The sequence below is a fragment of the Malaclemys terrapin genome, chromosome 25 (genome assembly GCF_027887155.1).
Source record: "Malaclemys terrapin pileata isolate rMalTer1 chromosome 25, rMalTer1.hap1, whole genome shotgun sequence".
NCBI lineage: Eukaryota > Metazoa > Chordata > Testudines > Emydidae > Malaclemys > Malaclemys terrapin.
In genome coordinates this window covers 14,652,525-14,722,518 of record NC_071529.1, presented here as the reverse complement: position 1 = coordinate 14,722,518, position 69,994 = coordinate 14,652,525, and the positions used below count along the sequence as shown (strand labels likewise).

The 69,994-nt window shown below is 46.9% G+C and overlaps 4 protein-coding genes across 4 annotated transcripts; all 4 read left to right on the top strand.

The window, feature by feature from the left end:
• Window positions 1–15,049: 15,049 nt before the first annotated feature.
• LOC128829206 (keratin, type I cytoskeletal 14-like) lies at window positions 15,050–20,475 on the top strand. The gene is made up of 8 exons (XM_054014498.1): window positions 15,050–15,641; window positions 17,093–17,175; window positions 17,772–17,928; window positions 18,453–18,614; window positions 18,723–18,848; window positions 18,948–19,168; window positions 19,821–19,852; window positions 20,134–20,475. The coding sequence occupies exons 1-8, from the start codon at window positions 15,123–15,125 to the stop codon at window positions 20,229–20,231; spliced, it is 1,398 nt and encodes a 465-aa protein (XP_053870473.1). The 5' UTR covers window positions 15,050–15,122; the 3' UTR covers window positions 20,232–20,475.
• Window positions 20,476–26,424: 5,949 nt separating this feature from the next.
• LOC128829205 (keratin, type I cytoskeletal 14-like) lies at window positions 26,425–34,083 on the top strand. Its single transcript, XM_054014497.1, has 8 exons — window positions 26,425–27,127; window positions 30,549–30,631; window positions 30,960–31,116; window positions 31,552–31,713; window positions 31,822–31,947; window positions 32,047–32,267; window positions 32,983–33,032; window positions 33,764–34,083. Exons 1-8 carry the CDS (start codon window positions 26,549–26,551, stop codon window positions 33,859–33,861), a joined length of 1,476 nt encoding a protein of 491 aa, XP_053870472.1. The 5' UTR covers window positions 26,425–26,548; the 3' UTR covers window positions 33,862–34,083.
• A 9,352-nt stretch (window positions 34,084–43,435) lies between these two features.
• LOC128829204 (keratin, type I cytoskeletal 19-like) lies at window positions 43,436–51,119 on the top strand. The gene is made up of 8 exons (XM_054014495.1): window positions 43,436–44,117; window positions 45,077–45,159; window positions 46,088–46,244; window positions 47,739–47,900; window positions 48,363–48,488; window positions 48,728–48,954; window positions 49,782–49,911; window positions 50,786–51,119. The coding sequence occupies exons 1-7, from the start codon at window positions 43,521–43,523 to the stop codon at window positions 49,906–49,908; spliced, it is 1,479 nt and encodes a 492-aa protein (XP_053870470.1). The 5' UTR covers window positions 43,436–43,520; the 3' UTR covers window positions 49,909–49,911; window positions 50,786–51,119.
• Window positions 51,120–59,346: 8,227 nt separating this feature from the next.
• LOC128829202 (keratin, type I cytoskeletal 19-like) lies at window positions 59,347–66,493 on the top strand. Its single transcript, XM_054014493.1, has 8 exons — window positions 59,347–60,006; window positions 60,987–61,069; window positions 61,963–62,119; window positions 63,320–63,481; window positions 63,940–64,065; window positions 64,306–64,532; window positions 65,128–65,255; window positions 66,127–66,493. Exons 1-8 carry the CDS (start codon window positions 59,401–59,403, stop codon window positions 66,150–66,152), a joined length of 1,515 nt encoding a protein of 504 aa, XP_053870468.1. The 5' UTR covers window positions 59,347–59,400; the 3' UTR covers window positions 66,153–66,493.
• The last annotated feature ends 3,501 nt before the right edge of the window (window positions 66,494–69,994 follow it).

Genomic DNA, 69,994 nt, shown 5'->3' with positions numbered 1-69,994 from the left:
ACAGGGTCTTGGCTGAGGCCTAGGAGAAGGGTGTCCTGCCTGGGAGACACCCAGAGCTGCTGCAGGGACTGATCTGAAGGAACCTGCTGGAGGTTTGTTTGTCACTGAAATAGGCTCCAGGGTGTGAATGGGGGGTCACCGAGCCAGGTCTCAGAGGAGACCCTGTGCGTGTCACCCTGAAATACGGGGTGACAAGACTGCAACTCCCAGGGCCCAGACTGGCCACTGTGGCTTTGAGGGGCCTGATCCATGGGAAGTGGCACTTTGGAGAACAGTCTGTCCCAGGCGTGGCCCCATGGGAAGGAATGTAAAACCTTTGAAGTCTTAACTAGCCTGTAATTATCTTCTCACATGTCTCAGCGGGAGACCGGAGGCCGCCCCAGCCTGAGGCCAGAGCGCTGAGATAAACAGTACCTGGAACACACGTCCTGGCCTGCCTCAGGAATGCGCCTGAGTCACAGAGAGCCAGGCCTAGTTTTGTCTGGGTCAGGGGTATACAACAGCTGCCTCTGCCCGGCGAGCTCTGAGGCCTGCAAAACACAAGCCAGGGGAGCTGCTTGTGTCATGGCAGCTGGAAACACTCTGTTCAGTCCTGATCTGCCTGCCTGACCTTTTGGAGGGAAGTTAGCTTGGGGGAAAGGTGCTGACTTGAGAGCTCTGGAGACTGAATGGCTCCTGAACCAGAACCACCTGCTGTGCTTCCCCTGCACCTCACCAATCCCTCAGCCCTGCCCCCCAATCAGCTTCACTGACTCTCCACCTCTTCTCCAATCTCAGCTGAAACTGTCCCTGTACCAGGGACTGGCCGGGATCAGACTTGCCTTCCTTTTGCTTCTGCAGACACAGGCAGGAACCATTGCAAGCAGGAGTTTTGCCACCATAGCCAGTAGCCACTCCTTTTACGGGCCCGCGGAGGCCGAAGAGCCCTGGTCGCTGATGCACCCATCCCAATAGGGGGCAAGGGCTGACGAGGGCAATAGAGATATTGAGGCGTTCCCAGTGCTGCAGATGGTGATGGGCTGGGAGGTGGGGGACCCATGTGGGGTGGGGCGGGGCAGCTGTCCACACAGGCTCGGGAGGGGGGCTTATGGAAATCACAGGCCATCACTGCTTCCAGGCCATCGCTGCTTCACCCTGCTGGGGTGAGCCAGACGCACAGGGTCCCTGAAGCTGTTACTGCACCGTATCCACCAAGCAGCTTGTCAGGTGCACAGACCATCTCTTTGTTAGGTGCGCGTACAGCGCCGCACACAACAGAGCCCTGGCCTCTAGGTGTAGCCGCAGTGCAGCCATTAGTGGTACTGATAACTTCGGGTGCAGAGAGGCCCCTCGGAGTTAGACGCACCCTGCCGGCTCAAGGGTGAGGCCAGCCCAGAAGAGGATTCTCCCAGGGCGGGGCTGTGCCGGGGCTATGACACAGGATTAGTGAGACACGGAAGCTCCTCTGATGATACCAGGGAACCTGAGAAACAGAGCTGCCTGCGGGGGCAGAACATCCTCAGGATCCCCAATGGCAGCCTCTCTGCTCCCTCGTAGACGTGACGCCCCTCTGCATGCTCTGACGCCCCGGGCCTGGAGCCCCCATTGTGGGCGACTGATACCAGCTCCCACCCCCTCATTCAGCGTCTCCCTTTCGACCCTGCCGTCTGGCTGCACGGCCGCTCCCAGGAAGGTGGTGGGACGCTTGGGAGCCGTCCACGGCTCCTGCCCCTGGTGGCCAGGGGCAGCTTGGGAGTGGGTTTCCCTCCAGGGCAGAGGCGTCAGGCGGGAGTCACAGGGGCATTTAGGGGGGCAGCTCCATGCTCACACTGTGCCACCTGCCTTCGCCCCCCGGATTCCCAGCACCTCAGAGCTGGATGGTTAAGCGGCAGTTTGGTGTCACCTATAGGCAGGAGTCAGTACTACACCCTCCCATGCCCCACAGAAAGGAGAGGAACCCACAAGTTAGCAAAGAAGGACGCCGGGACCGAGCAGCCGCTAGGGCAGAGCCATCCGTGACGACGTCGCTTCTCAGAAGCTTTAATCCGGGAAGCAGCCCTGCCCCGCCGTGCTACCTGTGCAGCCATCAACTCGCACCAGGCGATGTGGGGAGACACGTTGCCTGACCCTGCACTGGGCCAAAGGGCAGGTCCTGGGGGCTGTAGGGCTGGCTGGCCTGGACAACAGAAGCCCTTCCGTCTACTGAATAGGAAAGAATTTGAGGGACTCCCGCCTGCCTCCCTCCCGACCCTGTATTTTGCCTCAGGAAAGCCACAGTCTCCCTTCAGTCCACGCTGTGCGGAATTGCCACGGACGCTAGGGAAGCCGTGCCCAGCTCGAGAGGAGGATCTGAGCCTGTAACATTCAGACTGCCTTGAGTTACATATCCAGTCAAGAATCCTGTTTTTACACGGGCCAGCACGCGTGTACATACCCACGTGTATGCCTGTATATTGTCTGTGCACCTATATTGCCAACCACCTGTGGAAAGAAATCTCTGTACAAGCATAGCCAAATGCAGCATGTGTAGAAAATCCTGGTTTTAAACCATATAATAGGTTGAATTGGACTTCAGAGTCACTGCTCTCATCTGTGACCATCCCTTACCCCGGTCACCAGTCTCATCGCATTGCTTCCTTGCACTCCCCCTGCCAGTTTATCGCCTCTTGCCTTATACGTAGACTGGAAGCTTGTCAGGGGCCAGCTCTGTGTTATGCTTGTACAACGCCTAGCACAACAGAGGGCCCCTAGGCACTCTGCAATACCAATAAGACGTAATCGTTTTAAATCTATTTTATACACTACTGCATAGAGAAGCGGATCATGTCCCCAACACCCACTAGCAGGACAGCTGGTCACTAGCGGGGCTAAGCCCCCGGTGTCACAGCTAGGAGGAGTGGTTGATGTAGTGTTGCAGGGTGCTGAATGAGCTGCTATTATCAGTCTCTCAAGTACATCCCCTCTGGAGTACAGTGGCCCAGTTTTTCACTTTGAAAATAGGATGCACTGGCGGGGCAGGAGGAGAAATTGCTGCCTGCAGCCACTGGGGGCACCGACCCGCACTGCACACTGGAAGAGATGCAATTATTTCCCTGCGCTGTGTCAGGATCTGCCCCTGAACTACGTTCAGAGTCTGTCTTGCTGCTGCACCGTGTACGAAAGGGATGTCGCTTGGAAATCCCCAATGCCGACCAGCAATACCAAGAGGCACCAGGAGAGGGCACCCTTGGTGAACATTTGACATTGGAATGGGCGACTTGTTCCAGCGCATTCACAAGGCATGTGAGACCCAAGTGAGGCTGCCAGGATGCCTGTCTCTGACACCGGTAGCATGGGGATCTTTGCACTACCCAGCAATCCCTGGCTGGAAAGCGGCGCAAATGCACAAAGTAACAATAAATACTTGGTAATAATTAACAACACTATGTGAAAGCTCCTTAATTCCGACTTTTGATCTTCTGTCTCCATCTGCTCTCCTGTCCGGGAGCGAGTGGGGGATTATTCCCGTCGGAGCATCCTCTGGGGCCTGGGAACCAGCCTGCCGGAGCCTAGAGGGAAGGTATCTCTGGGGGGCTCTGGAACATGTCCCTGACAATGGCTCCACAACGGCTCTCCCTGAAGGGGAAAAAACGCCTTCCCAGGAATTCTTTGTGTGCGCTAGACAGGGCTGGCTGGCGAGCTGTACCTGCAAACCCTCCAGCAGAGACATAGCAAAGGAATACTTGTACTGCATAGCTTATACCAGCCCCCCCACTGAAATAAAGCTACACCGGCAAACGGACTTTGTTTGCGTCTACGTTAAGGCTGCATTGGTTAGGGTTTGTCACCGACATGCTGACAAACCATTCAAGTGTAGGCCAGGCCTCACTCCGTCCCAGCCTTGCTGGCTCTCAGCGCTAGCCTCTCCCTCAGGAGCCAGTCAGTATCTGCCACCAGGCTCTCAGCCCTTCCTTAAGACCCTGCAAGTGTGTCCCCTGACCCTGGAACTCCTGCAGCAAAGCCACGGGGTTGGCGTGACCCTTACAGCTTTACAGATGAAGCTACTCAGCTCTGTGAACTGACCCAGAACTTCCCTCTCCCCCCCAATCACTGACATGTCACCTGATCTGCTGCGCCCTCCTCTCAGCCGCTAACCTTTGAGTTCTGAGCACACCAGGAGCTGACTTAAGGTTTACCATGGAAACAGCAGAGAGCCTGGAGCTTTTGCCTGGGACTGACATGAAACCAGACAAATCAGCAGTTTCTCTTTGAGCTTTTTGATTGATTTGAACTTGAAACTTGAAGCAAAACGCAGGTAGTGACCCCAAACTGGAAGCCCCTGCAAAGGGACGCGACTGAATGTCTGACCCCAGGCTGGACCGGGGGAGGGAAAGGCAGACAGAAGATAAGGAATAACCAGGTTAGGGATAGGAAAAGTCTGAACGAAAAAGGCAGTTGGGAGAAGTTAGCTGGAATATATGCAGCCGTGGAGAGCATCACACCAACCTGGCCATTATAACCATATGGCAATTGCTACTACGTGGCCAAATGTGGCCATCCCACCCAAGCGGCCATCCACCCGTATGGCCAATAGACCTGTATGGCTATTAGTCCCACGTGGCCGTCTGACCTATACAGGCCATAGATCCAGATGGCCATCACACCTCTGGGACCATCCCACCTATGGGACCATCCCAGGTGGCTATGCTACTTACTGTACCCACTCCGTGGACACACAGGTAGCTTCATTCTGCATGGCTGTCAGCCCAGTGCCTCTCACCAGCATAGTGTTCCCTCTAACAAATCTCCCACCGAAGAAACACTGATTCTTAGCACCTGAAGTTCTGTTACAGAACTTCTGTTACAGCACCGGGGTATTTCCCACACTGCCTGCTCCTCCTGCGCTAGTGTTTTCTCCTGCCCCCAGCTCTGAATTCCTGTCCCACAATTTAAAGGTTGGCCAGTGTGTCTCAGGAGAAAACGTGCTCCCCCGAAGGACAGGGTTCAGTCCTGTCTCAGAGGAGATAGTGTCCCCTACCCATCACCGATGCCTTCTCCTGCAGCGCAGCGCAGCACCCCCTGCTGCCTGGGACACTAGATCAATACTGACCCAGAGGGCAGAGCACCCTACTGAGTCAACTGCCAAGGTGCAGTGTTCCTTGTGGGGTGCCAGGCCAGCCTTCATGTCTCTGAGCCTCGAGAGCACTGGCAGCTGAGCAGCCGATGCCAAATTACACCGCGTTTACTCCCACAGAATTCAGGTACAGCCCCGACTCCCCAGACACTTGGTCTCCAGCAGCAGGTCCCAACAAGAATCGCTCTGGAAGACAGATTGCTTCCCTGAGTGCAGCGAAGTAGCTGTGTTCCTCCCAGGAGAGGAGCGAGACAAGGTGGGGGCAGGGACTAGCTTTTACTGGACCAACTTGTGTTCGAGGAAGAAATAAGCTTTCGAGCAGCACAGAGCTCTTCTTCAGGCTCCAAACCTTGTCTCTCCACCACCAGAAGCTGGTCCAGTAAAAGAGATTTCCCAGAAACTGCCCTCTTTGGAGCTGGGGAGATGGCTCAAGTTTGCCAGTTCTCCCTGGGCTCTCAGACCCTTTCCATGTTATACTGGGGAGGGGGAAGAGGCGGCTCTCCCAGAGGCCTCAGAGAACTGGATGCACAGGGAGACGACCAGAAAGTCCTGAGAGAAGAGGCTGTTTGGGCTGACTAGACAACAGGGGAGTTTGCCTTGCACATGCAGAGTCCTGTGAAACACACACGGCTGGCCACCCAAAGTGCTTCCCCTGGTGGATCAGGGAGGATGGCAGGCTTGGGCACATGCAGTGCCAAGATGGGGCCCTACAAGTCTCACTTCACACAGGGCCCTGCAAGACCTGTGGCCAGCCCCTGCCCAGAGAGGCTAGGGGCTTTCAGGTGCTAACAGTAATGTAAGGTTTCCATGGGGTCATGGGGGTGGGCCCCGGGGGATTTCTGGTGGGAGGAGGGAGGACGAGGATTGAAGAGACTGGTGCTCCTCATCCCTCGGGGAATCTCACACCAGACCAGCACTGTGCACCCCACGGTGTGGGGTGGGAGGAGGGCGTGCGGTGCCTGCCGGGGGTGTATTCCAATGTGCTGCTGTACAGTGTTCAACACTGAACACAGCCAACTCCCTGGTCCCTTCCCCGGGCGGCTCAGGGGAGGCCGCAGGGGTGTGCCCCCCGGGAAGCCTCTCGAGATCCCAGACTTTCCCACATTCACTTCATCAGCTGCTCCTTAGCAGCCTGTCTCCAACCCCTGCTGCCAGTTACTGAACAGGCTGCAAACGCCCAGCTCTCCGGCTCATTTCCTGAGCTGCGCAGGAGGCCCTGGGCGGTGCTCACGTGCCCCAGGCCCTGGAGAGAGACACTCTGAGAGCTGCCCGCTAGCTGCCACGTCTCTAGTCATGCACAGGCAGGAGAGTGGCCTGGTTTCAGAGGGGCTGAGCACCGACGATGTGGCCCTTGTGGCGCTGCGACACTCAGCTTTGGGCATTCCCCGGCCCTGGGCTAGTCACGGAGAGCTGAGCGCCAGCCTGCGGCCGGACGGCACCAGCGTCACGGGGAGTAAAGCACCTTGCAGGATCGGGCCCCTTGGAAGGATCAGGCACCGCAGGCTGCTGCCTGTCCCCGGAGCCAGGGAGGATGGACGCCACCCCCAGAGGCTGGCTTAGGCCCTTTTTCTAGAGGATTCAGTTTTATTCCTTCCCCATGAGAACGGGTAACACAAGTTCCACTTCAATCATCCCTTTCTCCCTAACCCGGGGTCTTCTGCTGGGGCCACCCATTTCCTACAGCTTCCGTGAGACACCCACAAGTCGTGCGCTTTTCCTGCCAGCCCAGAGACGCCCTGCTCTGAACAGCTTTGTTCTACTCCTCCTATAGGGCATCCACCTGGGATCCCCACTACTCCGGGGCCTGCCACAGGAGCCAACCTGCTCCCTGCAGTGCTCTTCACCCACCCCCAGCTCCTGCATCAGCCTCTGGCCTGTGCTGCTTTTATAATCCCTGAGCCTTAACTGGCGGTTCTCAGCTGGGAGACAGCTGATCAGTCCCAGGTGAGGCTGGTTCTGCTCCCTTGAAAGGGTCGGCCAACCCGGGACTGACACGTCAGGCTAGATCTGCAAAGGGATTTAGGTGCCTTTAGATCCTCAGCCCCCTGCCCAGTTGCCAGCCAACCCTCTAGGCAGCTCAGTTTGCACCGTGGTATGTGGTCACCGCTGCCCCTGTCCTGCTGCTGCTGAGGGTTTACGCCCTGGCAGGATTGTCCAGCGAGGCATTGCCCCACCTACCTCGCCCGCAGGGCCTCCTCTGCTAGGAGTGCTTACCAGACCGGGCCCCTCATCGAACACAGCTGAGGAGGGGATGCTTGTGCTGTCTCCCTTAGTCCCACTAGCCCAGTGGTTAGTGCACTCAGCCAGGCTGCAGGAGACCAGGTTCAAATCCCGCCTCTGCCTGGTTATGAGCAGGGACTTGACAGCAGGCCCCCCCACCTCCCAGGTGAGTGCTCTAACTCTAACCCCAAGATGGCCGGCTCAGCCGCCTAGTGAAACTCTTCCACTTGGTCTAAAATACTCACTTATCCCTTGGGCCGGGGAGCAGGAGACTGACTCTATGGACTAGTGGGTAAGGTGGGCACCTGGGAGACCCAGCTAGCTCCAGTCCCTGCTCCAATAAATATTTAAGCATTTCCCAGGAGAGGATTCCTCCCCAGAGTACCCTAGAGCCCAGAGGTTAGGGCATTCAGAGAGGTGCCTGGCTCCGAGAGCAGGTTCACAGCTATGACTTGTCTCCCTCTGGCCCGGCGTTTAGGCCACGCCCCTCTCCCTGGCATTTCCCACGGGTAGTTGAGATGGTTCCCGGCTCAGCTCGCCAACTTCTGTGGATCCCACTTGTAAGCGCCTAGCGCCACCCAAGCGCTGTCCAGGGAGCCCTAACTTGGGGCTGAAGATCCCACTGGGTGGCAGGGGGCCTCGAGTTGGGTGTTTGCAGTGCTGCGCCCAAGTGCCCTCAGTGGGTCTGGCCCATACCGTATTGGGCTAAGAGAACATCTGCACAGACAGGAAGTAGGATAAAACCACATGCCTTGGATGTATGCTGGCCACCACCTATGGGTCGGGAAGTACCTCTTCCACCCCCATGGTGTAGAGGACACACTTAGATACACTAGAGGTGCAGGTTATGGCTGCCTCTGAAGTATATGGCATTGGCTACTGATGGAGACAGCTCACTGGACTAGGCAGAGCGTTAGTTTACTCTGGCCTGGCAGAGAGCAGGATACTGGACTAGATGGACCACTGGACTTTTCTGATTTAAGAACTGGACTATTGGGCCAGACAGACCCCTTGTCTGCTCCAAACTGGCCCCGTATAACAGTACTCTCTAACTCCGGTACTTGCTGTTTCCTGCAGCGATGAGCCCAGGCACTGTTACCTAGAGTTCCAGAGACGCTGCTGACAAAATACAAATCATAATTATCTCTGTCATGCCAACGTTATCAGCTGTGCTGTAGGCAGAAGGCAGGCGGGGAGCTGAGCTAACCGAGAGAGAGAGCCAGGCCCAGAGACACTAATTGCAGCTTCACATACATGTCTGGCAGAGCGGCTTTGTTTTCCCTTGTTAAAGTCTTATAAATAATCATTACAGCTCCAAGGCGGGGCTGGGAACTGCTGCCAGGAGCCCTGCAGGGCACTGCCGAACGTAAGAGCAGGGATCAGAGAGCCCCAGTGCCCACGGGGAGGAGCTGTCATTGGGAGCAGTGAACCAAGGAACTCCCTGTGTGTGGCCATGACACAATGCGGGGTTGGGAGCGCAGAGGGGGCAGCCAGCCAGTGGACCAAGGGGATGAGATCTCCCAAAATACAGAGAGAAACTGCAATGGGAATTGCTTAAAGAACTGGTGGGAACCTCTGGAGCCTGTGAGGCTCATGCAGTTTGAGTCTTGACAATGGCACCATAAAACCGGTCGTCAAGCACAGATTAATGGGAGGCAAAAGTATTGTCGTACCATGGGAGGCTCTATTAAAGTCTAGTTCCAGAATTCCCTTGGGTGGTGCAGCGTGGGTGCGGCCCAGTGACCCAGAGGGGAGTAGCTCAGACGTGCGGAAGGCGAGCAGCTGATAGAGGCTTGTGGCAGGTTGGAGGGAGGCGTTTGGGGTAAAGCGGGTAAATGCTCTTTCCTGTCCTGTTTCCAGCATTTGGACTCTAGCTCAAGGCGTGTATTTCTGTACTATGGACGTTTCTTATAAGCATTTTACCACACAACGCACAATTAGCCTGTGGAAGTCAGTGCCACTAGATATCACTGAGGCCAAGAACATAGCAGGATTCCAAAAGCTCTGGACATTTCTATGCTGACAAAAGTATCCAGATCTACAGTAACCCGGATTAGAAAACAGGGAATTTTGAAAGGGATATGAGCCAGCCTCTCTCTGATGGGTGTTGGGGAGAAACCCGGTGGGCAAGTTAGTCCTTAATGCCCTATTGCCTCACGAGCAACTGGTGCTGGCTCCAGTCAGAGACGGGAGACTGTGCTAGCTGGATTCCTGGGCTGATACAGTCGGGCAATTCCTACTGTTCTAAGGATGCTGTCGCTGTAGAAACTGGGAAAACTTCCCACAGTTTAGATCAGAAGCAAATAAGATTCTGCCCCTGATCAGGAGCTAGGGTGACCAGACAGCAAATGTGAAAAATCGGGACAGGGGTTGGGGGGTAATAGGAGCCTATATAAGAAAAAGACCCAAAAATCGGGACTGTCCCTATAAAATCAGGACATCTGGTCACCCTATCAGGAGCTTACGCACTACAATGCCCTGCAGCACCAAACAGCCGTGGAAGGGTCAGATCACCTGGGCAAACCCAGCCTGCAGCTCAGATCCCGGGGGAATCCAAACCCTGTCGTGGGTGGGGAGTCAGCTCGCTCTAAGCTGGGTGGCCAAGCTCACGCTCGATGGGGGTGAATTTCAGTGGTGAGGGCTCTCTGCCGGATGTGGAAGATTGACTCTGAAAAATGAGGTGGGGAATCTCCAAGACTATATTCTGTTAAACAGACGCCTTTAATAAACACACTCCAACTTCAGGATTTTGGCTCCTTTGTGGCAAAGAACTGATTCTTTGTCTTGATAAAATAAAAGCTGCTTTGTTCTTCCCCTAGAGCTCTTTGATGTTTCAATGATCAGTGCTGTAGAATAACGTCATCTGGTGTCCTCAGCCTAACCTAGGAGATCCCATTCTCACATCAACCAGAGTGGAACTTCGTAGCTTTGCTTATTACACCACCAATCCAGAAGCAGAACTGTCTCTGCGATGGCCTACAATGGAACTAGAGAGCCCCTTAGGGACGAGAGCAGCCAGGGGCAAGTAATGACCTTCGATTTCAGAAAAATGGAATCAGAGTTGCTCATGGAGTCTTAGATCCGCAGTGGGTTCGGCTCCATATCACAAAAGCAGGTATAGGTGGGTGAGTATTATTAAAATTAGTGCTGTTAATGAGCATAAGACACACGCCCTGCCCCGAAGAGCTTACACTGTAACTGGACAGTGAGAGCAGTTACATGGCTAAGAGGGTAAATGAATTGCAGCGCAGACATGGGAACAGCTTGAGTTATCGTTTGGAGGTTGTTGCCGTCGGACAGGTCTCCACTCACCCAAGCAAAGCCAAATTAATTGCTGTTCTGTGCATTCTCCTTCCCTTTGGAGGAGGCCACTGAACCAGGTGAATAACTCAGTGTGTGAACTCACAGCTGTGAATCACTGGGAATCTTTCACACACACCCACTGCAGTGACAGGAATTCTTCAGTGCATGTTGCAACTGGAAATGGACAAGCAAGAGTCAGTCAGTCACCCCTCCCTGCCAGAGAGCGAGGGCACAAGAAAAGAGCGTTCAGGTTGGTGCTTTATGGCAGGTGTCTCATTGGTGGAGATATGGCTCAAGGAATTTGATGGGGAGAGAGCCCACATGATGCTCTGCTTTGATGTTCTGCAAACAGAAGAACATGGGTGCTGGAAGCTGGAAGGAAGGGGTGTCTACCTGCCCCATAACATTTAATTAAACGAGAAAAAAGAAGCATGCTGAGAGCCTACTGGCTGAAGTGGCATTAAGATAAAAAGCAACAGAGGGTCTTGTGGCACCTTTGAGACTTTTTACAGATTCAGACTAACACAGCTACCCCTCTGATATTAACATAAAAGAACCTCTTAAACTTCAGACTGAGGCCAGAATGTGTATTCTGGGTCCTACAGGATAACAACAGAGCCAGGACTGGCCTTACAATCTGCAAGACCCCAACCTGTTTGGGGCGGGAAAAAGAATCAGGCCTAAAATTGCTTTCCTTCCTGGTCCCAGAGGCAGAATTGGACCTTCTGCTTTGGTGCCACAGCCTCCTTCTCCACTTCTACTGCTAAAGGGGATCAGGCCATGACTTGCCCTCTCCTCTACTCCAATCTTCTTGGCAGGGGATGGGTTGGACTGTGAGGGTATGGGGGAATGAAAATGTGCAGGCCCCAAGCAGTCGTGTGTCATGCTTTTGCTTAAGGCCAGACTTGGAAGGAGTTTTTCTTCTATTTTAAATGGGGCTCTCAGAAGAGGGGGGGCTTCCTTCCTGCCAGTGCTCCAGCCCAGCTGGCATGGGGACTGTACACAGGCCTATTCAGAAATGTGCCTCTGTTGCATACAGGTCATTTTAGTGTTTCCTTTCATGCAAACACACGTAGGGAACATTCTTTCCAGGTGTTGAGTAGAGGGCTGGTAGGAGCAGCCTTGGCAGACAGTAAATAGTGAGGAAACTGGACAGAAACAAAACCAACCTGCTGGACTCACACCTTGGTATGTTATTGCCTAGCAACACCGGCATTTCTGCAAGGACGCCTGGCTCAGAGGGTGAAGGAGCAAAGCTCTTGCATTCCCACTCCGGCCAATACCTGAGCCCTTTCTCCATGTTACTGTCTCTTTGCTCAGGATTCTGCCCTTTAGCTCTAGACACCAATTGGTGTCTTTTCCATTGTTTGGTTTCTACTGGCTGTATGTATCACTCACCAGGAAACTGGCCTGAAGGGGAATCGTCAATTGTTTCTAATTAGCTTTTTCATTAGATTAAAAGCAGAGTTTACTGTTTGATCATAATTTCTACAACGCAATTATCCAGGTCCATTCAATCCCGTTTCTCACACTGAATTGTGGGATTAGTTGCAGAGTTCCAGAACTTCTAAGCAATGATTTCATTTTCCTTCCCAGGAGAGATGATTGTTGTTCTCGGTCATGTACTTTCTTGCTGTTCATCTGTACCTAACCTGAGGGAGGAAATAACACGCGCAATGTGCTTCTTGTTGGAACAGACTCAGATACCATCTCCTGCATTATTATTTGCTTTATCTCGAGTGAATTTATGGCTGGACAGAGGTGCAGGACCGACAGCCTCGGAGAGTGAACTCCTCGGTTCCTCTACAAAATAGTTACGGCAGAGGAGGCTGCCCTGGCACTGTCCTACTAATGGGAATCATCACTGGCCTGGGGACCCGCTAGGAGTGGAGGGGAAATCTCAGGCTTAAGGGCCTAGTCAGTCCTTTGCTGTCCTGCTGTGCCAGCAAGGTGACCGGCTTTGGGGGATGTGGAGACCTGTTCCTTAGGGACTCCACTGGAGGTCAGTAAGCAGCAGTTGAATGATAATGAATTTGGATCACTATCAGCCGAGTGACAGAAAGAGGAAATGTTCCATCGCCCATTCCAGACCATCGGCTGGTCTCCTCGGCTGAGATACAGTCACGCGTTAAATTAAGAGAAATGCCACGGCAGCTCATGTACAAAGAAGGGACCCAAATCAGAGATTTTGTCAGTGAAGGGACATAGCAAAGTTTGGCTGGTTTGATGGCGATTTCAGCCAAATCCGGAGAGTGCTTCCATGCAGGGGCTATGGAAGGGCAAGCCTGGCACTTTTAGCACATTGACGATCTCATAAGCAGCCTCCACTGCCAATTTCAGACCGATTAGGAATCTGAGTTAAGTGGTAGCACCGGCTTTTGGAATGGGGAGCATGCCATCACGGCAACATCCCTAGCACACAACAACAGGGAGTAGACACCCTCACCAAAGGGGCCAAGACCAGGAGGAGGAACAAATGTTTGTTAGAATCACCAGACAAAGGGAGGATGAAACAAGTGAATTTGGAGATTAGCGAAAACACCATCTGCCCAGACAGAAATGAAAATCTATTGCACATCAATGCTGAGGCAGTGCAGCCTACCAGACCGAGCACTGGACTGGGACTCAGCCAAGGACAACCAAGACCCCACTTTAATGAAAGACACACCACAAACTGCTTCCTGAATCCCAAGAAGATCCCCATAAGTCACTGTCTTTTGCTACCCCACAAGCAGAGACGACCCATGCCGCCGAGAGTAGGGGAGCAAAGTGAGGGCGGCCGGCTTCAGCAATCCGAAGAAGTGGGCTGTAGTCCACGAAAGCTTATGCTCTAATAAATTTGTTAGTCTCTAAGGTGCCACAAGTACTCCTGTTCTTCTTTTTTTGGCTTCAGCAATGTTACTGAGCACGCTCAGTCTGTGTGAGCATGCTCAGTACAAGCCAAGCAGCAAATCGGGCGGGGAACGTGACCCTGCAAGCCCTCCCCACACATAGCTCTGCCCATAAGCCTCTCCCAGAGAAAGAAGCATCATTTCACATTATCTGCCAGTGCTTCCTCTGGAACCGTCAGGCCAGTGGGCTGGGTTTGCAATTTGCCTCTGCACACTGCAAGTGGTAGCTGGCTCCTGGCAATGTAAAACCAGAGCAGAGAATAGGGTGACCAGATGTCCCAAATTTATAGGGACAGTCCCGATATTTGGAGCTTTTTCTTCTATAGGTGCCTATTATCCACCACCCCCGTCCCGATTTTTCACACTTGCTGTCTGGTCACCCTAGCAGAGAATGAAACAGTGCCGCTAATCCCGGCCTGGTTTTCCTGCTGCTTCCTCACCCCAATAGCTGCCCAACCCCGTTATTATACTGACTATTCTCAATCCCTTCATCACATATTACAGGAGCGGCTCCTCTCTTTTCAGATGGCTTTGTTGCTTCATCAGCCTTTGGGTTTTCAGTCCTGCCCTGCTCTGTCAAAACTGTCTGCTTCCCACTTATTGGTTAGTGTCCAGTGCTCAGTACAAACGCAAACACTGCCCTTAACCCATCACACACTCTGAAATACCCTCCAGTTCCCCTGCTAAATGGGCCTGGACAATATTCTCTTGTGATTGCAAATGAGCTGAAATACAAATTCATACAGAAATACAAAGAAAAACTGGTCACACACCTCCCAAAGGAACAGCAGGCAATGTGGCCGGGGAGCTAAAAATCTAATGTTGTATCAATTTGTATACAGTTCATTCTCTGGCAGGGGACTAGATTCTGCCTTAGCAGGGCAATGGACTGACGTTCTTAGATGTTTTTCCAATCCCTCTATGATCCGAGCCAACATCAATACAGAGATAGAAATGACCAGTGGGAAGAGTCTGTGGAGCTACAGTATTGTTTCCCTGCAGGGCTCAGAGAAGTTTTCACTGCGGCTGCCTGGTCTGTCTGTGCCTGTCCCACGGATAAAGGGCCTGGTTGGAAGCACTCCAATGACTTCAGTGGGCTTGGGATTCAGTCCAAAGGATTTGTCCCCACAAACCTCTCGCATCAGCACCTTTCGCAAACAGCTCTGTAAATATTTTCATTTAATTTAATTTAAGATGGATTCGCAAACTGCGGGGTGGAGTCCGAATGTCTCTGTGCCTCCTGCGTAACAGGGTAAGGTATGTTCAAATGTGGCCTTGAGCAATGAGCCTGCTATTCTGAATCACACCTCACCCCTCCTTTGGGAACAAAAACGAAACATAGAAACACTCTTGGTGAAGTAAAGTGTTTCTAGTGGAATGTGACAAAAGCATGAACACATCAAGGAGAAAAATGATGACTCTGGAAGTTGGCTCAGACTTTAAGGGTGATGAAAACCCTGGGGAATGTAAGAGAGAAAAAAGGACCTTGCAGTGGCAACGCCCCCTGTTGTGGGTATAAAAGGAGCTCAGAGTCAGGGAAGTTAGCAGCACTCTCCTTCTTTCATAGCTGAGCTGGGTGACTCTCTTGGGCTTTAGATCCTCAACTACCTTTCACCATGACCACCAGCGTCAGGCAATATTCCTCGTCTACATCCCTAAAGGGGTTAGGTGGATTAGGTGGATTAGGAGGTGGCTCCACACGGGTTTCCTCAGTGCATCTTGGAGGTTCCTACAGACCCCCAAGTATCCATGGGGGATCTGGTGGCTTTTCTGTCTCCTCTTCTAAGTATGTCTCTGGAGTAGGAAGTAGCCTGGGTGGTGGCTATGGGGGAAGCTACAGTAGTAGCTTTGGAGGTGGCTATGGGGGTGGCCTTGGAGGTGGCTTTGGAGGTGGCTATGGGGGTGGCTTTGGAGGTGGCTTTGGCGGTGGTGATGGCATTCTCCCTGCGGGTGAGAAGGAAACTATGCAGAACCTGAATGACCGCCTGGCTAACTACCTGGACAAGGTGCGTGCTCTGGAGGAGGCCAATTCCGATCTGGAGATTAAGATCAAGGAGTGGTATAAGAAGCAGGGACCTGGTCCTGACCGTGACTACAGCCCATATTACAGGACAATTGAAGACCTGAGGAGCAAGGTATGACACTATTGTTAAAAAGGTCTGATGTCTCTTGTCTGAGACTCTTCATTAAACTGGGCACTGAATAATTCTGTAACTAAAAGCTGGAAATGAAAGGCAATCCAATTTTCCCCTGTGCCAGATATCAAGGAAGGGGATTTAGTAATTTATCAACTTCAGTTATTTAATGACATTCCTCCAGAAAGAACAAGTGGTGTATTTCTTATTATGTGATTGTATGAAACAGACGTAAGAGGCAGTAACGCAGCAGCAGAGTCTTATCGACATTGGCCTATGTTGATAATATGGTACAGTTTGAATATTCTATAAACAAACGAATCTAGAGGTAAGGCAAAGCAGGATATACTTAGTATGATTGTATAAGCACAGAATCAAAGAATTTGCAAACTCCTGTCAATTGCTTTAGCTATTAGCACTAAACTGAGTGCAGAGGGTTAAAAAGGAAAAGGTGGAAGGACTGAAAAATTTCACAGCCTTCTTCCAGGAATGATCAATGCAAGGCCTGACTTGTCCTATAATCTCAAAACCAGGAGCCTGTGGAGCAAATTCTTTCCATTCTGATTTGGTTTCCTGGCTTCACATCTTGAGAGGAAAGCCCCAGGGTTGATATTTTCCCTCTTACTGTCCTTATTGATCGCTTACAAACCGTCATTAGTAAACACAAGGGAAATCCGAGGAAAGCAGAAGCAGAAAGCCTCTGCGATGCAGGGGCAGGAGCAAACTAGACACATTATTTTCCCTTCCTCTCACTGGCATTTTTGATGTTCCTTTCTCAAAGCCTGGCTTGGAGTTCTCCCCTCGGGAGCCCGGGGGTGGATTATCTGTATCTGAGAATGTATCACCAAAAATCCGATATAAAGAGCACCTGCTCACTACCCTTTGTTCAGCTTCTGCAAGGATCCTCGTCATGGAGTGAGTTACTGTGAATGAACTCCACTCCAGAACAAATGGACACAGGCTTTGCCATACAAGAGCACACTACGGGGCCACCCGCACTGCCTGTGGCAGTCACCAATACCTGATGGTTCCGAGGATGGCTAGTCTCCCCTCCCCCTCCAATATTCCTGCTATGACAATTGTACACAGCAGTACATGGTGGTGGGGATGGGGCGGGGGAAGAAGGGTGGTTCTTTCTGGAACCACGTGAGATCAGCAAATGCCCTGAAGCGTGAGATTGAGTGCCCTTATCAGGCCTTGCACTTACTCAGATATTATCATGCTGCCTTTTGCAATTCATCCTGATGGATAAGCAGGAAAGGGAGGCCGCAGTGCAGTCAGACACTGCCCAGTCTAACTCAGCACTGTTGCATTTCTCCATTCGGTAAATCCCTCTGCTGTTCCTGGCCCGTCCCTAACATTCACCCCTGCTTGGATCCCACAATCAGCCAACAACATGAGGCGCTTTTGAGGCTTCTTTCCCACTTGCTCTTTCGCTCTCTTTCCCCCAGATCCTTGCTGCCACTGTCGACAATGCCAGCCTCCTCTTGCAGATCGACAACGCTAGGCTGACAGCTGATGACTTCAGAACCAAGTAAGTGCTGCTCCCCCTGGGAGTGAGATCCGTCTGGGGAGCCTTTTGTGCACAACGAGCTTCCTCACCTGCATCATGACTGGAAAAGAGGGAGAGTTCCTCTCTAAGAGGGAGCTTCCTATTCATTTCCAACGAGACAACTGACAAATCACTGGCAAACAAGGCATTTCAAATAAATGTGCATTTTGCAAAGCAAATAGGGACTAAAAACTTGGGCAATGTCTTGCTTCCAGTAGAACCTATCTTATTTTATTTAGTTTGCATGTAGGACTTGATCTAATTTACATTTCACTCAGAACACATAGGCCTGGGGCAATGGTGCTACCAGTATTTTACACATCTAAACAGAAGCACTCACCTCGGAGCTCAATATAGAATATGCCCCAAAGCTGCTCAGTAAAGTTACTGGTCTTAGCAGAGACTTGACCAACCAGCGCTGTTCCATCCATTGGACACTGCATATCATTCACTGTGTCCCTCATTCACCCAACCCCCCACGCAGCACAGAGAGTTATAAGACATTGAAAGGTTGACAGCAGCATGGGGAGAAAAAAGGGGTGACAACTCAGTAGTGAGCACCCTTTTTATGCTTGAAGGTTTGAGACGGAGCAGGCCCTGCGCATGAGTGTGGAGGCTGACATCAATGGCCTGCGGAGAGTCCTGGACGAGCTGACCCTGGCCAGAGCTGACCTGGAGATGCAGATCGAAAACCTGAAGGAGGAGCTGGCTTATCTCAAGAAGAATCATGAGGAGGTGAGGACAAAATCAAGCACCAAGGAGGGGATTTATAAGTTGTAGCTAAGGTACAATGAAAATCAGGCCAATCAGCAGGGCTATTTCCAAGCATTAGGGTAGTTGGGAGGGCATCTGGGAATAAAGAAGTGGGGAATAATTAATTCTGGACAGCAACATGTCCTCTGTAGGCCCCAGGTCAGACTCATGCACCACTCATCATTTCAGGAGCTTCCACTGGGGCCTCGCCAGTATCTACAGCAACAGAAACCTGCTTCCCAGGCTGTGGACCCAGCTGTTGTTTGGGATTTAGTCTCTGGACAGAGGCAACTGAATCCCCAAATGGAGATTTCTTAGGAAATTATTTTTATTATTTTACTTGTTGTAGACAGTTAGGGTCACAGTCCCATGGTGCTGAACAAAGACACATTAGGAGATGGTCTCTTGTCTGAAAAGTCGCAAATTGGGAAAACCTCCTCAGATGCACTGCAGTGGGTCTGTATAGTTAAGATGCAGATGAACATAGCGTGTCTCTCTTGTCACAGGAAATGAATATACTACGGAGCCAGCTGGGTGGAGATATCACTGTGGAGATGGACGCCGCTCCTGGGGTTGACCTGACCAAGATCCTGGCTGACATGAGAGAGCAGTATGAGAGCTTGGCAGAGAAGAACCGTAAAGAGGCCGAGCAGTGGTTCTTCACCCAGGTACACAATGCCTGAATGAGGAGAAGCACTTTCGTGACACTTACGGGTGGGGGCAAACCTTTACACACATCATTCGTGCAGTAACTAGATTGTTTTCCCTTGTTCCAGACAGAACAGCTGAACCGAGAAGTAGCCATGAACACGGAACAGTTGCAGAGTGGCAAGTCGGAGATCACGGAACTAAGACGCACCGTCCAGGGCCTGGAGATAGAGCTGCAGTCCCAGCTCAGCATGGTACGTGCTACTGGCTTCCCAGGGAGACACACACATGGGGAGGCACAGAGATGAGTGACCCCCTCACTGAATTCTTTCCCCTCTACTCTGCATTCCCAGAAAGCCGCTCTGGAAGGCACCTTGGCGGAGACAGAAGCCCGTTATGGCTCCCAGTTGGCACAGCTCCAGGGCTTGATCACTAGCGTGGAGGAGCAGCTGGCCGAGCTCCGATGCGACATGGAGCGCCAGAACCATGAGTACAAGATTCTCGTGGACGTCAAGACGCGCCTGGAGCAAGAGATTGCCACGTACCGCCGCTTGCTGGAGGGCGAGGATACCCAGTACGTAAAGGGAGTCGATTAGATAGAGTGCCATGGGGCAGGGCCGGCTAATAATGACACAGCTAAACAGCTGAATAACCTGTGTCCCTAGAGGCTTATTTTGAAATAAATAATCCAGATTTCTAGGTAGTTGTGAAGAAGACTAATAAGTGATGGCTCAATGGTTTATCCCATTACCATCGTCAGTGAGAACCCAGTCCTGGGAGGTATTTATTGTCTGAATTATGGAGTGTAACATAACATTTCCATCTTGGAGAGGCAGCATTGTCTAGTAGCTATGTGAAAACTCTAGCTTTCAGGGCTTTGGGGGGGGTCTATTCCTGGCTTCTTCAGCGATTGCATGATCCTGGGAAAGTAGCTAATAACACTAACGAACCTCACAGGAGGGTTGAGAGGCTAATATAATGTGTCTAAATCCTGTCACACCTTGAAAATCCTTCCAAGATCAAATGTTCTGCTCAAATCTTAACTCTAGACAATTTCAAGGAGAGGACATTGGGGACCTGCAAAATTGACATAATAATGAAATTCATCAGACTTGTGTCAAAATAATTATTTCTCCCCATAAGAGGCCTGCACCTTTGTTCTCTCACTGTGCCCTCTCCTCTGGTGTTTATATTTCTAATTTTCTCTCTTTTTTCTCCTCTTGTAGCATTGCCTCCCAGTACGCTTCAGCAAAAGAAGGTAAGAATTTGTTTTATCTGAAGTAATGAGCGCACATTTCTGCATCACATCCTTAGCAAGCTTCTTTCCATAGGCTCTCATTCATTAGTGGGTGCAAAACTGGAGTGATTCCTTTGAAATATTGAAGATATTATTAAGTCAAGTATTTGTGTAAAATGGAACATAGGATATGCATTTATGACACTCAGTTCTGAAGATACACTAGTTAGGATAAAAATTCCAAAGGATGATCAGATCCTTAGGACAGCTGATAGTTTCTTCTATCTCCTTCTCCCTTGTAGTGTCCACGACCACCCGACAAGTCCGTACAATCGTTGAGGAAGTCCAAGATGGAAAGGTGATTTCTTCCCGCGAGCAGGTCCATCATTCCCCCCGCTAAGACTACACACCAGTCCACAGGCCCCAGTCCTGAGCACCTTGGATGCATCAATAGAAAAGGAAAGAAGACTCCAGACCATGTGCTGTAGATGTGTAATAGTGTCACCAAGGCTGTGTAGGTCTGGGCTCCATTAGTGTGTTCCTTCCCTTTTCATTCTGCCTCTGTTTCCCTCACCCTTGTCTGAGTGCTATCCTGTGCTCTTCCCATAAGTGTCAAATAAAGCTTATCTTCTCATTCATGCAAACTAGAGTCTTGTCTCGGTTGTTCTAGGGGGCTGATGACACAGGCTCTCTAGGGGGAGATTGGTACTGTTTGCTAGAGCTTCCATCAGCACTCGTGGGCAGCCAGAAGAAGGAATTGTTCAGATGGTCTCTAAAAGGCATTATTCGCTAGATCACTGAGTAATCTGAATTCAGACACCAGAACTAAATATTAAGGCAAAGAACTAGTGGCTTTATTGATCACATCCAACCTGGCTAAAATTCTGCAACTAAACTGTATAAACAGTGTCAGATATTCTGCCCTAAGTTGCAATGGTCTCAAAATGGGAAACCTGAGAGAGACTTGGTGGTTTCACAGTCCTGCTCAGGGACACAAGTGGCTATTCCACAGAGGAAGGTAAGAGATGGGGCTTCATCAGCTCACTGTGCCTGAGCCAAGGTGCATGGTGCACAGGGAAAGAAAATGAATCACAGATACCATCATACCAGCCCCCTGCCAACTGTCAGCCACACACCTCTATCAGCGCTGGCTGTGTTACATAGGTCACAACGCTTGGTGGGAAAATTAACTTGTGTGGCAGATGTGTTAACGGTACCTTTGGCTGACCCCTTCATCGGTAATACAATTGCAATTTTATTCAGTGTGACTTTCTTGGCAACTGTCCAGGTCTTTCTAAAGGGTCAGAGAAAGGCAGACCCCTCTGATAGCTGTCAGGGGGTGTGTGACCTGCTCAGGATAAGGTTATTACATGCTGTGTTGGGGTTTGATCCCCTGTGCCAATTTGTCATTACTGCCCATTCCTGATGCAGTGGGACACTGATACACTCCATCTTGACTGGCAGTTCCCGGAAGACAATTTCAGCTATCAGGGTACGTCTGCACTGCAATCAGGGGTGTAACTGCAGCACATGTAGACATACCTGAGATCTTTAACTGAGCTAGCTCATGCCCTCATAGCCGCGAAGCCACAGCAGCAGGGACTGCTCCGTGAGCAGCCACCCAAGGAATTACCCAGGGCCTCAGGCAGGCTTGTCCAAGCTGCCAACGGTACATCACTGCCATTGCTACGTCACTGCCTGAGCTAGCGAGGTTACAGCTAGCTCAGGTGTGTCGACATGTGCTGCAATTACACAACCTGATTGCAGTGTACGTCTACCCTCAGTCACTAGGTTCTGCCACCCTTCCTCCCTTTAAGTAGTACCTGGCTCCATATGTAGTGCTGGGGGACAGCAACAGGATGATTCTGAATAAGATATTACTGAACATGTGTGAAGCTGGCAGAATCTGGTCCTCCTATTTGAAGACCCTGTTTTTAGGGACCTTGCCCTGATTTTACCTGGCTAAGCCCTGGTATAGCTAGAGAGAGCTCTGGTTCTCCCAGAAAGGGGGGAAAGGAGCCTTTCTGTTCTCTCTCTGGCTCAGAATCCCAGAACTTACATGACCCCATCATCATTCCACTCAGACCTATTCAGGTACATTATAATCATCAGCCATGAATGCAGGGTTATGATCAGCACAATTACTCTGTAAGATTAGCATCCTCTTCCTGAACGCATTTGTGCATTTATATAGCATCATTGATGTGCCTGGCCTTGTACAGGAGGAAAATCAATGGACACGATTCCTCTTCTAAAGGAGGTGTCTTTGGAGTCCTGTCTGCTCAGTTCTTCAACTGAAGGCAGGAAACTTGCCTTTGTATTTTTCTCTTGTAAATGCCGGGTACACCTACTACGCTAGAAGACTTCTGTTGAAAGAACAAATCAAACAATTAAAGAACTAGAACAGGGGTGGGCAAACTTTTTGGCCCGAGGGCTACATCGGGGTTGCGCAACTGTATAGAGGGCTGGGTAGGGCAGGCTGTGCCTTCCCAGACAGCCTGGCCCCCGCCCCCTATCCACCCCCTCCCACTTCCCGCCCCTGACTGCCCCCCTCAGAACTCCCAACCCATCCAACCCCCCCTGCTCCTTGTCCCCTGACCGCCCCCTCCCGGGACCCCCGCCCACTATCCAACCCCCCTGCTCCCTGTCCCGACTGCCCTGACCCCTATCCACACCCCCACCCTCTGACAGCCCCCCCTGGGACTCCCACCCCCTAGCCAACTGCCCTCTGCTCCTCGTCCCCTGACCACCCCCTCCCGGGACCCCCTGCCCCTAACTGCCCCCCTGGGATCCCACCCCCTTATCCACCCCCCCCGCTCCCTGTCCCCTGACTGCCCTCCCAACCCCTATCCACATCCCCGCCCCCTGACAGGCCCCCCAGGACTCCTACTCCCAACCCTCCCTATTCCCTATCCCCGACCGCCCCCCCCAAAACCTCTGCCCCATCCAACTTCCCCCTCCTCCCTGACTGCCCTCCAGGACCGCCCACTCCCTTACCCAACCCCCCCCCCCACCCCGCCCCCTTATCATCAGCAGGAGCTCACAGCCATGACACCCGACCAGAGCCAGCTGTGCTCCCCACGCTGCCCAGCGGGAGTGGCGTGCCAGAGTGCAGCCCACACACCGGCCCGGCTGTGGGGGACGGGGGACAGTGGGGGAGGGGCCGGGGACTAGGCTCCCCGGCCAGGAGCTCAGGGACCAGACAGGATGGTCCTGTGGGCCGGATGTGGTCCGCGGGCTGTAGTTTGCCCACGTCTGAACTAGAAGAAAGAATTAAAATGATTTCAAACATAACTAGAGAAGTTCAGGTTCAGATTCTCTGGTGTGTCTACTGGGCCATGAGTGAGATGGTTCTGGGTTCCTCTTCCTCAGGTTGCTTGTGCACTGGCCACAGCTGCAGCACAGGTAATAGTGAGCTGGGGATATCCAGATGGGGGAACCATGGTCCCTGCCTGCCCCTACACCAGTGCTGCAGGGGGACTGGCAAAGCATCCAGCCACAATGGCTCTGTTCTAGCAGCAGACTCGCCTACCCCAGGAGCATCCGCGCATGAAAGAGAGAGGCTATAATAACACACAATGGTTTAATAACACAATTAACCGTTTCCTCAACTAGGTTTCTGATATTCTTTAGATCTGTGTTCCTTAGCTAAAGTACAGACTGGAGAATTACTATAAATCTCAGTGACAAGGTAAGTAGGATTGGTTCATATGTGATCCTTGCACTCTGCAGCTGCCAAGCAAATCAGGCCTTACGGTCATTTAGGTCTTATACCATTCTGGATGGTACCTTGCACATATCCTGTGTTGTCACTACATTCAGCTGGGATGATGCAGGAAGTTTCTGGTTCTTTTTTTCTTTTCATGGTTCTGGCATCAAGTGGGGGAGAAAATCTGGACCACAAAATTACAGGCCTTGCCTCACATCTTGTGTTGTCATTTATACCTGGGCAAAGTGAGTGTAGACTGCCACCGCGATGGAAGGGTAGGATTTGACACCCACTTTGTACCCATGTTGTACCTGTGGATGTGACCATCCATAGATGTCATAGATTTTATGGCCCGAAGGGATCTCTTGAAACGTCAGGTTCACTTCCTCCTATCTCACCCAATGCTTGTGCAAAGCTGCTTCAGTAAATGATAAACACATGAAAGCTTTTGTGCCATCATTTTCTCTGCTATATCTAGAATTAGCTGTAATGTAATAGTAGTAAATATCCCAAAGACACATCCCACCCCTATTCTCACTCATCAGTTCCATCCCCTTTCCTGTAAAATGCTCCAGCCCGGGTGGGACGGAGCTGAGCAATCAAAGCCTGCTCAGAAATAGACATCTGTTGCTTGTGGGACATAGTCTCTTCCCCCTTTCATGGAAGCTGATCTAAGGAACATAATTTCTAGCTTTGGGGAAGGGGATTGTTAGGGCCTGTCTAGGAAGACAGTAAAGTGGTTGACATGGTACAACATGTGAAGAAATATGCTTTCCTCCACACCCTGGAACATTATTAAATAGTGCCACTTACATCTGTGCCCGAGGGTTTTCAGTCTGGTAGGGAGTTTAGTATTGAGAATTGAGATAGCAGAGCTTGACCTTATTCAACCCTATAATTTTCTGAGCCCCTTGGCTCTTCACAGGGCAGTTAGCATCTCTTGAGCAGTTTGGTTTACGTTGGGTGTGTACATCACTCAAAGGGTGCTCTCAGGGCAGGGAGCCACAAGGAAAATCTCTGATAACATCTGATTAACTTGTTCATTAGATTAATTATATAGAACTGTGTTGTTCTGCTGAGCATTAGTCTTAATCCCCAATTCTTAAAGCCAATAACCAGTCCCCAGGCCATTCAGACTGTTTTCTTGGGTCTTTCTTTACACTGAACTGTCCTCCTTCTTAGAGAGCTCCATAATTTCTAAAGTTCTTCCATCTAATAGCCATGCCCTGGATTTTTAAAAATAACTTGGGGGATCGCAGTCTAGTTCTTAATGGCAGATGTTGACATCACAAAATCAATGACCGCATCCAACACTAATTGGGCCTCTTAATGGCTACCTCAGCAGAGAGGCCAAGTATTGAATTGGCCAGGGGGCTGAAGTCCCCTCTCACCTCTATAGGAGATCTTCCAGGATGAGGTGAAGGTACATTGACCGGGAGCGTTATGGAGGAAGCCTGCACATTTGCTGACAATTTTGTCCGTTCTGTGGATACACAGAAGACTTGGGTTCAGAGCTGTCCGACATACATCTATCACCAACACCATACTCACAAAATTAAAGACACACGTTAGAGCAGGGGTTCTCACAACATTTTTTTTGGTGGCCTCAGAGTGTGACCACCAACGCTTGCTGGTGGCCACTCACACAATTTTTCCTAAAATACTTAATGAACTTTAGGAAAAACAAATAAATATGCACATGTATATGTCCAAATCATAATAATTTATTTATGTAGGGTTTTTTTTGGCAGACTCAGTAATAAAAATAATGTACAGTTGTCTCTATTCTTTACTGGACCTAAATAGAATAGAAACACAAATAAGGTGCTTTGCATGTTCTTATCTTTTGTTGTTTCTTTTGCTTTTTTGGCTGCATTTTTTAGACTTGCTAGCCAGTAAGTCTGCTTCTATGAAAAGTGATATTTGTAGGTTTGTTAATATCACTTTTCATAGCAGCAGACGGCTAGCTAGCTGAGAGGCAGTGAGAGGTGATATTAACAAATATACAAATATCACTTTCCACAGCAGACCTACTCAGCCTTGGCAAGTCGGGGAACAAATTAAGACTTGGATGGGGAGGTGGGTAGGGAGGCAGTGGGGGCGATGAGTGGGGTGGTGAGACTGGGAATGGAGTCTTGCAGCCAAGGGATGGAGCTCACTCCTGAGTAGCCAAAGCCCGGGCCCAAAGCCTTGTGGTCAGAGCCCATGGCAGAAGCCTGCTGCCACGTGGCCAGAGCCTGTCACTTATCACTTGTCACACCAGGGCTGAAGCCAGAAGCCTGAGCCCGACTGCCCCGGGAAGGTGGGGAACTCACACCGGCTGTCTGCTCCCCCAGTGTTTGTGGCTCCAAAGGGGGGCAAGGCCCAACCCCTCCTGGCAGCCCCAAAGGAGGGGCCGCTGCTTTGTCCCCCGCCCCCCTAATCACCACCCAGGAGGCTGTGGCCGCAAGAAAAGCCCCTGGTGGCCACGGTGGCCGCATTTGAGAAATGCTGCGTTTAAGGTTTTATTTAATGTTCTTCCTTAAAACAGCAAGTATCACAAGAGATTTACTAAGCACCCAGTAATTACTGGGAATGGTACTCTGTAAAACCCAAGAAAGAAAGATTTACTTCACAGAAATGCACTGGAGGAGTCTGTCTCACATTCAACAGCTGTAAAAATGTAGCCTGGAGCAATGAGCCTCCCACTTTGAATCACACCTGACTGTACATTTAGAAACAAGAAGAAACATAGAAACACTCTTGGTGAAGTAAAGTGTTTCTAGTGGAATGTGACAAAAGCATGAACACATCAAGGAGAAAAATGATGATTCTAGAAGTTGGCTCAGACTTTAAGGGTGATAAAAACCCTGGAGAATGTAAGAGAGAAAAAAGGACCTTGCAGTGGCAACGCCCCCTGTTGTGGGTATAAAAGGAGCTCAGAGTCAGGGAAGTTAGCAGCACTCTCCTTCTTTCATAGCTGAGCTGGGTGACTCTCTTGGGCTTTAGATCCTCAACTACCTTTCACCATGACCACCAGCGTCAGGCAATATTCCTCGTCTACATCCCTAAAGGGGTTAGGTGGATTAGGTGGATTAGGAGGTGGCTCCACACGGGTTTCCTCAGTGCATCTTGGAGGTCCCTACAGAGCCCCAAGTATCCATGGGGGATCTGGTGGCTTTTCTGTCTCCTCTTCTAGGTATGTCTCTGGAGTAGGAAGTAGCCTGGGTGGTGGCTATGGGGGAAGCTACAATAGTAGCTTTGGAGGTGGCTATGGGGGTGGCCTTGGAGGTGGCTTTGGAGGTGGCCTTGGAGGTGGCCTTGGTGGTGGCCTTGGAGGTGGCTTTGGAGGTGGCTTTGGAGGTGGCTATGGGGGTGGCTTTGGAGGTGGCTTTGGTGGTGGTGATGGCATTCTCCCTGCGGGTGAGAAGGAAACTATGCAGAACCTGAACGACCGCCTGGCTACCTACCTGGACAAGGTGCGTGCTCTGGAGGAGGCCAATTCCGATCTGGAGATTAAGATCAAGGAGTGGTATAAGAAGCAGGGACCCAGTCCTGACCGTGACTACAGCCCATATTACAGGACAATTGAAGATTTGAGGAGCAAGGTATGACACTATTGTTAAAAAAGTCTGATGTCTCTTGTCTGATTTTCTTTATTACAGATTGCCTTGTGTCTAAAAACTGATTACCGAGGGATTAACTGATTACAGGCAACAGGTATAATAAGGGCTTCATAGCAATCCTGTGCCCAGACACAAATGAAGGAGATTTAGCAATTTAGGGCTTGTCTACACTGGCACTTTATAGCGCTGCAACTTTCTCACTCGGGAGTGAAAAAACACCCCCCGAGTGCTGCAAGTTTCAGTGCTGTAAAGTGCCGGTGTAGACAGTGCACCAGCGCTGGGAGCTATTCCCCTCGTGGAGGTGGTTTTTTATAGTGCTGGGAGAGCTCTTTCCCAGTGCTGGTGCTGCAGCAGTGCTTTCACGTTGCTAGTGAAGACGTGCCCTTACACTCACCCGTGATTTAATTATATTGCCTCAGAAGGAGCAAAACTGCATTTCCTGTTAAATGATTTCTAATAGGGAAACAGACTTCGGGGCAGGAAAGGAGCAGCAGAAGCCTACTGGTTCATGTTGAGTAGCTGTTCTGTCTTGGGTGCTGCAACAACATTAGAAGGAAGCAGGCTGCAGCAGCAATACGGCTGGCAGGATTATACACAATTGGCTAAGTACCGGATATTACTTACGCTCCAAATATGTGCTGCTTCTGCCAGATGTTTAGCCCATCAGAAAGCTGTGAGCTCTCAGGGCAGGGACGTGTTATCTGTTTGGCACCATTCACTTTGTGAGCACACGGATGCTAAGACAGTCATAACGATTATAATAATCACTTCTAGCCTGTTACTAGGCTGAATGTAGAAGTTAAAAAAGAGACCAAATCAAATGATAACAAGGATGTGGGACCTTTACAATTCCGGAATGGCTGACACAAGACCTAACATTTTCCATATGCTCAAAACTAGGAGGATTCAGAACAACTTGGGCCTGATTCTCTTCTCTCTTACACCAGTGTAGGTCAGGAGTAACTTCACTCAACTCACTGAGAGCGGAACCAGTCCTGTCATCTTCATTCTAATTCATTTTTGTGTCTCAGCATTTGCACAGTAAGGTCTCATGAAAAGGCCCGAGGGATGGCCTCACTGCAGCACCAACGTTCATGCCACTCACTGGTTACTTGTGTCGTCTGCTTTCATTTTATTTTACGTTCCTTTCAGTAGGTTAGGTTGTGACATCCTTACTCAGTCCTCACTCAGACAAAACTCATTGAACGTAGAGTCATTGGGGGTCATGGGGAGTGTCTCCTGAGTAAGGATGCAGTCACAAATGCAACATTTGTCTTGCTGTCACTATTTTCTCCTTACAAAGCATCAGCAGTGAATGTTAGCAAAATATCAGGTGTGCAGAAAGTGAGACTCTCAGTGAGGCAGGTGAATCAGACTTCGGGCTAATAAAACTCCCATGATATTTTCTTTTCTTCATTTTGGCTCCACTTTGCTAACTTTACTTAGAGTCCCAGGTTTGGTTTTCCTCTCCCTGGAGCGTCGGGATAGGTTCTAAAGGGAGCTCAGACACAGTGAGATTTTCTGCTCAGAGAATTCCACTCAGCTTCTGCCCCTTCCTCGTGCATGAGAGTGTGACTGACAGCAACGAAAGTCCTAGAGCAAGACGAGAATCAATGATTATTGTTACTTATTATTTGTATTACTGTTGTGCTAGGAGCCTTGGCCACAGAGAGTCAAACCCACGCCCAGCCTGAAAACTGCTTCACGGAGGTTTTTGAAGTGAATCAGAACTGAAAACCTCTCAGATGCATTGAACCCGAACTGACCCCCAAACCAGTGACTGGTTTAAAACAACAGGTTCAGTGATGAGGTGCTGAGAGATGGTCTTTGGGAGTGCTGAGGAAGGGTCTCTCTCTGCTCCCACCCTAGAGAGAGAGAGAGGCAGGGACCACACTTCCCAGGAAGCCATTGGAGGAGATGACACTAGAGGGAGGCAGGAGAAAAGCATTTTGGGACTGGTAGTTCTCCTGTCTGGTATGCCCAAGGAGAGGACTATCCATGGAAGGCAACTACGACTCCCAGAACACCTCCCTCCCCTCTCTGTCCCCTCCAGTTTCTTGCTGAGTGCATGTTCCTTCGTGCTACAGAAGTCAGCGTAGAAAGGGCATTTTCTGGGCTGAATTTCATTTTGTCACCTCAGTGATCAAATATGACGGACAGAGTTCTGGAGGATGTTGTACTAGGGTGTGCAAATTATTTGTTTAAAAATATTTTTTTACAGTGAAAGAAATATTTATCATTGTACTCTTTTGCTAGGAGTTACAGTGCAAGCATAAGAGTGTGAGACATTAATCTGCTAGCAATGTATTTGAACTGGTTCATACTGTTTAAGTGGTTGAATTGGTCATTGATCCATCACTCGAAGTTAGTGTCAGAACTGAACAGTTAGGAAGTACTGATGAACCTGAACGGGAACTGCACCCAAATTGTAATGGTTCAACTCCCTGCTCAGCCATTGACCAGGACCCGATTGTACATAGGCCGTGTACAAACACAGAACGTAAAGAGAGTTCCTGCCCCAGAGAGATACAATCTAAGTATAAGACAAGAGATAACAGGTGGATACAGAGAGACCAATGGGGGATTACAAGGAAACAATGAGACAATATTGGTCAGCATGACGTGCAGTGGCCTCGGCACACCAACAGCCTAACCATTTTATACAGGCTTTATCATATTAGATCTGACCGGTGGTCAATCGAGTCTCATATGCTGCTTTCTGTATGACCAATACGTGATGATTCAGAGGAAGGCAAGCCTGCCCCTTCCATAATACACACAACGCTGTAGGTGAAGAGGAAAATCTTTCCTGACCTCTGTAAGTTACTGTCATATGACCTGAAGCATGAGATCTGAGCACCCTTACCTTAGCATGTAGCTGCAAACATTATTACTCTTTAAATTATCCAGCTCTTTTAAAAATCCAGCTAAAATATTTGAAGTTGAAGGAGGAATTATATGGGATAAGATACGGCTTGCTCACTACCTTTCTTCCAAATGAGCACAGTTCCCAAAATGGATACCCAGAGTGTTATAGGCATGCAGATGATACGGAGATAGGTACAAAATAAGTATCTAGAGAGACAGATATAGGGTGCCTGATTCTCATTTTATACCATGCTGGCCACGTAAATTATATTTACACACACTTTGGGGCCTGTTTACATGACTAGAGCAGTGCAAAGGGCCCTTAGCGCAAATGAGAATTTGGTCCATACCAGCTTGTCTCATATCTCCACGATACAGTTATGCAAATTCTACCATATAGGAGCAGAAGGCCAGTGCTGTTCCTGGCCCTTCTCCGAAGCATTCATTTCTGTTTGCATCCCTCAATTAATCAGCAATATGCAATTTTTGAAACTTCTTTTTCAGTCCCTCTTATCCCCTCTTTTCTCTTCCCCAGATCCTTGCTGCCACTATCGACAATGCCAACATTGTCTTACAGATTGACAATGCCAGGCTGGCAGCTGATGACTTCAGAACCAAGTAAGTCCAGGGCTCCTTGGAGCTCTGATGAGAAGGGAAATGCGTAAAAAAGCCATTCTGCTTGAGGATCTCTGTTGTTTATTGCAGTTGAAGATGCTTCCCATGTTCCTATGTTAGGTGGTGCCTGGAAAAGGGAATGGGGGAGCCTGTGTCAAGTGTGACCTTCATTTTAGCTTTCATGAATTCGGAAGAAACTTTTGAAACACTGAAGGAAACTCTGTTAGCAAAAATGCCATTCAAAAATACATGAAACTTGGGGAGGAAAAGGGAGTGAAAAATCGGTATCAGCTGGATGTGTCTGAGTTTTTGACCTTTTTTACACTTCAAGGTTTGAGACGGAGCTGGCCCTGCGCATGAGTGTGGAGGCTGACATCAACGGCCTGCGGAGAGTCCTGGACGAGCTGACCCTGGCCAGAGCTGACCTGGAGATGCAGATCGAAAACCTGAAGGAGGAGCTGGCTTACCTCAAGAAAAACCATGAGGAGGTGAGGACAAAACAAGGCACCAAAGAGGGACCTATAAATTGTAGCTAATGCACAATGGAATCTGCACAGGCCAATCAGTAGGAACAATTCCGAGATTTGCAGTTGTTGGGAAGGGATATGAGCAGGTAAAGAATAATAGAGTCTGAACATCTATTCTGTAGGTACCAGGTAAGTTACATCCACCGCTTACAATTCAGGTAGTTTCTACTGGAGCCAAGTCACTGGCTATAGGAACAGAACCTTACGTTGGCTGCTAGGTTGAGAAGCCACCTGATGCTTGGGATTTTATTAGCCAAACAGAAACAATTGAAACCCCCACAGGAGTTTTTTTAGGTCTCTATGCAGAGTGCAAGTGGGAAAAACCTCCTCAGATGCACTGCAGTGGGTCTGTATAGTTAAGATGCAGATGAACATAGCGTGTCTCTCTTGTCACAGGAAATGAATATACTACGGAGCCAGCTGGGTGGAGAGATCACTGTGGAGATGGACGCCGCTCCTGGGGTTGACCTGACCAAGATCCTGGCTGACATGAGAGAGCAGTATGAGAGCTTGGCAGAGAAGAACCGTAAAGAGGCCGAGCAGTGGTTCTTCACCAAGGTACACAATACCTGAATGAGGAGAAGCACTTTCCTGACACGTATGGGTGGGGGCAAAGCTTTACACACATCATTCGTGCAGTAACTAGATTGTTTTCCCTTGTTCCAGACGGAAGAGCTGAACCGAGAAGTAGCCATGAACACGGAACAGTTGCAGAGCGGCAAGTCGGAGATCACGGAACTAAGACGCACCGTCCAGGGCCTGGAGATAGAGCTGCAGTCCCAGCTCAGCATGGTACGTGCTACTGGCTTCCCAGGGAGACACACACATGGGGAGGCACAGAGACGAGTGACCCCCTCACTGAATTCTTTCCCCTCTACTCTGCATTCCCAGAAAGCCGCTCTGGAAGGCACCTTGGCGGAGACAGAATCCCGCTATGGCGCCCAGTTGGCACAGCTCCAGGGCTTGATCACTAGCGTGGAGGAGCAGCTGGCCGAGCTCCGATGCGACATGGAGCGCCAGAACCATGAGTACAAGATTCTCGTGGACGTCAAGACGCGCCTGGAGCAAGAGATTGCCACGTACCGCCGCCTGCTGGAGGGCGAGGATACCCAGTACGTAAAGGGAGTAGATTAGATAGAGTGCCATGGGGCGGGGCCGGCTAATAATGACACAGCTAAACAGCTGAATAACCTGTGTCCCTAGAGGCTCATTTTGAAATAAATAGTCAAGATTCATCGATATGAAGGCCAATAAGTGATGGCTCAATGGCTTATCCCCTGTTACTATCCTCGGTGAGAACCCTGTCCTGGGAGGTATTCATTCTCTGAACTCTGGAGTGCTCCCTTTGCAGTACTGTGGTTAGAGCATGGGACTGGGAATTAGAAGAACTGGTTTCTTTTCTGGGCTCTGGTGCCAACTCATTGAGCAAGCTTAATAGTTAATTGACTTCTCTAGCCCTTAGCTTTCCCATCTGTAAAAGGGTGTAAATAACATTATTATTGTGCCTCATAGGAGGGCTGACAGTTATTTGACAGATCTGTAAAGCGATGTGAGATGCTTTGATCTTTTTGAAAGGGTTTTCTCCTCGTGTTATAATACTGGACAATTTCAGGGAGACTCAGGTTGTTGCAGAAAGTGAAAAGCAAGGTCAAGTCAGAACAAATATTGTCAGGTGTTGTTCTAAATAATTAATTCACATTTTGGGGGGTCTGTGATTTTTTATCATCTGTGACCTGGTTGCCTCTCCTCCACCACTGAATACAGACTGTGAGATCCCGAAGACGTGTTCATGTTTCTAATTTGCCCTTATTATTTTTCCCCTTGTAGCATTGCTTCCCAGTACTCGGCAGCGCTGTCCTCGCAGTCTGGCAGAGATGGTAAGGAGGTACCTTATCTGAAGTGTAACTCGGTCACATCTGTAACAAGCGGCTTTGCAGAGTACAAGCTAATCAGTTAACAAATTGTGCAATCTGATTACTAACAAAGTATTGTCTGTGGAGAACGGGTGGAGGGGACAGGAATAGAAAATCCCCAAATGACCATTGCCCTTAGAAGCAGAAAAGACGTGGGGTAAAGGGACCTTCTAACTGAGTTGTCAGGGAGAGCTGTATGAAACCCATTGCTTTGGGTTCATGGAGAAAAGGGAGGTTGGCACGGGAGCAGCAGATTATGTTCGCGTGAGTTCAATCTTGTCTTAAATTATTTTGAATTCTGTGTTTGGAGAAATCTGAAAAATCAAATAATACTTAAACCTTCAAATGGTCACCTAATTTTGTTTAGTTGGGATCGAGTGTGAAAATCCATCACTGGTATCTGGAGATGGAAGTATTGGCTCAAATATGAGTTCAAAATGATATGCAAATAGTTCAGTCTTCATTTTAAAGGTCTACAAATCGTGGTGAACTTTTCTATGAATCCAGGCTGAGATTTTGCTTTCTCTTGAGTTGTTTAGGTGATTTATACAAGTTAACTGTTGGAATCACATTTTTTCTTTCTCCCCTCAGCCAATGAAGGATTGTTTGAAACAGTATATTCAAGATGCCTTGGGAACATACATAGTATTTTCTCTATGCTCCAAATAACTGTTTTTCTCTCTTCTTCTTTGAAGTAATCTCATCCACTCGTCAAGTCCGCACGATTGTTGAGGAGGTCCAAGATGGAAAGGTGGTCTCTTCCCGTGAGCAGGTGCAGCTTTCCACCCGCTAACAGTACAGAGCACTCTATGGATTCCAGTCCCAAGGCTTGAGCTGCTCAGAAACAATTCACTGAATGACCAGGTGCTGTATCTGACTGGGCCATGGGGAATACTCAGCTCAGTTTGTGCATTCTTTCCCTTCTCAGTGTCTTGCATTCTCCTTCACCCGTCTTTGAGTGCCGCACTGAAGTCTGCAAATGTCTAATAAACCTTTTCTTCTCATTCATGCAAAATGGAATCTTGTCTCTGTCATTCTAAAGGCCTGAGGCAGGGGCCCTCTCAAACCCTTGGCGGGATGTACCAAGAGTCACCCATGGGCAGCCAGAAGATGGCGTTGTTCTGAGGTTGAATGAAGGAAGAGAGCAAGAGGGATAGGTTTCCCAAATGCAGCATAAAGAATCTCCGGGGATGTTTTCGCAAAAAGAAGAACAGGAGTACTTGTGGCACCTTAGAGACTAACAAATTTATTAGAGCATAAGCTTTCGTGGACTACAGCCCACTTCTTCGGGGATGTTTTGTCACTCAGCGGATTGCTAGGAAATATCTGGGAGTGGCTGAGTGAAGAACTTTATAGGATTTATTGATGGTGGAGGTGACGATTAGGGGATTGTGCTTGAGTCTGAACAAAATGTAACAGTTTGCAGGAGTGCTCATTAAAGCTAACAATACTGGGCTCAATTCTGTAACCCTTAGTCACACTGGGAAGCACCTACAAAGTTGTATCATTGACTTCAGTAGGACTAGTATTTTCATAAGTATTACTCAGAGCGAGTTAGGGTTGCAGCATTGAGCCTACTGCAATTTAACTGACCAATCGAGGCATTAAAATATCTGCAAAAAAGGACTCCGTTCATGAGAGATGGAGGTTTTATTTTTATGAACTGTTCAATTTGAGGAGCTCCCAGTTTCATGACTTGCATAGAGACATCATTTGGATATATTTATCAGAAAAGGAAGGAATCGCTCCAAATCCCTCTCTGTACAGAATTCCACTGTATTTCTAAGTCACGTTATAAAATTAGAGTAAATTAAATATAAAGCTACAAAGCACAAATGTCATTTTAGTTCCTGTTTTCTTACCTAACTTATATGGTAACCACTTTATTAGGCATATTATATATAAAATGTCCACAGAACATTTTGCAGGTGCCTTCACATTACCTTGTGATCACATTTAACAGACAGCAACAAAACCAATACAAGTTTTAGAAGACCTGACCTATGAGGAAAGGTTACAAACCTGGGCATGTTTAGTTTTAGGGAAAAAGTAAAAAAGTGACAGAAAAGGGGAACCTCTCAAAAACAATTCAAAACTTTGTTTTGAAACACTATACACTTTCAAAATGAAACAAAATATGTTGAAGTTTTTTTGTTGAAAAATAAGAGTGAAATGTTTTGAATGAAATGTAAACTGATCATTATCTTTACAAATTGTGAAAAAACAAGATTTTGACCAGAAATTCTTGTAATTTACCATTGCTATATCTCCACCAGGGACAGTAATAGCAGAGACTGTAGTGTAAACACAGGCATTTTTATCAGTCATCTAATTCTGCTCTGAGATGGGTTAGATAACCTGATGGTAAAAGTGTACAAGGCTTGTCTACACTACAGTCTCACTATTGATATCACTAATGGAGCTGCAATAATGGTGAGTTATGTGTCCTAAATTTGCCAGGGTAGCTGCAGCATATATTACATTTATTAATTATGGCCAAGGTATTGTTGGCACCACAAAGGGCTGAAAATAAATAATCAGGAGCACCTTCGAGCTATTATATATTTGTGGTGACAAGATGAGCTTAGCCAAATAGGTCAAACAATACTTCGGAAAGCCAGGCTCTGCAGGACTGGACACACTCTCCTTGTGGATGACAAGAGGTTGCCAGAGAAAATGCTGAAGAGTGAACTTTTAATGGGTAAAATAGAGCAAACACAGGAAAAGATGGATTGCAACACATGGGGAGATACAAGGGAAAACAAATGAATGTGGGGAACTAAAGAACAATGTGACAGATCAAATTTCCAAGTAAGCTGTATTACATAAGATAGATGGTATTTCTCTAATTGAGAAAGAAGGAGTTAGAGCCCAAATAACAAATGACAATATGCACCATTGAAAAATGTAACATCCCCATGCTGGCTCCACATCCCAGAGTGACTAGAACACCCAGGTAGATCTGGAGACATGTAGGAAAGTAAGTCTCTTCCCGAGCACAACAGTCAGTGCTGCCCACTCCGTTTTGGTTAATCATCACCCCCAAAAGCACAGTGCTTGTAGAATGCATTGATACCCAGGGAATGCTGGTCTGCTTCCAGGGACAGATTCACAACTAGCGAAGGCAGGTGTGACTCTGTTGACGTCAGTGGAGATGTGACCAGCACTAGAGATGTGTCAAAGATGAGTCTCACAAAGAAGCTGTTCACTGGCTCCCAGAGATGGTTTTTACTACTTTTTGCTACAGAAGTGAACTCACCATGTGAGAACCACTAATATTTGCTGTGGGTTCTCTATGCAGGAAATGAATTGTCTGAGAAGCCAGTCAACTGGTGATATCAATGTGGAGGTGAGTTCCTGTCCCGGTCCAGATCTGAGGAAAATCCTAGAGATGAGATGCCAATATGAAATTATGATGAAGCCCTGTAGCCAGAATCCAGCTCACTTTCTAGACCTTGGGCTCTCCCCTACTGACAGTACACTCGGTTCTTGTGTCCCTTCTCCTTTTACTTTCACCCTTCAGCCCCAAGTCACAGGGCATGACCACATCGAGACTGTGATAGGATCCACGGGGTGCAGCCTGGAACTGTGGGACCACTGTGCCCCCTTAACTCTCCAGCCTGGGTTGTCTCTCACAATGCCTTGCTAGTGACCAGCAGCAAACCCCTCCAGGTGCTGTTATCACTCAGCACAACTGCATGTGGAGCCCCACACCCAGCTAGATTGCATGAATGCTCCCAGAGCCACTCATGAATCACACAGAGAAAGGCACCAGCCACATCCCCCCAGCTCCCAGCCTCGTACCTCAGGAATATACCATCGTGCACTACTCAAGACCCTTTCTTGAGCAATGCACGTTTATTAATTGGTTCACCACTTCATCAATGGAAAGTGGACATACACTAGCCTTTGTAACCTGAGCAGATTTACCAAACACATCAGGCAAACTCACTGGTAAAAATAAACAGTAAAGCAAGTTTATTGACTACAAAAGATAGATTTTAAGTGATTATAAGTGATAGGCAAAAAGTCAGAGATAGTTACCAAAGAAAATAAAATTCTAGCACGCAGTCTAAACCCTAATCCTTAGCATACTAGACAGTATTTAGATCAAGCAATGTTCTCACCCCACTGATCTTACAGTCCTTAATATACAGGTTTGTCTCTTAAACCTGGGCCAGTCTCCTCCGTTGGAGTCTTCATTCTTCTGAGCATTCTTGTTGCTTGCAGCATAGGTGGGGGCAGGAGAAAAGGCCAAGCCTGGGGCCCCTGTGTTCTGTTTTATACCCTCAGTCCATGTGCTTGGAGAACACAAGTCCAGGCATGTCTGGTGGGCACTGCTGAGTCCCCAGGTGAAGCAATACCCTGGTGTCTCTCCTGTGAGTGAGTCATTGAATTGTAACTCCTCTACTGGACAATGGCTGGTGATGTCTGCTCAGCACCCACCCAGGTGTTGGCTACCCCCCTTGTCGTTGTCTCTGGAGAGCTAGTATCTGGGCGCTTCCCAACCCCCCAGCATATTTTAGTGAAAACCATACAACACAATTCTTATAATTTCATATGCATTGATGGTACACATATTTAGATAGAACAATGGCTTTCAGCAGATCATAACCTTTCCCCTGATACCTCAGATGGCCTGCTTTAGCTGCAAGATCACAATTTTGTATATAACTGAGGAATATGGGGGTTACAAGGTGCGCCCCCGAGGTATAGAGTGTCACAGAGACCATTGTTCTCAACACTGACCACAGGTTAGTTCAGTGGCGCTAACCACTCTCTCAGCCACCTGCTCTGCGACTCAAGGAATTACTCAAAAAGGTAAATTATAACCAGAATCCTCAGGAGTTGCCTGCTTTGTGAGTCTGGGTTCAGACAAGAGACAGTGTTTAAGCCACACAATATCCTCAGCGACCGTCTGGGTGTGCTAGTGTAGCCAGCCCTTTGGCAAGACTCTATTATTAACCTTCTCTGTGGAGAGCTCTGTATCCAGTTCATCTCTAACAGTAACTGGTCCCATGCATTTCACTAGTGCTTTGGTCAGAGCTGATACAGCACCCCGCGCTAAGTGTGCAAAACGCTTTACAGAAAGAACAGAAGACACAGTCCTTGCCCCAACGAGTTTCTAATCTAAATTGGACAGAGGAAGTGATGACAACAGGCAAAGATGACAGGAGGGAAGGGATGAAGGAGGGTTACGAAAAGGAGAGAAGACGTGATTCATGTTATGTGGGGAACGCCATTTCTAAGCTTAAATTTTGTTTCTTTCCTCACTTTTCCTACATGAACAATGTAGAGCAAGAGAAGACAAGCAGGTGATTGAGAGGCTCAGGCTTAGGCTGAAAGTCATGAGTAAGACGAAGATTTTGTCATGGTTATTTTTAGTAAAAGTCATGGACAGGTCACGGGCAATAAACAAAAATTCACGGAATCCGTGACCTGTCTGTGACTTTTGCTGCTGCGGCTCCCTGGTTTCCTCCACCACCGTGGTGGCTGGGAGCTGTGGGGTTCCCCCTCCGCCCATGGTAGCTGGGAGCAGCAGGGAGCATATTTCCCAAAGAGAAAATGGGACACCCCAGCCGCTCGCCCAAGGTATCCCCCTCCCCCCGTGCGAGGCTGTCGCCTGTCACAGGAACCCTGAGGAGGGCCCCCTCAGGAGTCTGTCACCTGTCGCTGGCACTTTGCAGGGGGCCCTGTCGCTTGTCCCTGCTGCCACTGCCTGCCAGCTCCAGAGCCCTGCAGCCCCTGGGGCTGAAGCAGAGAATGGCACCGAGGTCTCTGGACGTCACGGATTCCGTCACTTCCATGACCTCCATGACCTAAATGTAGCCTTAGTCATGGTTGTGAAGAGGAATTTAAAGGGGGAGTGAAGCTGTTTGGTGTGCGGCGAGACGGGGAGGCTGTTCCAAGAGTAGGAGGCAGCATGAGCAAAGGCACTAAGATGCAAGTAGGAGAAGACAAAGAGAACAACAAGGAAGGAGTGTGGGCAGCGCATAAGGAAGGAGTCTCCAGGCTCAGTGCAGAATGGATCTTGGGAAGCCGTCAGCATTGATGCCAACAGTTGTGGTTATAATGAATTGTGCTCCCATTGGGAGGCAGAATCAGCCGCCCATTCATGGGGGAGCAGAAATGAAATCTCTGTAGGGACAAATGAACAGATGCTACAAGGTGTGCATGAGGAGACTGAGGTTATGGCTACACTAGAGCGTTTACGACAGTGGAGCTGGAGCAATGCAGCTGCGCTGCTGTAAGCTCTGTAATGTAACTGCTCTAAGCTGACGGGACAGAACCCTCCTGTCAGCTTAACGACTCCAGCCCCACCAGCGGCGGCACTAGCTCTGTCAGCAGGAGAAGCTCTCCTGACAACTGTCTAATCTATCTAGCAATCTGCATGTCAACACTGGCAGTTAGGTTGGTGTAACTTACATCATTCAGAGGGGTGCCTTTTTCACATCCCAGAGCGACATAAGTTAAACCGACGTAAGTGCTAGTGTAGACATAGACTGAGAGGAGACCACCAGTCACAGGTTTGAAATCATCATGAAATACTGCATGTTGCAAACAATTATACAAGACTATGTTTATACTAGATTTTTTGAATACTCGTGTATTTTATGGTATGAAGTAGACACTCTAAATTCTCCATAAAAGTCTATTTTATGATGTAGATCTGATGTTCTATATTTATTTATGGTACAGTTTGTAACATTTGTAAAAAGGTATGCAAGTGTAAACTCCCATCATGATTACCAACCCTCAGGCTGTGAGCTCTCAAGGCTGGGACTGTCCTTGTGTTGTTTGTTTGTCCAGTGCCTAGTACAATAGGGCTTCTATACTTGTATGGGATCTGTATACACGACTGCAATAAAAATAATATTTCACACCTAGTCTAACACTTGCTTAGTATCAATGGTTGTAAATGCTGTATGCTGTGAGGCAGTCATATGAATGAAACATCATAAATGTATTGTACAATATTTGTATAAAATTTAAATATAAATAAAAGAATAATTTAAGAAGAAACAGCAAGTTGGGTACACATCTATCTCTCTCTCTCTCTATCTACCTGCACTGGACTGACCACCTTAATGTCAGGTGTTTCAAGCACTTTAAATAGTGCAGCTCTGTTGCTCACTTCCCACATTCACACAGTGCTCTGCCAGCACAATTCCGTCTTCCGCTGCAGGCTCCAGCATTGTCTCCTATTCCAATCCATCACTGCACACACATCCCAGCAAGAAAATATAAAAGGAGGGTGAACCAGCTGTGCCTTCGCTCCCACTTCATTCTTCCCGGTATTCCCTAATGTAAGTTTCTTTGGATTCTTCTTTGCCGTGATGATCGATCGACGATGATGCCCCCAGTGTGTAAATGCCAGGAATTTCTATTGCATCGTGAAATAGCGGCAGACTCTGCAAGCAGATTAAAGCCTCCAGACAAGAAATCGAGGAGGTTAAGGATGAGCTTCTATGAGTAGATGATTCTGCTCTTGTTGCACACGCTCTACCACACCCCCACTGCATCACTAACAAATGTGCTGAGATAACTCAAAGCTACGAACTAACCACCAGTGTGAGAGAAACTGAAGTAATGTAGAAAACCGGCACCTTGGAAGGTATATTTAAGACCTAGGACCACAATCAATGATGCCAAATTCAGCCTAGTAAAGATTTCATTTACCTGCTTCGAATTTTGTCAGACACGGTGATTAGTGACCTGTGAATCATTAACCCAATAAAAAGGCATAGTCTGAATTTGAAAGGTTGCAACACTAAAATTGCAATCAGCACAGTATCCCACACCCACATGCAAAAATCAAAGTCCACATTTACTGTAGAGTACTGATTTCCAACTTACTCTCTGTCTGCACATCAAAGAACTGGAAAAATTTAATAGATGACGCCTGGCAGCTATTATGCAAATTGTAGAAGGTAATTATGACAAGTGACAAGATAAAATCATGTATAACAAGGTTGCAGAAACATCACGGAAGCAATATTTACGAAAGAAAGTTCTGCTGGTTTGGACACACCCTCCTCATGGAGCACACAGGACTCTTAGAGAAAATATTCTACAGTGGACTTTTGATGAACAAAAGAACCAGACAGAGAAAGAGAGAGCGATGTCCTGAAAATTAACTCTGCCTATTGTTATAAAAAGCCATCGGTGGGAAGGTGCAACAGGAAATCAATCATTTTGGTGGGAAAACCAGTAACACATGATGCTGCAAGTTTTGAGGCAAAAGGACAGTTTGCTGTCACAGAGAGTAGGAGAGAGTCGGAGTTAATGAGATGAGTAGCAAACATAAATGCATTTCCCTCTGTGATCCATGGCAGGGCTTGTATGTCAAGCAATGGAGTCTTTAGCTAACTACAAATGTACAAAGATCTTCCTATAATACTGAATGTGGAATTGACAATCAACCTCTGTTTGTGCTGCATGTAATTCAGGCAACCAGATGCGCTGGCAAGAAAGTGGAACTCTGCAGTGCTAAAAAGACACCTCTGAAAGAGGAAACAGAATGTAACTTCATCCAGAAACACTGCTTGCTGTGGATTATGGCTGGATCATATTTCAGATATCTTACACAGCCTAACCAAAGCTTGAGTCCAGCAACAAAAACATTATATTCATTTATTTTCATCCACAGATCCTCACCCTGACTCCAATTGTACTCCACAATGCAAGTGATGAAAATCAGATTTTCCTCCTTTCCCCTTTCCTCCTTACTCATGAGTGAGTCTTTGCTGAGTGGTATGTGGGGCTGGACTGAGTCACAGATCTGAAGGAAGGTCGGGCTTGTGTTTAAGACACCGTAGCCTAATTCAGCAGCTCTGGGTTCAATTCCTGGCTCAGCCACAGCTTCACTCTGGGAGCTGGAGCAAGTCATTTCTGTATTCAGCCCACTGCCCTATTGGAAGGATTATTCCAATGCTGCTGGGATTTCCATGTACTATATAAGTAATGAATGTGTCAGGGTGCCTACAGCCTTGGATAGGCATCCCTTTCATTATTTAAAATCTAAATCAATCAAGCAATCAATCAGTTAGTGGAGATCATAGTACCCTAGCTCACATGGATGGGATGAGGATAAATCCATACACTTGAAAGGCAATTGGAATGCTGTGGTGATGGGAGCTATATAAACGCCTAGGAGAGACAGCTAATCCTACCAGTAAATATGAGATGGTTTGAGAAGTGTGAATAGGAGTTTAATCTCACACCACTTTCCAGGGGAGAAGGGTTTGGAGATTAGGTGCTCACAGCAGCAAGCAGTTTTTCAGTAACCCTTTCTTCTCTAATGTGGAATCTCTTTCTCTCTCATTCAGGCAACACTATTTAACCTCTCTTTGTACAGAGAGTTCCGGATTGCTCCTAATTTTCCATGTTAGGGCTTCCAGATCCCTAGCAGAATATCTCATGCTGGCGACTATTGACTGTCCAGAGCTGACTGGTTCTGGCTGGCTGTAAATAGTTCTAACTCTTTCGCAAAGAAGCCCCTCTCTTCTGGGGTGGCAGCTAACACGCTCTCTGTCTTCTCTGACAGCACCACAGTCTATATAAATGAGGGTTGATCATAACATCTTCCTTAAAGGCCTAATTGGTTGTTTGTGAGGCAAAGGCCAATTACTACTAATAGTTGCTTGAAAATTTCCATCTATTAGAGAATTTGAGTGTTTGTGCACTTGAAAAGAAAAGCATCCCATCATTAAGATTTCCTCTTGGGCAAATGTTACTGCCCGTTTGGGTAGTATGCCAGTTCTCTGAATCCTCTTAGTTTGTCCCTGTATATTATAGCAGTAGTGGTGTCCAAGCTCTCAGAGCTTTGTTAGGACTCTACTGGACCTAGTATCTGCCACTGTGCCAAGGAGCAGACCTGAGTATTTATATCATGGTGCGTCAGATCCTTCTACAGTGAGGTTTTCACTTTATCAGAGCAAGACTCCATATTTATTCATTCATTCATTTTGATCTTCTATATCTACACCGCAGCATCTCATATGAAAAAAATGCTTATTAAAAACAAAATAAAAATGAAAATAAAATAATTACAGATTAAGAGTTCTCTGTTGCAATATGTTCTATGATTTATTCCCTGCATATAATTTAGGGCCATGTTTTTTCCTGGCTTCTTGTAAAGTTTTCATCATAAGGAAAAGCTGATGATTCATAAAACATCATTGCGAGTGTATTTTTGAAACAAACTGCTGACATGTAACTTAAATTCCTTGTGTACTGGGATTTCTGGAGGGAAACTGCCTTTGGGAAATTATTCTTGGCATAAACAGCAAGACTAGTCAGCCCCATGGGAAGGAGAAACACCCGACTGGTGACACTCACTGTGGAAGGTATAAATAGAGACCTGTGGGGATAGAAAATCTGCAGTCTGAATTCATATTAAGCTGTGCCTCTTGCTTTGGGCTTTGGGTTGGATTCTTAATCGCTGTCGCTATGAGCTGCAGCACCAAGCAGACTGTTACTCTCTCTACCAAAGGGAGGAGTAGTGGTGGTAGCTGTGCAGTTGGAGGCGGTGGTGGGGGAAGGATTTCTTCAGTCTCTTCTGGAAGATATAGCTCCTATGGGATAGGCAGTGGTAGAGGATTTTCGGGTAGGAGTTACAGTGGTGGTGCGAGTTGTGGAGCAGGACTGAGTGCTGGTAGCTTTTCTGGAGGTAGCTATGGAGGTGTCTTAGCAGGAGGTCTCCCAGGATACGGCTATGGAGGTTGTTCCAGCATTGGGTTCAGTGGTGGCAGCACCCGCTGTGGATATGGAGGTGGATTTGGTGGTGCTGTCGGTGGTGGCTTTGGTGGTGGTTTTGGTGGTGGTGGCGTTTGTGGAGATGGCGTATTTGTCACCTATGATGAAAAGCTGACCATGCAGAACCTTAATGACCGCCTGGCTTCCTACCTGGACAAGGTGCGATGCCTGGAGGAAGAAAATGCTGCCCTAGAGTGCAAAATCAAGGAATGGTATGCCCATCATGGACACACCGGTGTACCAAAGGACTACAGCTGCTACTATAAGGAAATAGAAGATCTTCAAAATCAGGTGACATTTTTTTGGCTGTATTCCCCATTGTAAGAGCTTCCCCCTGAGTCTGTGTTCAGATCCTATTTCACTTTTGTAAAATGTTCTTTGTAGACATAAATTAAGGCAACTCCTTTTATGAACAATGAGTGAGGGTATGAATACTTATGAGTCCATTTACAATTTGCCTATTCTTCACCAGATTTGTACAAAGAGAAAAAGGTTACATATGCAGGGAACAATCTGGGCCTGGTCAGTATTCCTCGTGAATGAAGTTTGTAACAGGATGTTTTAATATATTTATACCCAAAAGGGAGACGAGAAGAGAAATTCATTCATTAATCCACTGAGTTATCTTCATTATTACATTGTGTCCTATCATCAGTTTTCCCGGATTCTAGTTAAAATCCCATTTCTATTTCAACCGAAGTGTGGGTGGGGAAGAGGAATATTCTCCTAAAGAACAAAAAGAAAAAAAGACTACTTTGTCACCAATAGTTTTGAATGGACAATTTAATTTTTGTAAAAAATATTTTCCAAGTATATTCGGAAGAAGGATTAGTCAGCTAAGAAAAACAAAGCGGACAGAATCACAGGGTGCAGGAAAGAGATACACGCCAAATGATGAGCTGTAATGTAAGTCTTGCAATGAAAAAATATAAACTCATAGTTACGAACTCTAGACCAAGTTTGAAAATGTGAGTTCTGTTATAGCAGGCACCAGGGAGCACTAATTCTAATTGCAAAACTGTTAGCATCTTAACTGTGTGTTTTTACACATTTATGCATTTCACTATTTCATTTCACACACTCGGACATTTCTCAAACCTTTCTCCTTGGATCTGAAATCTTCTGTGCTTCCTCTCTGACTGATTTTGAATACTGGGAGAGTACAAAGACTGAAATGTGCAATGTGGCACTGAGTGTGACATAGTGAAGAGACTTCATGGCTGAAAATCCCCCACCCTCGTCTTTTCCAGATTGTTTGCACTACCCTAGACAACAACAAGATCATTCTGAACATTGATAACAGCAGAATGACAGCTGATGACTTCAGACTGAAGTGAGTACCTCTCTGTACTAGTCAAACTCTGTCATTCTCCTCCTGTTCCCTCACATCCTATTTACAAATTGACAAACAAAGAAATCACCCAACCAAGAATTACTTATCCTATTCCCAAATTAAGATATCTCCTAATGGGGGGGTTACTGGAATTTTCAAATCGGGACAGGTGGTCTTTTTGTGAGATTTTATTATTGTTAATTATTTATAATATCATGGCACCTATGAGCCACGTTATGGACCATTGTGCTAGGCACTGTACAAACACAGAACAAAATGACACTCACCACCCCCAAAGAGCCGACAATCCCATTAGAAGACAAAAGACAACAATGGATACAGACAGACCAATGTGGGAGTACTCGGGAACAACAACACATAATTGGTGGTCTCAGATTTTGAGATGTGCCTTCGGTCTTTGACTCTAGAGGTGCCAGAATAGGGGCATTTCCAGGACAGAGTGTTTGAGGCAACAAAGAGTTTGCTTGTGGGGTTTAGGGGGCTAAAATATAGGGACAATGGATGTATGTTGGCATGAGTCCATTGAAGACAATGGAGCTATGCACATTTATACCAACTGAGAGTCTGGCCCACGGATTTTTTAATAAAGAAAAGAGTTTAGATTATTTCCCAGGGGAAGTGCAGAAAAATCAATGTGGGACATCTCTGTAGTAGTTCCAGTAGAGAGGAGAGGGGCAAGAAAAGCTGAAGAAGGTCTTTTATGAACCAAACATCACATCCCTGCCTTTGAACACACAGCTAGACTAGGCAGCAGACGCAGTGTGTTATACTTTAAGCACAGCTCTGAAGGTAAAGCTGAAAGAAGGGAAACCCAGACCCATTCCTAACCAAAGTGCAGCTGTCAGGAATCCTCAATGGTGAGCTCTGCCAGGGGCTGACTTTTCTGTCTTTCTTGTCCACGGCTTAGGTTTGAGACTGAGCTGGCCCTTCGCCAGAGTGTGGAGGCCGATATTAATGGCTTACGCCAAGTTCTGGATGAACTGACCCTGTGCAGGTCTGACCTGGAGGCGCAGCTGGAGTGCCTGAAGGAAGAGCTGTGTTGTCTGAAGAAGAACCATGAGGAGGTAGGAGCTCATTCCCGTATATAAAACATTTAATTTTGTACATTACTTTCTACATCAGTGAGGACCTGATCCTGATTAAAACACCAGGGCATGAGTGCAACTATGATCAAGAGAATATTAATAATAATCTGCATTATTATGATATTGCTCCTTTCACAAACCCTGTTGCCTAATCATATTCAATATAAAGAGGGTGGATCCTGTGCTGGAGTAATTGTCACAAGCAGCCCAAGAGCTCAGGTCCAGCCCTCTAAGGTTTGGGAGCAATGTAGGAGTTGAGTCTTAGGAAGGAATGTCAAGCTTCTGGGAGCTCCTGGGCTCTGCAAAAGGGGAAGGGGAGAGAGCTACCACAGACACTAGAAGTGAGTTGGATAAATCTTCCAGCTGATTTGTCACAGGGTGATTACTTAACTTAACTTACTTAACTTAACTCAAAACACTTCATAACCAATTAATTAGTATTAACATCATCCCTGTGATGCTAGTATTCTCTCTCTTGCGAAACCAAGATTTCTAAGGAATGGCTAAGAGAAGTGTCTTGCCCAAGATCACTTGGAAACTGAGTAGCAGATCCAGGAACAGTAGGTCAGGAGCTCTAAGCACTGAACCATGCTCCCTTCTCTTAAAATGTAAATATGAAAGGAAAAAATATGAAGAGAGCCAATATATTGTGACTCAACTAAGATAAGGAATGACTTCTTTGACAAAAAGAGGTCAAGAGAGCCTGCAACACTAGTCCAAACCCATTCAGGAAAACGAGTGACTTTCATTCATCAAATTTAATTCTCATAGAATCATAGAATCTCAGGGTTGGAAGGGACCTCAGGAGGTCATCTAGTCCAACCCCGTGCTCAAAGCAGGACCAATCCCCAACTAAATTATCCCAGCCAGGGCTTTGTCAAGCCTGACTTTAAAAACCTCTAAGGAAGGAGATTCCACCACCTCCCTAGGTAACCCATTCCAGTGCTTCACCACCCTCCTAGTGAAAAAGTCATAATCACAAAAACGGCAGTGGAAATGCTCTGACTGGATTTGGTGTATAGAAGAGCCACGCACAAAAATGGCTCTTGTGAAAACATAAACTGTTAAAAAGCAAAATGTAGAAACTATCACAGGAAAACACCTTTCGTGCAAGATCCAGTGACACAATGACCCAGATGAGGATGAAGTATAAAACCTGTTAATTTTGCCAGCAAAAATAGTCAGGAATTCTTTAATTTGCTGTGATTAACCATCACACATCCCAGTAAACACCCACTGTTTCTTTACCTCAGGAGTGCTCACTGTGGAGTTTTGCTTGGAAATCATCTGTGGTTTCCCCATCAGGGCTGGGTCTATCCTGGAGAAGATGCATCAGAGACAGTTGTTGTGACTGTCAGAAATGGGCCCCAGGATGCAGAGGCTCACTGACAGTGGCATGCTGCTCTCGCTCGCCCAAGAACTCAACTCACGATTTTTTCTTTTTAAACAAGCTGATCTGGGTTATCTTTGCAGGAAATCAATTGTCTGAGAAACCAGTCCACTGGTGATGTCAGCGTGGAGGTCAATTCCTGTCCTGGCCCAGATCTGAAGAAAATCCTAGAGGAGATGAGATGCCAGTATGAAACCATGATTGCACAAAATCGCAAAGAGGTTGAGGACTGGTATGAATGCAAGGTAAATTCATCACAACCGTAACTCTCTCAAGCAAAAATACAGGAGCTATTTCAGAATCACATATTCATGCCATGGGGAGAATTTATTCCTGTAACATATGTTCCAAACATGATCAGCATAGATGTATAGTGACCAGGTGCACAGGGGATAGAGGCCCTGTGCATGTACAGTGCATGTGTATCATGGAAGAACAGGGTTTGCTACATGTCATTATTGAGGTGTGTTAGTGGAACAGTGGGCGAGCCTGTCAGTTAGGACAGTGGAGAATTACTGGTGAAGTTGTGCGGGGTCTTAGCATTAGAATAGCAAGGGGAGTTACAAGCAATAGATGAGATCGATTCCAGTGTGCAGAAAATTTGCCCAGTCCCTGCCTATCTTACATCTTTTGTCACCCACTCCTAGATCCTCCTGACAATTAAAAAATCCCGCTGAAGCTCTTAATTCTGTGTTTCTGGTTTTCAGATTGAGGAGGTGAATCGTGAGGTCATCACAAGCAGTCAGGAGGTTGAGTCGTGCAACAACCAGGTCGCTGAACTTAGACGTCAGTTGCAGTGCCTGGAGATAGATCTGCAATCCCATCTTAGCCAGGTATGTGATGTTATCACCATTGATATCTCACCTGTGACACACTGACGTCTGGATTTCTGGACTGATGGGGACCAGCCTGGCCTGGCACTTCACGTAGCAGTGACGATATCGTTGACAAACCCATTGTTAGCAATGATTTGCTTTTATTTTTGCCTAGGAAATCCTCAACTTCCTGCATCCAAATGGGTTTAATTTAGAGCATGGCTAAAGTACATGTGGGTTTTTTGCTTCATTCTTAGAGGGACAACCTGGAAGCCTCTTTGGCTGAAACCGAAAGTCGCTACAACAGCCACCTGTGCCAGTTACAGCAACAGATCACCTGTGTGGAGCAGCAACTGACTGACCTGCGATCAGAAATTGAGTCCCAGAACCACGAGTACAAGGTCCTCCTGGATGTCAAATGTCGACTGGAGCAGGAGATTCACACTTACCGCTGCCTGCTGGAAGGAGGACAGCGTGACATTGTGTACGTAAACCATAGACACAGTGGGGCATAAAGCAAACACCTATGCTGTGATCTGTGCAATGTTTGAGATCTAAAATCACAGAGAGTGTGGAGATTCAGTGGAGATAGGTATCCAAAGCTTGAGCCAAACCTCATTCCCTCCTTGTGGGTCGGCAGATTGGAGAACTTCTAATGAGACGAGGTGCCTTCCAATACTGTAACTTATGGTAAAGCACCATCTCGTATTGTTGCGCACTTCCTGGTATGTGCTGGGCAACAACTACCACAAGGAGAGGATTAACTGCAATATTTTGCCATTTCTGCTCCCGACAGAAGCACGGTGTGCAGAGGCAGCTGTGAAAATGAGAGAGAATTGTAAGAAGAGATTAACTTAAGTATTTCAAACCTGCAGAAAAGACCCAGTGTGAGATTTTGCCAAAAGTCCAGATCATTCCTTCTTTTATCCCAAGCATCTGACATGTCCCCAACTCCACTTCATTGTGAAACAAGCGGTATAAATAATTAGGCAAAGATTTTTCCTGATTTGGAAGGAAGGGATACAGCAGACCCTCTTTAAAAAGCCCATTGGCAATGGCAGCCTATGACTAATTCATCCTTTGTGGCAAAGTTAGTGGGGAGAATGAGTGGCCTTGTAGTGATGTGCTTTTGCTTTTCTGCATGGATGAAGTGGAGTGAGGGTGCTGGGGAGGCGTGCTGGCCAGGTCCTGGCTCTTTGCTGGACTGGGAGCGATTGATGACAGGAAAAGTCACATGGCTTCACTGAACCTACAATGCCGTTGTAAGGTTGGTTTCTGTTTCATTCACCAAACATTCTTTCCTTGTCACAGTGGCTCGGAAGGAGGGATTGGCGTAGCAGGTGGCATAGGAGGAGGAACAGTCATTAAAACTTCCCACTCTTACTCTTCATCTTCGCACTCTGTCCCCCATGTCACGTCTTGCCACCCTGTGATCTAAAAGGTAAGAACTGACTTACCGGATAAGGGGAAATGTTTCTTTAGTCCTCTTCTTACCAACAGGGCAAGAGAGACGCTGTCAAACCCACTCTCTGTTAGGTGGTTCTGAGGTGTTGTGGCCCAGCTTTCAGGACCCTGCTGTAAGGCAACTGGAGAGTCTGGTAGGACATGGTGACACAACAGTGGTCTGGTATGGGGGGGGGTGTTGGCAAGAAACAGGACCAAATGCAGCTGTGACTCTCTCCCTATGAATTATGAATGGTCCAAGTGAGAGAGAAGAGAGCTAAAAGAGAGGGAGGAGGAAAGAGGGAAAAGAAAGAAGTAGCCGGAAGTGGAAGCAGTGAGAGAGAGGGAGAGACTCTAGAGAACTTGGAGAAAGAGGCTGGAAATGGAGGCTGGCTGTTTTGTAGGGCGAAGGAGGAGGCGAAACATCCTCAAAACAGAGAGACGGAACCAACGAGGTGTTGGTGGGGGATGGGAAAATGGATCCAAGGCCACAAACAGTATCTCTGGGAGGTCCATCCAGCCGAGGGGGGAGCCTGACAATTTACATTTGAATTCTAGGAAAAATCAACCACCTTTGGGGGCAGAGTGATCTGGGTATCTAGGGGATGGACGAGGCCGGGGGGAGGGCACAAGGAGCTGCGCTCGTGCATTCCCAGCACAGCGGCTGGCCCGACCTGCGGGGTTTGTATTCTTTTCTTGTATTCTAAACACATAAACCATTTGGGGGCAGTTCTGGAGCTCATCAGAATGTATAGTCAGCAGGGGGTGTGTGTGCAGCCCCCCCTCTCAGGGTGTATCTCAAAGCCTGATGCTGCAGGGAAGGTTTTACTTCCTTTCTAAGCAAAGTAATGGCTCTATTTATCCCTCTCCAGGGCACGGCAGAAAGATTTGTGACTAAGAAGAGAAACCGGCATCTTCCAGAGCAAGACGCACCGAGCAAAGACCCACCCACGGACAAAGCGAGAGCTCAGCCAGCACTGTGCACCTCTGCAAAGAGCATGGAGAAGAGCTCTTCAGAATTACTCAACGCTGCTAATGCCAACACCACTGTCCTGAGGGGCCCATCTGAGCTTTGGTCCACCTTCCCGCCTATCATGCTATTTGCTTCTTCCATTCTGTGATGCTCTGTGTGTCCAATCACAATAATTACTTACTTGACATAATCTGTACATCTCTAATAAAACTTTTCTTCTGCCTGATGCAATCAAGAAATCTGGGTCTGGGAAATGATTTCCTCTATCAAACTTTTCAGTAGTCACTGGTACCGGGCTAAACACAAACCATGTTCTTTGACTTACAAGGAGAGGCTGTGGGAACTGGGTTTATTTAGTCTTCAGAAGAAAAGAATGAGGGGGGATCTGATAGCTGCTTTCAACTACCTGAAGGGAATTCCAAAGAGGATGGAGCTAGGCTGTTCTCAGTGGTGGCAGATGACAGAACAAGGAGCAATGGTCTCAAGTTGCAGTGGGGGAGGTCTAGGTTGGATATTAGGAAACACTATTTCACTAGGAGGGTGGTAAAGCACTGGAATGCGTTACCTAGGGAGGTGGTGGAAACTCCTTCCTTAGAGGTTTTTAAGGTCAGGCTTGACAAAGCCCTGGCTGGGATGATTTTGTTGGGAATTGGTCCTGCTTTGAGCAGGGGATTGGACTAGATGACCTCCTGAGGTCTCTTCCAACCCTAATTTTCTATGATTCTATGCTCAGATAGGTCTGTTAGACTGTGCCATAGCCCTCAACGGGAAGTGGTGGAAACCTCATCCCAATACATTAAGGAGAACAACTTTGCGTTAGCCAATGTGTCTGAGGGAATGGACTAACTAACTTAGCACGTCTTTTGCAGCCCTAACTTCTATGTCAGACACTGCCTGTTACTGTATAAAGTGCTATTGTTCACAGTCCATATGTACAGCGCATACGGGCAGGTTTATGTGAGTCTGTGGGTTTCTTTCAAAACACTATGCTAAATTTTAGGGGTTTTTTTTTAAAAGGTGAACTGAGCACAGCTGAAAGAATCTGGCTGACAGCTGTGCAGACCGAATGCCTCAGTATAATACTAGAAGACAGGCCTGGTGACTTCTAGGGTTTCCCCTATGAAATGGACTAAAGTAACAATTCCCTTCACACAGGTCACTGGGCTATTCCTTTGGTCACTACCAGCCAAATTGAACTCAGCCTAGTACTCTAAAGGCGAAAGGTTATGTAAGCCATTACCAACCCCCGAACAATCCAGTCCCACTCTGAGCCACACACTGGGTTTGGTTCTCAATGGGTTTGTGACAGTTTCTGCAGAACCTGGTCATCTGTGTTTGTGTCCCTGGGGACTCACTTGAACCAGACAAGTATCAGAGGGGTAGCCGTGTTAGTCTGAATCTGTAAAAAGCAACAGAGGGTCCTGTGGCACCTTTGAGACTAACTTCTGTTAGTCTCAAAGGTGCCACAGGACCCTCTGTTGCTTTGAACCAGACACATTTTCTCAAATTCTAAGATTTTGTGAAAGTAAAGATTCATATGTCCCTTGATGCTTCAACCACCATTCCAGGGGACATACGTCCATGCTGATGATGGGTTCTGCTCGATAACGATCCAAAGAAGAGCAGACCGATGCATGTTCATTTTCATCATCTCAGTCAGATGCCACCAACAGAAGGTTGTTTTTCCTTTTTGGTGGTTTGGGTTCTGTAGTTCCCACATTGGAGTGTTGCTCTTTTAAGACCTCTGAAAGCATACTCCATACCTCGTCCCCCTCAGATTTTGGAAGGCACTTCAGATTCTTAAACCTTCGGTCGAATGCTGAAGCTATCTTTTGAAATCTCACATTGGTAACTTCTTTGCGTTTTGTCAAATCTGCAGTGAAAGTGTTCTTAAAATGAAGAACATGTGCTGGGTCATCATCCGAGACTGCTATAATACGAAATATAGGGCAGAATGCAGGTAAAACAGAGAAGGGGACATACAATTCTCCCCGCAGGAGTTCAGTCATAAATTTAATGAATGCATTATTTTTTTAACGAGCATCATCAGCATGGAAGCATGTCCTCTGGAATGGTGGCTGAAGCATGAAGGGGCATATGAATGTTTAGCATATCGGGCACGTAAATATTATGCAATGCCAGCTCCAAAATTCCCTTTAGCTCTTCCTCTGCGTGCACCTTTGTGGGGCCTGGCCAGACAGGCATTCTGACCCTGGAGGTGTTTACTTAGACCCTGGTCTTGAGTTGCTGGGAATATAGCCCGCATGTCCCTGCCAAAGAAAGCCAGGCACCAGGAACTATAGGTGCTTGAACTACCGGTGCTGCGAGTGCTGCTTCACCTCCTGGCTTGAAATGGTTTTCACTAGATCCAGCGTTTACAGTTTGATTCAATGGCCCTCAGACCCCCCACAATAAAAATGGTTCCAGCCCCTCTGGCAGGAACCCCCCAGTGTGAGAGGTGTCTCTTGGTGGTGTCCCTCAGGAAGCAGGCAGGAGAATTGCAAGAGGAGGTGGCTGGTCTGAGTAGCATCCACGAGCATGAGGACTTCATCAACAGGACCCATGAAGACATCAAGATGGAGGATGCTAGCTGACTAGAAAAGACAACCGCAGCACCAGAAGAGAAAGGAAAACCAGTCGCTCCGCAGGGAGGAAAGTTAGTTGCTGGCCACCTTGGGCAGTAGGCAGCGATCCACCCCTCCACCCAACTCTCCCATCCATTGAGGTCAAGAACCAGTAGGCTGTACTGCCAACAGCAAGAGAGGAGCAGGTCCCAAAACCTGAGGATGAGGGGCCACCTGCCCCAAGGCTGGGGGTTCGCACTCACCACGCCCAAGAGAACGAGATGTAGGTAGTGGTGGCTGGGTTATCCCTTCTGAGGGGAACAGAGGCATCCATCTGCTGACCTGACCTGATGTCCTGGGAGGTGTGCAGCCTGCCTGGAGCCCTGATCCGAGACAGCACAGAAAGGTTACTGAGGTTCATCTGTCCCTCTGATCACTAACCCATGCTGCTCATCAGCACTACGTGTGCAAAATGCTTTACAGAAATGAAAGAAGATGCAGTCCTTGCCCCAACAAGTTTCTAATCTAAATTAGACAGTCAGAGGAAATGAGGACAACAGGCTACGATGAAGGAGGGAAGGGATGAAGGAGGGTTACAACAAATAGAGAAGACGTGATTCATGTTCTGTGGGGAATGCTCCTTATCAATGTTGATTTTTTTTTCTTTTCTCACTGCAAACAGTTAGAGCAAGAGATGACGAGCAGGTGACTGAGGCCCAGGCTTAGGCTGAAAACCATGGGTTGTGAAGAGGCATTTAAAGGGGGAGTGAAGCTGTTTGGTGCGCGGCGAGACGGGGAGGCTGTTCCAAGAGTAGGAGGCAGCATGAGCAAAGGCACTGAGATGCAAGTAGGAGAAGACAAAGAGAACAACAAGGAAGGAGTGTGGGCAGCGCATAAGGAAGGAGTCTCCAGGCTCACTGCAGAATGGATCTTGGGAAGCCGTCAGCATTGATGCCAACAGTTGTGGTTAAAATGAATTGTGCTCCCATTGGGAGGCAGAATCAGCCGCCCATTCATGGGGGAGCAGAAATGAATACGATTAAAAAGAAATCTCTGTAGGGACAAATGAACAGATGCTACAAGGTGTGAATGAGGAGATCGAGAGGAGATCACTAGTCACACAGAGTGCAAACTGTTTGCAATAAGCATCTAGTAAATACTGGGTGTTGAAAATAATTATGCAAGACTATGTGGAGTCTAGATTGTTTTGAATACTCGTGTATTTTATGGTACGATGTACATACTCTAACTTCTCCAGATAAGTCTGTTTTGTGATGTAGATCTGTTTTTCTGTATTTATTTATTATACAGTTTGTAACATTTGTAAAGATTTATGTAAATGTAAACTGACGATTACCAACCCTGAGGCTGTGAGCTCTCAAGGCTGGGACTGTCCCTGTGTTATTTGTTTGTCCAGTGCCTATGACGATAGCGCTGTTATGCTTGTGTGGGATCTGTACATGCTACTGCAATAGAAATAACAAGAAATAATAGTTATACGTCACACCTCTTCTTGTCTATTGTCTCCACCGAGTCTAGCACTGTGTTAGTATCAATGGCTGTAAATGCTTTATGCTGTAAAGTGGTCACATGAATGACAAATCCTAAATGTACAATATTTAAAAAAATATTAAATACAAACAGAAGAATCATTTCAGAATCTATCTATCTGCATTGGACTGGCCACCTTAATGTCAGGTGTTTCAAGCACTTTAAATAGTGCAGCTCTGTTGCTCACTTCCCACATTCACACAGTGCTCTGCCAGCACAATTCCGTCTTCCGCTGCAGGCTCCAGCATTGTCTCCTATTCCAATCCATCACTGCACACACATCCCAGCAAGAAAATATAAAAGGAGGGTGAACCAGCTGTGCCTTCGCTCCCACTTCATTCTTCCCGGTATTCCCTAATGTAAGTTTCTTTGGATTCTTCTTTGCCGTGATGATCGATCGACGATGATGCCCCCAGTGTGTAAATGCCAGGAATTTTTATTGCATTGTGAAATAGCGGCAGACTCTGCAAGCAGATTAAAGCCTTCAGACAAGAAATCGAGGAGGTTAAGGATGAGTTTCTATGAGTAGATGATTCTGCTCTTGTTGCACACGCTCTACCACACCTCCACTGCATCACTAACAAATGTGCTGAGATAACTCAAAGCTACGAACTAACCACCAGTGTGAGAGAAACTGCAGTAATGTACAAGACCGGCACCTTGGAAGGTATATTTAAGACCTAGTGTTGCCAAATTCAGCATGGTAATGATTTCCTTTATCTGCTTGGAATTTTGTCGGACATGGTCATTACTGACCAGCGAATCATCACCCAATAAAAAGGCATAGTCTGAATTTGAAGTATTGCAACACTAAAATTGCAATCACCACAGTATCCCACACCCACCCGCATGCAAAAATCAAAGTACTGATTTCCAACTTACTCTCTGTCACACATCAAAGAACTGGAAAAATTTAATAGCCGACGCCTGGCAGCTATTATGCAAATTGTAGAAGGTAATTATGACAAGTGACAAGATAAAATCATGTACAACAAGGTTTCAGAAACATCACGGAAGCAATGCTTACGAAAGAAAGTTCTGCTGGTTTGGACACACCCTCCTCATGGAGCACACGGGGCTCTTAGAGAAAATATTCTATAGTGGACTTTTGATGAACAAAAGAACCAGACAGAGAAAGAGAGAGCGATGTCCTGAAAATTAACTCTGCCCATTGTTATAAAAAGCCTTCGGTGGGAAGGCGCAGCAGGAAATTAATCATTTTGGTGGGAAAAACAGTAACACCTGATGCTGCAAGTTTTGAACCAAAAGGACAGTTTGCTGTCACAGAGAGCAGGAAAGAGTAAGGGTACATCTACACTACAGGGGGGAGTCGATTTAAGATACGCAAATTCAGCTACGTGAATAGCATAGCTGAATTCGACGTATCGCAGCCGACTTACCCTGCTGTGAGGACGGCGGCAAAATCGACTTCTGCGGCTTTCTGTTGGCGGCGCTTACTCCCACCTCCGCTGGTGGAGTAAGAGCGCCGATTTGGGGATCGATTGTCGCGTCCCGATGGGACGCGATAAATCGATCCCCGAGAGGTCGATTTCTACCCGCCGATTCAGGCGGGTAGTGTAGACCTAGCCTTAATGAGATGAGTAGCTAGGGTGACCAGACAGCAAATGTGAAAAATTGGGATGGGGGTGGGGGGTAATAGGAGCCTATATAAGAAAAAGACCCCAAAATCGGGACTGTCCCTATAAAATTGGGACATCTGGTCACCCTATGAGTAGCAAACATAAATGTATTTCCCTCTCGGATCCATGGCAGGGCCTGTACGTCAAGCAATGGCGTCTGCAGCTAACTACAAATGTACAAAAATCTCCCTAAAATACTGAAGGTTGAATTGACAATGAACCTCTGTTTGTGCTGCATGTAATTCAGGCAAGGTTTGCTGTGCCGGCAAGAAAGTGGAACTCTGCTGTGGTAAAAAGATACCTCTGAAAGAGGGATCAGAATGTTACCCCATCCACAAAAGCTGCTTACCAAGGACAGCCATTGGCTAATTTCTTCAGAGATCCTACACAGCATAACCAAAGCTTCAAGCAATAAAAGCATTATATTAATTTCTGTTTGTCCTCGGAGCCTCACCCTGACTCCAATTATACTCCAGACTGCAAACGATGAAAATCAGATTTTCCTCCCTACAACTTTCCTCATGATTGTGTTTTTGCTGACTTGCATTTGGGGCGTGAGTGGGGCACACTTCTGAAGGGAGGACTGGCTTGGGTTTATAGCACTGTAGCCTAATTCAGGAGCCCTGCATGTAATTCTTGGCTCTGCCACAGTTTCATTCTGTGACATTGAGGAAGTCACATCATCTCTCTATGGAATGATTATTTTAATGCTGTTGGGGGTTTCCATGTACCGCATAATTAATGAACGTGGCATCTAGAGCCTTGTGATAGGCATCTCCTTTATCATTTGAAATCTAAATAAATAAATCAGTCACTTAAATGGGGATCACAGTACCCTAACTTACATGAATGGGATGATGATAAATCCATAAAGACTCGGGAGGCACTTGGGTATTATGGGATGAGAGCCATATAGGTGTGTAATATAGACAGCTATTCCTACCAGTAAACAGGAGATGGTTTGAGAGGTATGAATTTGGAAGGATTGTCTTTCAGATCCCAGAGGAGAAGGACTTGGAGAATTAGGTGCTCACAACAGCAAGTAGTTTTTCAATAACCCTTTTCTCTCTAATATGGAATCCCTTTCTCTGTCTCATTCAGGAGTTTAGCCTCTCCTTATACAGAGAGTTCCTGATTGCTCCTAAATCTCTATGTTAGGGCTTCCAGATCCCTAGCAGAATATCTCATGCTAGCGAATCTTAGCTGTTCACAGCTGACTGGTTCTGGCTGGTTTAAATAGTTCTAACATTTTGCAAAGAAGCCCCTCTCTTCTGAAGTGGCAGCTGACACCTTCTCTGTCTTCTCTGACAGCACCACAGTCTATATAAATTAGGGTTCATCACAACTTCTCCCTTAACGAGATAACTGGGGGGAGGGAGGAGGTGAGACAAAGCCCAATTACTACTAATATTTGCTTGTAAATTGCGATCTGTTAGGGAACGTGTGCCTTTGTGCACTTGAAGAGAAAAGCGTCCAAGCATTAAGATGTCCTCTTGGCAAATGTTAATGGCCTTTTTGGTAGTGTGCCAGTTCTGTGAATCCTCTTCTAGTTCCCACCTGTATATCATAGCGGTAGTGGTGTCCAGAATGTTTTAACACCAATTACTGTGCAGTTCAGAAATGAGAACAGCTCTTCTCACTTTCACTTCCCTGCTCAGTATAGATTCTTAGACTTTAGCAATGGAAAAGATCTATTCGGTCACACCTAGTCCACCCCTTGCAGGCAGCCAGTTGTCCCTCCAGTGCTTTCAGCGGTCCAGTTTTACATTCTCTATTTCACGAGTTCCCAGAGTTATTCATACACGCAACAAATATTAACAGGGAAATTGTCCATGGACAACCCCACCCCCATTCACCATTGCATGGACCATCTCCCCTTTCACTCACTGTCACAAAACATCCAGCTGGCATCGACAGCAATTTCTTACATGGGAAAAGTAACATTAGGAAAGAATTTAATGTATTTTTTGCTTATTTTAATGCAGTTTTCAGCTGAACACAAGGAGGAGGGGAACCATCCAACTCTCCACAGACTACCAGGAAGTGCTCCATGTGGATCATCAGTGATCTACAGACTATAGTTTGGGAACCCCTGCTCTACTTCAACAGCCTAACAATTGTCTTTGTTAGGAGTGTATGGGACCTAGCATCTGTCACAGGATTAGGACCAGACCTGAATATTTATAGCACGATGTCTCAGATTTTTCCACTGAGAGGTTCATCACTAGTTTCACTTTACTAAAGTATGACTCCATGTTTATTCATTCATTCACTTTGATCTTCGATATCTACACGCCAGCATCTCATATGAAAAACATGCTTATTAAAGAGAAAATAAAAATGTAAATAAAAGAACAAGATATAAAGAGCTTTCTGTTGCAATAAGCTGTATTATTTCTTCCCAGTATATAATTTAGGCAGTGTTTCTCCTGGCTGCTTCTTGTAAAATTTTCGTCATAAAGAAAAGCTACTGATTCATGAAACATCATTGCGAGTGTATATTGGGAACTAGCTGCTAAAGTGTAAATTAACTTCCTTGTGTACTGGGATTTCTGGAGGGAAACTGCCTTTGGGAAATTATTCTTGGCATAAACAGCAAGACTAACCAGCCCCATGGGAAGAAGAAACACCCGACTGGTGACACCCACTGTAGAAGGTATAAATGGAGAACTGTGGGGATAGAAACTCTGCAGTCTGAATTCATATCAAGCTGTGCCTCTTGCTTTGGGCTTTGGGTTGGATTCTTAATCGCTGTCGCTATGAGCTTCAGCACCAAGCAGACTGTTACTCTCTCTACCAAAGGGAGGAGTAGTGGTGGTAGCTGTGTGGTTGGAGGTGGTGGTGGAGGAAGGATTTCTTCAGTCTCTTCTGGAAGATATAGCTCTTATGGGATAGGCAGCGGTAGAGGCTTTTCGGGTAGGAGTTACAGTGGTGGTGCGAGTTGCGGAGCGGGACTGAGTGCTGGTAGCTTTTCTGGAGGTAGCTATGGAGGTGTCGTAGCAGGAGGTCACCCAGGATACGGCTATGGAGGTTGTTCCAGCATTGGGTTCGGTGGTGGCACCCACTGTGGATATGGAGGTGGCTTTGGTGGTGCCGTTGGTGGTGGTTTTGGTGGTGCAGTCGGTGGTGGCTTTGGTGGTGGTGGTATTTGTGGAGATGGCGTATTTGTCACCTGTGATGAAAAGCTGACCATGCAGAACCTTAATGACCGCCTGGCTTCTTACCTGGACAAGGTGCGATGCCTGGAGGAAGAAAACGCTGCCCTAGAGTGCAAAATCAAGGAATGGTATGCCCATCATGGACACACCGGTGTACCAAAGGACTACAGCTGCTACTATAAGGAAATAGAAGATCTTCAAAATCAGGTGACATTTTTTGGCTGTATTCCCCATTGTAAGAGCTTCCCCCTGAGTCTGTGTTCAGATCCTATTTCACTTTTGTAAAATGTTCTTTGCAGACATAAATTAAGGCAACTGCTTTTATGAACTACGGGTGAGGGTGTGAAAACTCATGAGTCCATTTAAAATTTGCCTTTGCTTGACCAGATTTGTACAAAGAGAAAAAGGTTACATATGCAGGGAACAATCTAGGCCTGGTCAGTACTCCTCGTGAATGAAGTTTGTAACAGGATGTTTTAATATATTTATACCCAAAAGGGAGATGAGAAGAGAAATTCATTCATTAATCCACTGAGTTATCTTCATTATTACATTGTGTCCTGTCATCAGTTTTCCCAGATTCTAGTTAAAATCCCATTTCTATTTCAACTAACTTTGAGCTCCTATCCAGAGGTGTGGGTAGGAAAGGGGAATATTCCCCTAAAGAACAATAAGAAAAAAAGACTACTTTGTCACCAATAGTTTTGAAAGGGCAATTTAATTTTTGTAAAAAATATTTTCCAAGTATATTCTGAAGAAGGATTAGTCAGCTAGGAAAAACAAAGTGGACAGAATCACAGGGTGCAGGAGAGAGATACACGCCAAATGCTGAGCTGTAATGTAAGTCTTGCAATGAAAAAATATAAACTCATAGTTACGAACTCTAGACCAAGTTTGAAAATCTGAGGTCTGTTATAGCAGGCACCAGGGAGCACTAATTCTAATTGCAAAACTGTTAGCATCTTAACTGTGTGTTTTTACACACTCATTCATTTCACCTATTTCACTTCACACACTCGGACATTTCTCAAACATTTCGCCTTGGATCAGAAATTTTCTGTGCTTCCTACCTGTCTGAATTTGAATACTGGGAGAGTAAAAAGACTGAATTTTGCAACATGACACTGAGCATAACAGAATGAAGAGACTTCAGGGCTGAAAATCCCCCGGATCCTCTTCTTTTCCAGATTGTTTGCGCTACCCTAGACAACAACAAGATCATTCTGAACATTGATAACAGCAGGATGGCAGCTGATGACTTCAGACTGAAGTGAGTACCTCTCTGTACCAGACAAACCCTGTCATTCTCCTCTTGTTCCCTCATATCCTTTTCCCAAATTGACAAATGAAGAAATCCCCCAACCAAGAATTACTGGTATTCCTGATTCATGACAGGTTGTATTTTTGTGAGATTTTATTATTATTAATTATCTGTATAAGAGGAGCAGCTATGAAGCTCAGTCATGGACCAGGACCCCATTGTGCTAGGCACTGTACAAACACAGAACAAAATGACACTCATCACCCCCAAAGAGCCGACAATCCCATTAGAAGACAAAAGACAACAATGGATACAGACAGACCAATGCGGGAGTACTCGGGAACAACGACACATAATTGGTGGTCTCAGATTTTGAGATGTGCCTTCGGTCTTTGACTCTAGAGGTGCCAGAATAGGGGCATTTCCAGGACAGAGTGTTTGAGGCAACAAAGAGTTTGCTTGTGGGGTTTAGGGGGCTAAAATATAGGGACAATGGATGTATGTTGGCATGAGTCCATTGAAGACAATGGAGCTATGCACATTTATACCAACTGAGAGTCTGGCCCACGGATTTTTTAATAAAGAAAAGAGTTTAGATTATTTCCCAGGGGAAGTGCAGAAAAATCAATGTGGGACATCTCTGTAGTAGTTCCAGTAGAGAGGAGAGGGGCAAGAAAAGCTGAAGAAGGTCTTTTATGAACCAAACATCACATCCCTGCCTTTGAACACACAGCTAGACTAGGCAGCAGACGCAGTATGTTATACTTTAAGCACAGCTCTGAAGGTAAAGCTGAAAGAAGGGAAACCCAGACCCATTCCTAACCAAAGTGCAGCTGTCAGGAATCCTCAATGGTGAGCTCTGCCAGGGGCTGACTTTTCTGTCTTTCTTGTCCACGGCTTAGGTTTGAGACTGAGCTGGCCCTTCGCCAGAGTGTGGAGGCCGATATTAATGGCTTACGCCAAGTTCTGGATGAACTGACCCTGTGCAGGTCTGACCTGGAGGCGCAGCTGGAGTGCCTGAAGGAAGAGCTGTGTTGTCTGAAGAAGAACCATGAGGAGGTAGGAGCTCATTCCCGTATATAAAACATTTAATTTTGTACATTACTTTCTACATCAGTGAGGACCTGATCCTGATTAAAACACCAGGGCATGAGTGCAACTATGATCAAAAGAATATTAATAATAATCTGCATTATTATGATATTGCTCCTTTCACAAACCCCGTTGCCTAATCATATTCAATATAAAGAGGGTGGATTCTGTGCTGGAGGAATTGTCACAAGCAGCCCAAGAGCTCAGGTCCAGCCCTCTAAGGTTTGGGAGCAATGGAGTTGGGTCTTAATGTCAAGCTTCTGGGAGCTTCTGGGCTCTGCAAAATGGGAAGGGGAGAGAGCTACCAGAGACACTAGCATGAGTTGGATAAATCTTCCAGCTGATTTGTCACGGACGATAAAATAACTTTTCTCTTCTTTGGCATATTTCATCCAAAGAACTTAACTCAAAACAGTGCAAATGTTCCATTGCAATGAATCAGTATTAACAACTCCACTGTGAGGTTGGTAGTATTCTCTCCATTGTGAAGCCAGGATGTCTAAGGAACAATTAAGAGAAGAGTCTGCCTCAGATCCCTCGGAAACTCTGGAGCAAATCGAGGCATAGTAGGTCAGGAACTCTGACCGCTGAACCAAGCTCACCTCTCTTAAAACATAATAATGAAAGGAAGCAATATTCGAAGAGCCAACACACTGAGACTAAACTAAGCTAAGGCAGTAGAAATGGGCTGACTGGATTTGGAATATAGAAGAGACACACACAAAAATGGTAGCTGTTGTGAAAATATAATCTGTTAACAGTGTAATGTGGCTATCAAGGAAAACACCTCTTATGCAGAATCCAGGTCACAAAGTGACACAATGACCCAGATAAGGATGAAGTATAAAACCTGTTAATTTTGCCAGCAAAAATAGTCAGGAATTCTTTAATTTGCTGGGATTAACCATCACACATCCCAGTAAACACCCCCTGTTTCTTTACCTCAGGAGTGCTCACTGTGGAGTTTTGCTTGGAAATCATCTGTGGTTTCCCCATCAGGGCTGGGTCTATCCTGGAGAAGATGCATCAGAGACAGTTGTTGTGACTGTCAGAAATGGGCCCCTGGATGCAGAGGCTCACTGACAGTGACATGCTGCTCTCATTCGCCCGAGAACTCAACTCATGTTTTTTTCTTTTTAAACAAGCTGATCTGGGTTATCTTTGCAGGAAATCAATTGTCTGAGAAACCAGTCCACTGGTGATGTCAGCGTGGAGGTCAATTCCTGTCCTGGCCCAGATCTGAAGAAAATCCTAGAGGAGATGAGATGCCAGTATGAAACCATGATTGCACAAAATCGCAAAGAGGTTGAGGACTGGTATGAATGCAAGGTAAATTCATCACAACCGTAACTCTCTCAAGCAAAAATACAGGAGCTATTTCAGAATCACACATTCACGCCATGGGGAGAATTTATTCCTGTAACATATGTTCTAAACATGATCAGCATAGATGTACAGTGACCAGGTGCACAGGGGATAGAGGCCCTGTGCATGTACAGTGCATGTGTCTCATGGAAGAACAGGGTTTGCTACATGTCATTATTGAGGTGTGTTAGTGGAACAGTGGGCGAGCCTGTCAGGACAGAAGAGAATTACTGGTGAAGTTGTGCGGGGTCTTAGCCTTTGAATAGCAAGGGGAGTTACAAGCAATAGATGAGATCGATTCCAGTGTGCAGAAAATTTGCCCAGTCCCTGCCTATCTTACATCTTTTGTCACCCACTCCTAGATCCTCCTGACAATTAAAAAATCCCACTGAAGCTCTTTATTCTGTGTTTCTGGTTTTCAGATTGAGGAGGTGAATCGTGAGGTCATCACAAGCAGTCAGGAGGTTGAGTCGTGCAACAACCAGGTTGCTGAACTTAGACGTCAGTTGCAGTGCCTGGAGATAGATCTGCAATCCCATCTTAGCCAGGTATGTGATGTTGTCACCATTGATATCTCACCTGTGACACACTGACGTCTGGATTTCTGGACTGATGGGGACCAGCCCGGCCTGGCACTTCACATAGCAGTGACGATATCGTTGACAAACCCATTGTTAGCAACGATTTGCTTTTATTTTTGCCTAGGAAATCCTCAACTTCCTGCATCCAAATGGGTTTAATTTAGAGCATGGCTAAAGTACATGTGGGTTTTTTGCTTCAATTCTTAGAGGGACAACCTGGAAGCCTCTTTGGCTGAAACCGAAAGTCGCTACAACAGCCACCTGTGCCAGTTACAGCAACAGATCACCTGTGTGGAGCAGCAACTGGCTGACCTGCGATCAGAAATTGAGTCCCAGAACCACGAGTACAAGGTCCTCCTGGATGTCAAATGTCGACTGGAGCAGGAGATTCACACTTACCGCTGCCTGCTGGAAGGAGGACAGCGTGACATTGTGTACGTAGACTACAGACACAGCGGGGTATAAAGCAAACACTTATGCTGTGATCTGTGCAATGTGTGAGATCTAAAATCACAGAGAGTGTGGAGATTCAGGGGGTGCAGAGGCAGCTGTGAAAATGAGAGAGAATTGTAAGAAGTATTTCAAACCTGCAGAAAAGACCCAGTGTGAGATTTTGCCAGAAGTCCAGATCATTCCTTCTTTTATCCCAAGCATCTGACATGTCCCCAACTCCACTTCATTGTGAAACAAGCGGTATAAATAATTAGGCAAAGATTTTTCCTGATTTGGAAGGAAGGGATACAGCAGACTCTCTTTAAAAAGCCCATTGGCAATGGCAGCCTATGACTAATTCATCCTTTGTGGCAAAGTTAGTGGGGAGAATGAGTGGCCTTGTAGTGATGTGCTTTTGCTTTTCTGCATGGATGAAGTGGAGTGAGGGTGCTGGGGAGGCGTGCTGGCCAGGTCCTGGCTCTTTGCTGGACTGGGAGTGATTGATGACAGGAAAAGTCACATGGCTTCACTGAACCTACAATGCCGTTGTAAGGTTGGTTTCTGTTTCATTCACCAAACATTCTTTCCTTGTCACAGTGGCTCGGAAGGAGGGTTTGGCGTAGCAGGTGGCATAGGAGGAGGAACAGTCATTAAAACTTCCCACTGCTACTCTTCTTCCCACTCTGTCCCCCATGTCACGCCTTGCCACCCTGGTGATCTAAAAGGTAAGAACTGACTTACCGGATAAGGGGAAATGTTTCTTTAGTCCTCTTCTTACCAACAGGGCAAGAGAGACGCTGTCAAATCCACTCTCTGTTAGGTGGTTCTGAGGTGTTGTGGCCCAGCTTTCAGGACCCTGCTGTAAGGCAACTGGAGAGTCTGGTAGGACATGGTGACACAACAGTGGTCTGGTATGGGGGGGGGTGTTGGCAAGAAACAGGACCAAATGCAGCTGTGACTCTCTCCCTATGAATTATGAATGGTGCAAGTGAGGGAGAAGAGAGCTAAAAGAGAGGGAGGAGGAAAGAGGGAAAAGAAAGAAGTAGCCAGAAGTGGAAGCAGTGAGAGAGAGGGAGAGACTCTAGAGAACTTGGAGAAAGAGGCTGGAAATGGAGGCTGGCTGTTTTGTAGGGCAAGGAGGAGGCGAAACATCCTCAAAACAGAGAGACGGAACCAACGAGGTGTTGGTGGGGGATGGGAAAATGGATCCAAGGCCACAAACAGTATCTCCGGGAGGTCCATCCAGCCGAGGGGGAGCCCGACAATTTACATTTGAATTCTAGGAAAAATCAACCACCTTTGGGGGCAGAGTGAGCTGGGTGTCTAGGGCATGGACGAGGCCGGGGGAGGGCACAAGGAGCTGCGCTCGTGCATTGCCAGCACAGCGGCTGGCCCGACCTGCGGGGTTTGTATTCTTTTCTTGAATTCTAAACACATAAACCATTTGGGGGCAGTTCTGGAGCTCATCAGAATGTATAGTCAGCAGGGGGTGTGTGTGCAGCCCCCCCCGTCAGGGTGTATCGCAAAGCCTGATGCTGCAGGGAAGGTTTTACTTCCTTTCTAAGCAAAGTAATGGCTCTATTTATCCCTCTCCAGGGCATGGCAGAAAGATTTGTGACTAAGAAGAGAAACCGGCATCTTCCAGAGCAAGACGCACCGAGCAAAGACCCACCCACGGACAAAGCGAGAGCTCAGCCAGCACTGTGCACCTCTGCAAAGAGCATGGAGAAGAGCTCTTCAGAATTACTCAACGCTGCTAATGCCAACACCACTGTCCTGAGGGGCCCATCTGAGCTTTGGTCCACCTTCCCGCCTATCATGCTATTTGCTTCTTCCATTCTGTGATGTTCTGTGTGTCCAATCACAATAATCACTTACTTGAGTTAATCTGTACCGTGGTTGGTAATTTACCTTCTGCTGAAAAAGTGTCTCTAATAAAACTTTGCTTCTGCCTGATGCAATCAAGAAACCTGTGTCTGGGAAATGATTTCCTCTATCAATCTTTTCAGTGGTTTCTGGTACCGGGTTAAACACAAAGCCATGTGCTCAGATAGGTCTGTTAGACTGTGCCATAGTCCCCAAAGGGAAGTGGTGGAAGCCTCATCCCAATAAATTAAGGAGAACAATTTTGCTTTGGCCAATGTGTCTGAGGGAATGGACTAACTAACTTAGCACGTCTTTTGCAGCCCTAACTTCTATGTCAACACACTGCCTGTTACTGTATAAACTGCTATTGTTCACAGTCTATATGTACAGCGCATATGGGCAGGTTTATGTGAGTCTGTGGGTTTCTTTCAGAACACTATGCTAAATTTTAGGTTAAAAAAAAAAAGGTTAATTGAGCACAGCTGAAAAATCTGTCTGACAGCTGTGCAGACCGAATGCCTCAGTATAATACTAGAAGACAGGCCTGGTGACTTCTAGGGTGTTCCCTACGAAATGGACTAAAGTAACCAATTCCCTTCACACAGGTCACTGGGCTATTCCTTTGGTCACTACCAGCCAAATTGAACTCAGCCTAGTACTCTAAAGGCGAAAGGTTATGTAAGCCATTACCAACCCCCGAACAATCCAGTCCCTCTCTGAGCCACACACTGGGTTTAGTTCTCAATGGGTTTGTGACAGTTTTTTTCAGAACCTGGTCCTCTGTGTTTGTGCGCTGGGGCCTCACTTGAACCAGACACATTTTCTCAAATTCTAAGATTTTGTGAAATTACAGTTTCAACTCAGAAGTTGGAGTGGGAGAGTGGCCATCTTGAAACTGTTCCTTTTATGGGTAGAAATTAGATGGGGAGAAAAGAGGCTGAGAGAGAGAGAATATAACATTTTATATGTAATATTTATGTCACTGAATCCATATTTCACATATAATGGATGCACTTAAAATTAATTCTGATTTTAGTATTACTAGTTCCAGAAATATTCCCCATTTTCGCTGGAATGTGTAATACCTTTAAAACCAGACTAAACTATTTAAATGTGCCCACTGAACAGAGCCCTTTGGCATGGTGGGTAGAGAGCAAGGAAGATGCTATCGCTGTAACGCATGTTGGTGAGGAGGGCAGAATGTAGTCAAGGGAGTTGGGCCATTTCCCTTTAGATGCAGTACTCAACAAGCAGTGAACCACCATGTGTCCACACTGTGGCAAGCCAACGGGCCATGGTCTGAGCAAACATCCAATGAAAGTACTGTAGAAGCGTGTCTGGAGCACTCACAGGTAGTTAGCATTTGGCCAGGTTATTCCAAGAAAGAAAGAAAGAAAGAGGAAGCCATCCGGGTTCATCTACCAACTTCCTAAACACAGCATCCCACAATTGTACATTGCAGGCCGACAGTCACAAATAACCTTTGATGTACAGAACCGTCCTGCCTTCCAGCTGTTATTTACAGAATGAAGGTCTTTCTCTCCTCTCAGTAAAAAAGGACTATCATTCTTTTAACTTGTCTAAGTGAATGGGGGTAATACTGTGTATGCCACATGTCAGTGATGTGCATAGATTATTCTAGAGCAGGGGTTCTCAAACTTCATTTCACTGCGACCCCCTTTTGACAACAAAAATTACTACATGACCCCAGGAGGGGGGACCAAAGCCTGAGCCCACCTAAGCCCCACCACCCCAGGCCGGGGGGGGAGGGGGGGCAAAATGCGAGCCCCACCGCACTGGCGGGGAGGGCCAAAGCCAAAGCCTGAGCCCCATCACCCCAGATTGGAGGGGGAGGGGGAGAGGGCGCAAAGCTAAAGGGCTTCAGCTCCAGGAGGGGGACCAGTAACCTGAGCCCCGCCACCCAGAGCTGAAGCCGTTGGGCTTTGGCCCTGGGTGGTGGGGCTTGGGCTTTGGTCCTGGGCCCCAGCAAGTCTAACACCAGCCCTGGCTACCCCATTAAATTGGGGTTTGAGAACCCCTGTTCTAGAGTGTCCTCTGTACAATGCATTCCCGTAGCTCGTATGGCAGGCCAGGACACTGCTCCAGCTCAATGCTTTGCTAATTTTTAAAACATATACATACCTTAAGAATGATCTTCACTCACGAAGCGTCTCGATAAATCAGAGTCTATATTTTCCATGGGTGGTGAATCCTTGGCTACAAATTTTCTTCATCCCTATCTTTCGCCAGTCCAGCCCAAACTTTCTGAGATCTCGAATATCATGAGCAGGACTTTGCAAAGATATAAAAATCAGCCCAGGTTCAGCCCAATGGACAGTATTTAAAAAGATAAAATTAATTTGTAATGCAGAGTGGTCTTGTTAAATACAAACAGAAATATAATGGCTGCAGTTGCTAAAATCAAGCCTGGAAAACCTGCCTTATGATGAGAGACTCAAGAATCTCTATCTATTCAATTTATCAAGAAAGAAGGTTAAGAGGGGCTTTGACCATGGTCTATAAATACACTGGAAGAAGATTTTGGATAGGTTTCTGATTTTCTTTAATCCAGCAGACAGAAACACAACATCCAGTTGATGAAGGCTGAAGCTAGACAAATGCAGGCTGGAAATCAGGGACATTTTTGAGGGTAATTAACCATAAGAACAATTTATCTAGAGATGCAGTGGAGCGTCCATCCCTTGACATCTTTAAATCAAGATTGGATGTCATCTTAAAAGACATGCTTTAGTTTAACAATAAGTTATGGGCTCAATGCAGGAATCACTGGTGAAATTCTCTAGTCTGCATTATGTGGGAGGTCAGATGACGTAGCGACAATGGTTCCTTCTGGCCTTAAAATCTCTGAATCTCTGAACAGACTTGAGTAACCTTTTCTGGCCATATCTTCTTTTTGTCAAAACACGTCGTTCCGAGAGAGGGAAACATTTAGTTAATTCATGCTGATTTCGCTGAACTGCTTTGGTCAAAAATAAAAAGTAAAAACATTTGATCCCAAGTCTAAATAATTGACCCCAAAGCAAAATGTTTCAATCTGTCAATTTTGCAGCTACTTTTCATCCAGAAATATAGGTTCAATTTTATTTAAAAAAACATAAAATGTTTTTAAAAGCTCAAAAATGAAAGGATTTTTTTTGTTTTGGGTTGTTTTGTTAACTGCAAAATTATTTTTCCTCCAACTTTTTGGTTTGGGGAATAATAATAATTTCAAAAAATTTTCATTTTGGGTGAAGCTGAAAGAATATTTTTTTAACTTTTTCAGTACGGCTAATGAACCGAAAAATCCATTGTTCGCACAGCTGTTGCTGAATAAATGTGACAACAAACTAGATATGAAAGTCATTTTTTTTACACAGCTGGTGATTTATTGCTACAATTACACACACTAAAATCAGCATCTGATATTCTTCAGACCTTTATAAATGAAAATTAACTATATTAACATCTGTCTGATTTCCACTGTGTTATGCTGGTTTTACAGGATAATTCCATGCACATCAATCAGTTTACATGGACATAAAACTGGTGTAAGAGTGCAGAATCTGGCCTTTGATTTCTAAGTCATAATTAAAATAAA

Bases quoted from the DNA above. Each gene is read 5' to 3' on its own strand.
- LOC128829205 (XM_054014497.1), top strand. From the start codon at position 26,549: ATGACCACCAGCGTCAGGCAATATTCCTCGTCTACATCCCTAAAGGGG. The intron at 27,128-30,548 runs GTATGACACTAT...TCTCTTCCCCAG, and splicing joins TTGAAGATTTGAGGAGCAAG to ATCCTTGCTGCCACTATCGA. The intron at 31,117-31,551 runs GTGAGGACAAAA...CTCTTGTCACAG, and splicing joins TCAAGAAAAACCATGAGGAG to GAAATGAATATACTACGGAG.
- LOC128829202 (XM_054014493.1), top strand. From the start codon at position 59,401: ATGAGCTTCAGCACCAAGCAGACTGTTACTCTCTCTACCAAAGGGAGG. The intron at 64,066-64,305 runs GTATGTGATGTT...TTCAATTCTTAG, and splicing joins TGCAATCCCATCTTAGCCAG to AGGGACAACCTGGAAGCCTC. The intron at 64,533-65,127 runs GTACGTAGACTA...TCCTTGTCACAG, and splicing joins GGAGGACAGCGTGACATTGT to TGGCTCGGAAGGAGGGTTTG.
- LOC128829204 (XM_054014495.1), top strand. From the start codon at position 43,521: ATGAGCTGCAGCACCAAGCAGACTGTTACTCTCTCTACCAAAGGGAGG. The intron at 45,160-46,087 runs GTGAGTACCTCT...TCCACGGCTTAG, and splicing joins GCTGATGACTTCAGACTGAA to GTTTGAGACTGAGCTGGCCC. The intron at 48,489-48,727 runs GTATGTGATGTT...CTTCATTCTTAG, and splicing joins TGCAATCCCATCTTAGCCAG to AGGGACAACCTGGAAGCCTC.
- LOC128829206 (XM_054014498.1), top strand. From the start codon at position 15,123: ATGACCACCAGCGTCAGGCAATATTCCTCGTCTACATCCCTAAAGGGG. The intron at 15,642-17,092 runs GTATGACACTAT...TCTTTCCCCCAG, and splicing joins TTGAAGACCTGAGGAGCAAG to ATCCTTGCTGCCACTGTCGA. The intron at 18,615-18,722 runs GTACACAATGCC...CCCTTGTTCCAG, and splicing joins AGCAGTGGTTCTTCACCCAG to ACAGAACAGCTGAACCGAGA.